This window comes from Apodemus sylvaticus, chromosome 22 (assembly GCF_947179515.1).
Source record: "Apodemus sylvaticus chromosome 22, mApoSyl1.1, whole genome shotgun sequence".
Taxonomy (NCBI): Eukaryota; Metazoa; Chordata; class Mammalia; order Rodentia; family Muridae; genus Apodemus; species Apodemus sylvaticus.
In genome coordinates this window covers 43,735,701-43,796,648 of record NC_067493.1, presented here as the reverse complement: position 1 = coordinate 43,796,648, position 60,948 = coordinate 43,735,701, and the positions used below count along the sequence as shown (strand labels likewise).

General features: G+C 52.4%; 1 protein-coding gene across 1 annotated transcript; it reads left to right on the top strand.

Annotated features, from left to right (window-relative positions):
* The first annotated feature begins 2,805 nt into the window (after positions 1-2,805).
* Positions 2,806-45,208, top strand: Aacs (acetoacetyl-CoA synthetase). The gene is made up of 18 exons (XM_052168112.1): positions 2,806-3,086; positions 10,679-10,782; positions 12,347-12,467; positions 17,036-17,149; positions 20,794-20,891; positions 29,158-29,272; positions 29,538-29,619; positions 32,283-32,430; positions 35,806-35,886; positions 36,890-37,014; positions 38,740-38,804; positions 38,938-39,060; positions 40,104-40,217; positions 40,620-40,745; positions 41,468-41,537; positions 41,699-41,757; positions 42,465-42,667; positions 44,006-45,208. The coding sequence occupies exons 1-18, from the start codon at positions 2,954-2,956 to the stop codon at positions 44,141-44,143; spliced, it is 2,019 nt and encodes a 672-aa protein (XP_052024072.1). The 5' UTR covers positions 2,806-2,953; the 3' UTR covers positions 44,144-45,208.
* Positions 45,209-60,948: the final 15,740 nt, after the last annotated feature.

Below are 60,948 nucleotides of genomic sequence, written 5' to 3'. Positions count from 1 at the left end.
GGCATGTTTATGGGAGATGTCTTGAATACTGATTGATTATTTATAAGGTATCACTGCTGTGGGTGGTACTACCCTTGGGCACATAGTCCTGGGTTATGTAAGAAAGCAGGGCCGGTAGCGAGGCAGTGGTGGCACATGCCTTTAATCCCAGCACTTGGGAGGCAGTGGCAGGCGGATTTCTGAGTGAGAGGCTAGCCTGATCTACAGAGTGAGTTCCAGGACAGCTAGGGTTATACAGAGACGCCCTGTCTTGAAAAATTAAAAAAACAAACAAAACAAAACAAAACAAAACAAAAACAAAGAAAGAGAAAGAAAGCAGGGTCAGGTGGTGTTGGCTCACATCTTTAATCCCAGCACTCAGGAGGCAGAGGCAAGTGAATTTCTGTGTGTTTGAGTCAGCCTGGTCTACAGACGTTCTAGGACAGCACATGGCTGCTACATTAGAGAAATCCTGTTTCAAAAAAAAAAAAAAAAATCAGGTTGAAATAGGCTAGGGAGCAAGGAACAAGTTTCTTTTTTTAACCTCTGCTCCTGCTTGAGTTTCTGCCCTGACTCCCTGAGCGATGGACTGTGACCCAGAAGTGCAAGCAAAATAGTCTGTTTCCTCCCCTAGTGGCTTTCTGTTTATCACAGCAAACTAGAACACAGAACTAACTCACAGTAGGGGGCCCCTTGACAGCTCTCCCCCATGCCCTTATCCATAGCCTGGAGCTGTCTGTCTCCATACTACCATCTCTTGTAAGAGCCTCCATCCTTACTTCTCGAATACTTGCTGTGTGTCCTGAGGCTCATGCATCAGAAGCTTAATCCCCAGTGTCTCTGTTAGCAGGCGAGGCCAGGCATGTAGGTCCTGAGGGCTCCTCTACCTGGGTCAGCAGATTAGTGCTGGTTCTTAAGAGGCTGCAGGCTTTAGTTCGGTCTTTCCTTCCTTCCTTCATGCCCCAGGTTCTCTCTTGCCCTACTGCCTCCCACAGAAACTGGGGAAAGCAGGAAGACCCACACCAGAGGAAACGTCTAGAATTTTGTTTTATACCCCAGTTTCTAGACCCATCAGAAATCACCCCTAGCCAGGTGGCAGAGGCTCATGCCTATAATTCTAGCATTTGGGAGGCAGAGGGAGGAGGATTTCTGAATTCAAGTCCAGCCTGGTCTACAGAGTGAGCTCCAGGACAGCCAGGACTACACAGAGAAACTCTGTCTCAAAAACAAAACAAAACAAAACAAAACAAAAAAAAAGGAATTATATTTGAAATCCTCTTCTGGGCACCAGGAATGCACATGGAACACAAACATGCACAAACATATATTCAGGCAAAACACCCGTACACATAAAACAAACAAACAAACAAAGAAACACTTCCCAAATGAGACAAAACAAGGAGGGAGCCTGACCTGGTGACAGCCCACAGTTTAAATTCCAGCACGTGGAAGGCAGAAGCACACAGATCTCTGTGAGTTCAAGGCCAGCCTGGTCTACATAGTGAATGCCAGGCTAGTGAAGCTACATAGGGAGGCCCTGTTTCCCAAAAGGGAAAACAAAACAAAAACAACAAAATGGGCTGGAGAGATGGCTCGGCACTGACTGCTCTTCCAGAGGTCCTGAGTTCAAATCCCAGGAGCCACATGGTGGCTCACAACCATCTGTAATGAGATCTGATGCTCACTTCTGGTGTGTCTGAAGACAGCTACAGTGTACTTATAATAAATAAATAAAAATAAATAAACAAATAAACAAATAAGTATTTTAAAAATTATTAACAACAACAAAAACCAAACAAACAAACAAAAAAGCCAAAGTGGGTGTCAATTGAGGAATCAAATGATTAACTTCTGGCCTCTGCACGCATACACTTACCCCCAAAAACACACATACAGACACCCAGGACCAGCTTAAGTTGCTGTCATCTCCTTCATTGACTTTGTCTTCTACTCCAGGGTACCAAAAACCTGGGCCTTTTTAAAAAAGTTGTCTGTGTACACCCCATGGGACATGATGTCCCTGCTTGGGTCCCTGGTTCCTCCCTCTGCTTGGAAACCTGCAAGATTTCCCAAAGCTCCCTCCTGTCACCCTCAAGCCTCTGGGAGAAATCACATGGCTAGTCACATCCCTAGCCCTCTATTTTCTCTTAGTTTTAACACAGGGCTTTTTAAAGGTTGAATTTACTCTGTTACAAGGATAATCTTGAAGCCTGGACTCTCTTGCCTGTACCTCCCAAGTATTGGGATGACAAGGTTTTGCTTTGGGGTTTCAGGCTAGAGTGGAACTTACCGTCATCCTCCTACCTTAGACTCCAGAATGCTGGGTTTCTGGCTTGCTCCAGAATATCCTGTAATTAAGGCCTTTATTTTCGAACCTGAGGATAGACTTGAGGTCTCACTCACTCAGTATCTTTTGTTACATTATATACCCTAGGTATCCCTGTTATAGCATCCCTGTGGAGTACGCGCACACGACACAGACACGCGTTTTAGAGGTCTTCCTCTGCACATCTGTCTGTATGCGTTTTCTGCCTAAGACACCCCCGCAGCTAAAGTGACTGTAGAAGGAGCAACTTAATTCTGAATGAATGAATGAAGAATGAATGAATGAACGAACGAGGGCAATAAGTAAACAGAGCAACACCCGGTAAGTTCTGCAACAAGTGAGGGAGCGGAACATGCTTACCGCGCCTGCGCAAGCGAGCACTCTTTTTGGCAGCAAGCGCACCTTTTGCAGGCGCGGCGCGGCGGAGGGTTACAGAAGAGGGCGTGGCCTCAAGAGGCGTGGCCTTCTGGAGGCGTGGCGAAGCCTGCTTGGGGGTGTGACCAGGCCGGATGTCCCGCAGGCCGCGCCGGCGCTGGCTCATTCTCGCGCTGTGGTTCGTCCGCGCCTCGCTGAGCCCCTCCACGCCTTGCGCTCTCCGCTCTCTCCGCAGCCAAAGCTCAGCAGCCCGGGCCACGCAGCTCCGCAACCATGTCCAAGCTGGCGCGGCTCGAGCGCGAGGAGATCATGGAGTGCCAGGTGATGTGGGAGCCTGACAGCAAGAAGGACACGCAGATGGACCGCTTCCGGGCGGCCGTGGGTACCGCCTGCGGCCTGGCGCTTGGTAAGTGCGGGGCACGCGGCTAGTGCAACCCCGTCACGGGCCTTCCCGGAAGCTGTTCCCTCCAGGGAGGACCGCTCTAGGAAGGTCCCTTCTAGCTGTTGGGATAAGCCTCTGTTAGATGGATGGATATCCGACCAGTGTCCCTGTTTTAGGGTCTGGGGAAGCCCCCTGGTTTGGGAGTACCCCTCTAGGGAGGTTCCTTCCTTTCCCTGCTTAGTTGCTGGAGTGGTACCTTGATGAATGATACCGGGATTGGGGGATCCTCGTTGTCTTGGGGTCCCACTCTAGAGATGTTCCTCCTAGTTGTTGCCATGGGCCTCTGATGGATGGATGGCCAGTGTCCCCGTGTTTGGGTTGGGGGAGCCCCCTGGCTCTGGGCCCTCCTCTAGGAGGTGCTGGTCTTCTGATGATGTATCCTTCACTGTTTTGGGAAGCATCACCACCTGTAGAGGCCCCATTTCTGCAGGTGAGTCACCCTCTGGAAGTGGCAAACACCCTCCGATTCCTTGGATCTTTTGCTAGACTTGCGTGCTTGGGAAGTGGCTCCTGGGGGTCTTGACTTCCAAACTGTGGGGGGCTTCCTTCTGGCCTTATCTGCAGTTCTTTTCCGAATTCACAGGATTCACGTGACAGGCTCCTTCCATCTGCCTTTGCTAGGGACCAACTTGAAATTTCAGGTTCCTGAAAGGGTCAGAGTTCGTTTCTCCTCCTCCTTACAGGAGAAACAGGTTACAGGTAGAGTCCTTTCTTAGGTTTAAACTCCGAGCCCTAAACAGATCCTGCTTCCAGCCACCACCCTGGTCTGTGTGATTATGGGTGGGGCAGAAGCCCTTGGCAGGTAAAGTCCTTATCCACATGCCTGTTCCCAGGGATCCATGGAGCTTGCCTTCCCTCCACCTGCTCTGCCCACCACCCTCAGGTGTCTGCCTGGGGTTTTCAGCTCACGTTGGTTACCTTCTTCATTATCACCCTTCTAATTGCAGGGACGGATCCCCTTGTTCCGTTGTCGTCAATGTCTATTTTGCTCCCGGGGATCTGTCTCAGGGGATCCTTCTTGAGTCTTCTCTTTTTTTTTCCCACCCTGAGCACCAGTCCTCTGGGTCTCCCTCCTCCCCAGTGTCTCAGCAGTACTTGGCTGTCCTCCTTCCGTCCCCTCTGCAAGGGGTAGTCTCCAAGTGCAGGTCTTTTGTTGGGGGCCTCCCAGGCTGTCTGCAGTCCCTCGTTGCCTCTGCACCTGCACACTGCTGCTGGAGAGCCCGGAGATGTTAGCAGAGCTTCCACAGGGTGCTTTTTCTTTTCTTCCCTAACAGGGCTCCGCCCCTTCCCTCCCATCCCTCTCACCTGGTGACGGAAGCTTGCCCGGTTCCTTGCTGGGCTTGCAGGTTGTGCTTGCAGGCTCTGCTTGGTCAGTTCGTGGGTGTCATAGGAGGAGAACCTTAACCCAACTGGATCATTGTCGGGATTGCATCCATTTTTCCACCCCTCCATTCTCTGCCTGGACTTCATCTGTTTCCTCTGCCGGCAGCGGTGAAGGGACTGATCTGATGGGGCTCCTGTGGGCTTGGTAGGCCTGGCACTTCACTGGCAGCCCTTGGTTGAAGTGGGCCAGAGCTTTCTCCAGCAGCTTCCTCCCACAGCAGGAAGCTGTAACCTGACACCCTACTTGGACCTCTGCTAGGTGCATCACACAGCTTAGCTTTGTGACCAGGAGCAAGTCCTCCAATTGCCTCAGGCCTTGGTTTCCTCATCTATAAAAGGATCATAATGAGAGGCTAGTGTACCTTAGGTGGCAGGCCCTGTCCTGAGAGTTGACCACCGGGCGATGTCACTGGCTAGAGGTTTATTGAGTAACCCCTTATCCTTAATCTCTGTCCTTGAGTCTCCGACTGTTGGGTGGTCCTGGGTTGCTCTACAGAAGCTCTGTTGACTACATTGTGTCTCAAAGTCGGGGAAGGCTTACCAGTCAGAGTGGCTCACACTCAGGTGCTAAGGCAGAGGGATTCCTGTGAGTTCAAAGACAGCCTGGACTTCAGAGGGAGATCTTGTCTCAGAAAGAATGACTACAAAATGTCCAGCTGAGGAGCTGGGTATGGAAAGCCAGAGCCTGCCTGTCATCTGTGCAGTCCTCTCAAGTGGCAGCCAGCGGTGGTGGTTGCGTGGCCCCTCCCCTTTCCCTTCCTCCATTTGCCTTCCCTCTCTCCTGCCTGGCCCTGAGGTTTGGGCATCTTTCAGGTTTCCCCTCAAATGCTGTCTGTCCTCTGTGTTGTGTCCTCTATCCCTGTATCCCTGTACCACGTGCTTTTTTTTTTTTAGAGTTTTCTTCCTGCCTTGCTGGCTTGCTGGTCCATGGATGCTGAGTATTCTTGTGTAGAGTTAGACACCCCCGCCCCCAACACACACACACACACACACACACACACACACACACACAGGCTCACTCCTAGCTCCTTTTTCTTCTCCTTGAGACAGGGTCTCATTATGTAATCTTGGCTAACCCTGGACTCACTATATAGACCAGGCTGGCTTCAGGCTCTCAGAGAACCACTTGCCTCTGCCTCTCAGATTCTGGGATTAAAATCGGGCATGCATGGCTGGAGAGATGACTCAAAGGTTAAGAGCACTGACTGCTCTTCCGGAGGTCCTGAGTTCAATACCCAGCCACCCACATGGTAGCTCACAACCATCTGTAATGAGATCTGATGCCCTCTTCTGGTATGTCTGAAGACAGCTACAGTGTATTTATTTATAGTAATAAAATCTTTGGGCTACAACAAGCAGGGACTGAGCAAGCAGGGTTAACCAGAGCGAGCAGAGGCCCTAAATTCAATTCCCGTCAACCACATGAAGGCTCGCAACCATCTGTCCAGCATACAAGTGTACGCATAAAATAAAGTAAATAGGGCGGTGGTGGCGCACGCCTTTAATCCCAGCACTTGGGAGGCAGAGGCAGGCAGATTTCTGAGTTCGAGGCCAGCCTGGTTTATAGAGTGAGTTTCAGGACAGCCAGGGCTACACAGACAGACAAACCAAACCAAACCAAACAAAAACACTCCAACATTCAATTGTCTATATTCAACCCCTGCCACGCTATGTGACCTCAGACATTATTAACTTAATATGATCCTCAGTTTCCCCCTCTAAGAGGAAGCTGATGGTGCTTATCCTGGAGTCACTGTCAGGACCTAGGAAATATCCCAAATAGTTCCCTGCAGAGTAGAGGCACTCAAATGTATCTGTCATTGATGTCACCTCTCCATTTGCATGAAGATCACACATGGCACCTCGGTGGCCCATCCACAGATGGCCAGCCAGCAAGAGAGTTGATAGGCAGTACTGTGCGGCGTTTTAATAGATGCAGGCGTAGGGCAGCACAAGGCTGGGGCAGTTCTACTGGAGAGACAGCTTTATGGTACCTGTGGGAACCAACACTAGCCAAACAGGCCCCACAGCTCCTGTCCCTCCCTCAGGCTGTCCCTGGGTCCTTGCAAACGGCCACAGCTGTGGATGCAAAGGGTTTCCCAAGCTGCTGAGACTGGCTAGACGCTAGACATCTTCTCGGAACACAAAGGTGGATGTAGGCTGGGCCTGGTGCCTCCGCTCTGTAATCCTAGCTACTCAGGAAGAAGAGCCAAGATAGACCACCCGGTCTACAGAGCAGGTTCCAAGCCAGCCTCAAGTTTTATGACCCTACCTGGCCAGCCACCACATCTTTAGTCCCAGGGCTCAGGAGGCAGAAGCAGGAGGACCTCTGTGAGTTCAAGGCCAACCCAATCTATAATCATTTCAGGACATAGAAACTTACAGAGACCCTGTCTCAAAAAAATATTTATATATCTGTATATGTGTGTGTGTGTGTATTTACATACACACACACACACAAAGGGGGAGAGAGAGAGAGAGAGAGAGAGAGAGTTGGAGTGTGGCTCATTGGTAGAGCCTTGTCTAGCATGTGGGAGACCCCAGGTTCAATCCCTAGGACTTTTAAGAGAACAGAAGAACACCCAGTAGCAGCATCGTTGAGGGGTGTGGCCAGCCCTACAACCCTAGGGACCTGATTGATGGTCACACATATACCTCAGCAGCTCCAGGGCCTTGTGTGGAGACTTTTCCACCGTTGGGTCCTACCTCCGCCACATCATGGAGTAAGGCAAGAATCCTCTCAGGGACTGCAACTGGAGGCCCAGGTGGCCACAGGCACATTTGCTCCGGTGTGTTTTAACACTCAACCGAAGAGTCTAAACAATGTGCTAGCATTTAAAATCTTAGTTTTAAATGAAAGGGGGTGTGTGTGGTGCATGACTGCAATCTCAGCACTCAGGAGTTAGAGACAGGAGGATCATGAGTTCAAAGGTCATCCAAGTGTGGTGGAGCATGCCTGATTTTTAAAAAAATTTCTTTTTTTTAGATTTTTTTAAAAGTTTTTTTCTTCTTTCCTTTTTTTTTTTTTTTTTTTTTTTTTGGTTTTTCGAGACAGGGTTTCTCTGTGTAGCTCCAGCTGTCCTAGAACTCACTCTGTAGACCAGGCTGGCCTTGAACTCAGAAATCCGCCTGCCTCTGCCTCCCAGAGTGCTGGGATTACAGGCGTGCGCCACCACCGCCCGGCTAGTATTTTTATTTCTAATTATGTATATTCATACAGCTGTGTGTGGTTGTGCTCATGAGTGCAGCTGTTCACAAAAATCAGAAGAGTACATCGGAGATTCTGGAACTGGAGTTACATGCAGTTGTGAGCTGTCTGACCCGGGCGTTGAGAACCAAACTTGGGTCCTCAGTAATAGCCCTATGACGTTTTAACCACTGAGCCATCCAGCCTGTCTCCCTTATGGCGGTGTGTCCTGCTGCCTTTCACAGCATCCCCATTTCTTCAGGCCACTTGCACGGAAGTGGCAGAGTGGGCGCCTGAGCTGGAGCCAGAGTGAATTCTCCCACTGGTGTGGGAGAATCTGGAGCTGGATCTGCTTGACAACAGTTTGAGATGACCCAGGGGGAAAACTGTGTCCTGGAGTGGCCTGTGGCCTGTGGCCTGTGCGAGGTCTCTAGCAAAGTCAGCGCTGCCTCCAGCATTGCAAACCCCTGGACCCTGTAGCTTCCTTCCCTACATGCTAGATCTACTTTGTATGCCTCCTGCCTGGGGCCTGGAGGAGCTTGAGATCTTGTTGCTCCTGCCCAGATCCTGACTTGGAGGCCAGAGCTGGAAAGTCCCCCGTGTGGCCCTGCTGTGGCTTTCCCACCTGTGAGCTGGCTGGCTCTGCATCTCTAGACACTTGACTTCCCTTGAAGCCTGTGTGCTCCCCACCCTCCCCTCCCCCGGCTCTGTGCTCCCCACCCTCCCCTCCCCCAGCTCTGTGCTCCCCACTCCCCCTCCCCCAGCTCTGTGCTCCCCACCCTCCCCATCTCCCAGCTCTGGTCTCTTGGGCACTAAGCTAAGCGCCTTAACCTCTGAGCTGTTAGCCCAGCTCCCACACCTAGCTTTTAATTTAGCTGGGCAGGATCTGTGAAGGGGATCTCTGCGACAGCTTTGACTATCTTGGAGCACACCCAGTGCCTGCTGTGTTCTCCCTCTGGCCCCCCAGACCTGTCTGCCTTGCCAGGGTCTCTGAAAGCATTGGGTTCCCACGCGTGTGTTGGTGAGTGTTGTTTCAGGTAGTTAGGCTGGGTTCCTTCCACATCCCTTAGGTTACTCTTGTCCTGTGGAGAAATACAGACAAGCGTAGCTTGCCTCAGACCAGGCCTCCTGCAACCCCTGAGACAGGAGTCTGAGGGGGTAAGTTCTAGATTCCAGTGATGCCCTGGCGGCTTCCCCTGAGCCTGTGGGGACTGAGGTATGTGTGAGCAGGCTATCATCAGTGACTCTAGAAAACTCCCAGCATGGCTCAACCAGGCTCCGTTTGTCGTGAAGCTTCTCTTCTCCAGCAATGCTCACCTGTCTCAGCCCCATGACTGAGGAGACTTTGCCATATGAAGGTTTTTTCTCTCCTTTGTGATCCTGAGACTGGAACCCAGGGCCTTGTGAATGCTAGGCAAGTCCTCAACTACTGAGCCACACCCCAGGTCCTCTAATTACTCATTTTTTGACAGGGTCTCAGTTAGGTTGCCCAGGCTAGCCCCGCACTTCTGATCTCCCTGCCTCAGCTTCTGGGCAGCTGGAATTCTTTGCCACCAAACCAGGCCCGTGTGACATTTTTCAGTGAACATCTATCCTATTAAGAAAACCTGGAGACAGCCAGCCTGGCTTGCTTGTACGTATGTTTAATCTCAACACTTGGGAGTCAGAGACGGTGAGCTCCCCTATGAGGTCAGACAGTCCAGAGAGTTTGAGGCCAGCCGGAGCTACTTAGTGAAACTCTGTCTGAAAAAGAGAGCAGATAAGATAGGAAGAGGAGGAGGAGAAGGAGAGAGAGAGAGAGAGAGAGAGAGGAGAAGAGGGGGGAGAACTTTTGGACTGGTTGGAGAGATAGTTCAGTAAGGAAGGCCTTGCTGCTAGGAGAGATGGCCCCGAGTTTGATCCCCGGAATTCACATAGTGGAAGGAGAGACTAGGTCCCTGAAAGCCATCCTCTGACCTGACTCCCACACAGGTGCTATGGCTTATGTACTCGCTCCCCTGCCCCAACCTTGCCTCAAATTAAAAAAAAAAAAAAAAAAAAATATATATATATATATATATATGTGTGTGTGTGTGTGTGTGTGTATACATATGTATGTATGTATCTGTCTATCTATCTATCTATCTATCTATCTATCTATCTATCTATCTATCTATCTATCAGGGAGACGAGGGGATGGCAGAGATGTATACTCTGCAAGCATAAGCAATTGAACTGGGTCCTAAGACACAGAAGACAAAGCTGAGGTGCCCCTGAAATCCTTGCTTTGGGGGGTGGGGGACACAGGTGGACAGCTGGGGCTCACTGGCCATCCAGTCTAACCTACTTAGCCAGTTCCAGGTCCCCAGTAAGAGACCCTGTCTCAAAAAAAAATAAGCTTGGGGCTAGAAAAAAATCACCCCATGGGTAAGAGTACATGCTGTCCTTACCAAGAACCTGGATCCAGTTCCTAGCACTGGCTTGGGGGCTGACAAGTATCTGTCACTCCAGTTCCACGGAACCAGACTCCCTCTTCTGACCTTGATGGGTACCAGGCATACATGTGATAGACAAACATCCAAGCAGAACACCCATACACATAAACAAATCTTTAAAAAATCCAGTCAGATAAATGGATAATAACTGAGGAATGACCCCTGAGGTTGACCTGTGACCTCCACATGTAAACACACAGACACACAAACACACAAAGCTGGGTATGGTGGCATACTCTTGTAATTCCAGAGGACTGGAGGACTGCAGTGGGGAGATCAAAGGTTTGGGGGTACCTTGGGCTGTCGAAACACGACACACACACACAGACACACACACACCATCTCACTGTGTTTCTTGGGGACTGTGGATGAAGGTTTAGCTCCTCCCAGTCATTCAGGGGCATCAGAGTCACTGAGTCCCTGGCATGTGAGGTCCTTCGGCCTGTGGCTTCCCCCGAGGGGCCACCCTTTGAGGCTAGACTGAAGAGTTGCCATTTTTGCTTGTTTTTTAGGGAATTACAATGACTTATACCACTGGTCCGTCCGGTCGTATTCGGACTTCTGGGCTGAGTTCTGGAAGTTCAGTGGAATCGTCTATTCACGCATGTATGATGAGGTGAGTGAATCTGGCCACACTCTTGTCTCCTTACATGGTTGCTTCCGAGTGAAATGCTGCTTAGGGAATACCAAATCATGCCTGCTAATCCCATGTGTGGACCAGCAACACGGCTCAGTGGGTAAAGGCTCTTGGTGCCAAGTCCAATGACCTGAGCTCGATGCCTGGGACCCACATGATAGAGAGGGAACCATCTCCTGCAGATGGTCCTCGGGTCTTCTCACATGGCCGTGGACATGCCACCACACCCCTTACACACGCACATGCATACACGCACACTTTGAAAATGTAACAGAGCAGTGCCTGGAGAGGTGGCTCAGAGGTTAAGAGCATCGGCTGCTTTTCCAGGGGACCTGGATTCAATTCTCAACACCCACACAGCAGCTCCTAACCATCTGTCACTCCAGTTGCAGGGGATCCAATCTCATCTTCTGGCTTCCACAGGTACCATACACATACGGTGCACAGACACTCATGCAAGCAAAATACCCGTACAAACGATAACATAAGAAAAATTAAAAATAGCACACAGGAGACCAAAGCAGTAGGACTGCAAGCTTGGAGCCAGCCTGGGCTAGCCTGGGAAGACCCAGGCTCAGATAACCCCAAAGGCCTTCCTCCTCACATCTCACTGGCATGAGATGTCGTGTGTGTGTGTGTGTGTGTGTGTGTGTGTGTGTGTGGCTTTGAAGGGTGCAGTCTGAGGTATGAACAAGCATATTCTTGTTGTTGTGGTCTCTGAGGAGACTTTTCAGAGAGCTCTCTGCTCCTTTCGATGGTCAGGAAAATGATGTCCGGGAAGAGTCCCATGTCTGAAGCACATTTCACCGCTGGTTTGCAGTGAAGCCTTCTGTAAGGCTGTTATGCCAGCACTCAGTGACAGAGACTAAGGTCTCCGCACCACAGGAAAGGCAGAGTCATTTTCCGGCAGAATTGTGGGCTGGGGGAGGGGGCGCGGGGCCCAGGCTTGCCTCCTGTTTGTAGCATGTCTGTGTGACAAGGCTCTCTGACACATTTTCTTTTCATCGTTTACTCTTGTGCTGGGGATGAATCGGAGGTCTCTGGGATGCTGAGAGGTGCTCTGCTACAGAGCTATATCCCAGTTCCGGTTTCAGACATTGTATCATCCCCACCCCTCCACCCCCACCCCAGACAGAGTTTCTCTGTGTAGCCCTGGCTGTTCTAGAACTCAGTCTGTAGACCAGGCTGGCCTTAAACACTTAGAGATCCACCTGCCTCTGTCTCCCAAGTGCTGGTGGCTCCCGCGCCACCCCTCCCTCTCCCTCCTCCTTCCTTCCTTTTGTGTAGCACAAACTGGCCTCAAACTCCTAATCCTCTTGTCTCCGCCCCCAGGTGCTGGGATGGCAGGCCTGCACTCCCCACTTCCTTTATTTTACTTCCTCTTTAGCAGCCATTGTCTTAGGTGCTCAGGAAACTCTGTTGTAAGAATTTCTGGGGTGGCTTCCCTGGGGGCAGGGTTGTGTTGTCTCTTCAGGTTGGTGTTTGGGTGATGTCACCAGGCTCTGCACTGAGCCTCTGGCTCCCTTCTGCTGTCCCTCTGCAGGTTGTGGACACGTCCAAAGGAATTGCAGATGTCCCTGAGTGGTTCAGAGGCAGCCGCCTCAACTACGCAGAGAACCTCCTGCGGCACAAGGAGAATGACAGAGTCGCCCTTTACGTGGCCCGTGAGTCCCATGGGTATCCTGGGTGGCGAATGTGTATGACCCTGTGGGTGTGAAGGGACTCCTGGGTTCCAGCTGAGTGTCAGCATCCTCCTGGGATGGGACACCTCTGCTGGGAGATGGAGAGGGCTGGCCAGGGACTGTGGCTTGTTTCTGTCATCTTTCCCCTCAATCCCGACCCCCTCCCCCACCAAGGCAAGGTTTCTCTGTGTAGCCCTGGCTGTCCTGGAACTCACTCTGTAGACCGGGCTGGCCTCGAACTCACAGAGATCCTCCTGTCTCTGCTGATCTACTGTCAGAGTGCTGGGATTCAAGATGTGTGCCACCACATCCTTCTTGTGTATGTGCAGTGCATGTTTGTCCATGTTCAGGACTGTGCAGTAGCACTTCTGTGCATATCTGTGTGCATGAGAGACAAGAGGACCACTCAGGTGGCCCATGCTGGTTTGAGATAGTTCGTGGCTGTTCAGGTGGCTGCATGCTCCCCTTTGAGTAATAACCCTTTAGTCAGGCAGTCCATCACACTGGTGGGGGTCGGGCTTAGTGGAGTGGGTGGAGCTTCCCAGAGCCATTAGCATTTGTAACCGAAGGTTCTGGTTTCTGGACAGGAACAACATTTACTACCAGCGAGAGCCACTGGTGTTTGGCCCTAATGCTTCTGAAAAGAACCCAGTGTGCTGTGCTCTTAGCTGTCACATGCCTAGTGCCTGTCCCAGTCTGACAGCGGTCAATGGTCAATTGAAGAAGTGTTGCTAGGGGAAGGGTCAGATCCTTGGGCTTGGCATAAAACTAAATGATCTTGAGTGAGGATTTTAGTTCAAGGCCCAGCCTCATGCTGTTGCTGTGTGACTTTAGGTAAGTTGCTCAGCCTCTCTGGCTGTTTCTGTTTCTGCACTGCTACCTGGAACTGACGATAACACCTACTTCAGGGTTGTTGTTGGGTTGAGATGGGCATTGTATGTGTATGTATGTGTGTGTCTCAGAACAACCCATTGGCACAGGAATTCTGTGGACTTGTCCGTCAAGGGAAATCAGTGCGATTTCCAATATGGCGACTGTCTAGTTCTCACAGTAGCTTCCTGGAGCATGTCTCGGGGAACCAGACCTGAGGTCTCAGAACGCGGTCACTTCCAAAACACACATTCCTCACAGTGCTCACAGATTGTTGAATGCCTTTTGCTTCTTCCTCCCCTGGTGTCGTCTCCCCCCCCCCCCCCCACTGTGGCTCTGACTCAGGTGCCTGCCAGCCTCTCTCCTGCTCTTAGGAGCACTGGCGTCTCTGTTAACCCCCTCATGCCCCTGCTCCTCAGACCCAGGCAGATGCTAGGGCTGCAGCCTTGAGTGGTACAGACAAGCTCCCTGCTCTCATGAGGTTGATATTTTGGGGGTTAAACCTCCTTAAACGCTGGGGGTTTAAGGAGGGGGTGACCTTAGTGCTAGGAAGAAGAAATAAGATAGTCTAAGAGGAAGTAACTGGTGGGCCGAGGGGCTGAGGGGGACTGGCTCTAGTCAGAGCTGCCGGGTACAGGGTGAGGGTCTGCTTTCTCTTTCTCTCTGAGAACTCATCTATTCCTTGGCTCCTGTCCCTGGAGTCGGTCCTACTGCATGGCCTTGGTGCTTAGCGACAGCTTTTCTTTCTTTCTTGGTGGGGGGAGGTGGTTCCTCTCCACAGGGTTTCTCTGTATAGCGTAGGCTATCCTGATCTTGCTCTGTAGACCAGGCTGGCCACCTGCCTCTGCCTCCCCAGTGCAGGGATTAAAGGTGTGTGCCACCACACTGGGCTAGTCTCAGCTTTTCAAGGTCTGTCTTATTGCATCTGTTGGTATTCTATTCCTGAATACCCACAAGGCCCTATTGCCTGGGTGTCTGAGTCTTGAGAAGGCCACTCTGTTCCAGGCCCAGGGTTCTGGCCTGACACCACCTTACCTTCCTCTCTGGACCCATATAAACTCAAGTGCTTCACTCAGTACTCCGACCCATATAAACTCAAGTGCTTCACTCAGTACTCCGACCCATATAAACTCAAGTGCTTCACTCAGTACTCCGACCCATATAAACTCAAGTGCTTCACTCAGTACTCCGACCCATATAAACTCAAGTGCTTCACTCAGTACTCCGGTGCTCCGTGGACTCTTGCTTTCTCCCACTGCAAAATGAGAACAGTCTCCAGTCTTATATCCCAAACCATACTGGCATACCTGAGACTTAGGGGAAACTGAGGAACTGCTTCTCAGTGCTTGTGGTGCGGGCATCCTGGGTGGGTACCGAACCGAAGATGCTCCCCGATTCCTTGTCACCCTGCCCCCTCTCTCATAGGAATGCAGATGAGCTGAGCTGGCATTCATGGAAGCTCTGCTCTGAGCAGTCGAGGAGGCTGCTTCTGTCTGTCTCAGTTTCCCCTGTGCCTTCCCTTTAAGGCTGGAGCTTTGCTGGGCTAGCTTTCCTACCTCACGGCTTCAGAGTGGTGGATGCCCTTAGGCCGTGGCTCTCTGACAGCCAACAAGCCATTCAGGTGCCGAGAAGCAAACACATTGATTTCTGACCATGTGCCATCTGCCCTGTCTCCTCCCTGCCGCCTGCCCCTGACAGGTGTTGCCTGACTGTGCCCTGCTCACTCAGGCATCCGCGGCAGCACTCAGGCTGGCTTCTCTGAATCTACAGGGACGTCAGCTTTCACGCTCCAGTGAATGGCCAGCAGCCCCTCAGCCCGACATGGCTTTGTCAGCACAGCCGTCTGCACAGCGCGCTTTGTCTCTGAGTACCGTGGCCTGATAGAAAAGGCACAGGAGTGGCTGCAGGACCAGCCCAGCAGGGCCAAAGAGAGACTAGGGGGCTTATGTCCATCCCACGCACATGGGGGACACCAGTTTTGTGTCTTAGGATGAAGAGGCCTCGCTCACTTGTGGAAAGGTGCTTGCAGTTCTGAGCCAGAAAGTGCCCTGCCTCAAAGATGATGGTCGAAGGGCTAGTGCCTTCCCGAGGTCATTGTTTCCTCAAGGAGGACTCCAGTCCAGTTGCTGTGCAGGGTGACAGACAGACAATCCATCTTGGACAAATTTTCTACCTCAGTCCTTTCGGCTTAGCTGGCTGACGGGCTGTCTCCTGCCAAAGGCCTCTCCATTGCACATATGAGTTTTCACAATGGCCGCTGGCTCCCCTCAGTGGGCCACAGGGGAGGTGCAGGATCTTGTTTCTGTGCAGTGATAGGCCTGTGTACTTTGAGCTATCTCTACCAGTCATTTTTCTTTAGGGCAGCGGTTCTTTCTCATCCTGGGGACTGAACAACCATTTCATAGGGGTGGCATACCAGATGTTTACATTATGATTCGTAAGAGCAAAATCAGTTATGAAGTGGCAGTGAAAATAATTTTATCGTGGGAGGTCACCACAGCATGAGGAACTGTATTAAGGGGTGGCAGCATCAGGAAGGTTGAGAACCACTGACTTAGAAACAGTGTCATTTACTAAATGGCGGTGGCTGGCCTGGAGCATGTGACTCCCCAGCCTCAGCCTCCTGAGGAGCTAAGATGATTGGCTTGAGGTCCCAGGCCTAGTTGCCGTGATGTCTTTTATGACCAAGGCTCAGTGGTCACTCTGTGGTCCCCACAGTGATCCCCATTGGTCACCTGGGCCAGGCCTGTGCAGCTGGGAGGGGCTGTCTGAGGCAACACTTCTGCCTTTTTAATGAATAGGTGAAAATTGGCATTGATGTTTTGACATAATTTCTTTGGTGAGGACTCTTGTGGGTCTTAGAGAGACCCTCATAGTGAGGTTTCTTCCAGCAACAGTAGTCATTTAGTATTCTTTTTTTTTGAGGGGGTGGAGCTTAACAGGACCTCACTATGAAGCCCAGGCTGGCCTAGAACTCCCTATGTAGACCAGGCTGGCTTCATGCTTACAGGTCGGCTTGCCTCGGCTCCCTGAGGGCTGGGATTTGCCGCTCACGCCACCACACCCAGCTCCTTTTATTTATTTATTTATTTATTTTATAAATTTGCACTGTTCAAGTTTTGGATTAGCTAGTTAAGTCAGTCAAAAGGTAATCCTCAAAGCCTGGCCAACAGCAATGAGAAGGAGTTCCTGACTGATGCTGGAAACCTGGGAGAGTCCCAAGTGTGTCACAGGGAGGGGAGGCTCAAGGCTAGTCTCCAGGGGGCTGGGCTGGGCTGGGCTGGCCATAAAACTTCTTAACTCAGACACCTAGAAGCGGAGGTGACAGACTGTGAGGGGCTTGTGACCACAGCATAGCTCTGGTGATGGCCATGTGGCAGGACCAGGAAGCGCTACAGGCGACAGCCGTTCATATGCTGTGTCCGTATTGCACCCTCCGTCTGTGCAGTGTAACCCCCAAGGCCGTGGGCTCCTCCCACATTCCCCACCAGTCTGGTTATTTTCATCAGCGATTCCTCACGGGGGTCACACCTTGGGGGTCAGAGGCTGGCTTCCACCCTGCCTGGTTCTTCTGTGGAGTGGCGCCACCCCGGGCCATGTCCAGGTCCCCTTCTCTTGGGCACGGATTGATCCCCATCCCGATCAGTACCTGAGCCGAGCAGTCCTTGTTCTCTCCTCAGGGGAAGGCAGAGAGGAGATTGTGAAGGTGACTTTTGAAGAGCTGCGGCAGCAGGTGGCTCTGTTCGCAGCAGCCATGAGGAAGATGGGCGTGAAGAAAGGCGACCGTGTGGTCGGTAAGGCCTCCCCTCCCCCCTTTCCCTGCCCTCCTGTCCCCTCCCCCCTCCTCCCCTTCCCTTCCCTTCTTTGGTAAATGCCTTTTAGTGCTGCGATGGTTCAATCCTTAGAACCCGAACTCAAACCAACAACAAAATGACCCAGAAAGTGGAGAGACTTGAAACTAAAAAACTGTTTAGCCGTGTGTAGAACACACCACTGTATGACCATGGCCACGGGTCAGGGCTGACACAGGGTGACTTGCAGAAAGAGTCTTGGGTGTACTGGTACACCCGTCATTTCAGAATGGGGAGGCTGAGGCAGGAGGATTGTCAGACCGGTTTCACAGGGAGATCCTGTTTCAAAACAAAACCAATGACAACGTAACAAACAAAAAGCAAAGATAAAGAAGGATAAACTGAGCCCCCTCTTATTGTTCTGGAAGGGGCAGGGGTTCTCTTTGTTGTGGTTCCTGAGTGGATGGGGGCAAGAATGTCCAAGAGTGGTCTGTGTAGTCCGTGGACTAACAGAGATGCGTGCAGGAGTTAGCTGTTGCCATGGGGCAGCGTGGAGGAGGAACTGGATCCAGGCAACAGACATAACCTGTGCAAAGGCCCTGCGGCTGCTGGGAACAAGGTGTCTGTAGGAGCAAGGGCACTGTGACAGATGCCCCGCTCTGATCTGTCATGGCTTTTTCTACCTCTACCTTTCCTCCACCTCCCAGCTGCTCCAAGCCTTACTCCTCATTGCCTCCCTCCCCACTTTCGACCCAAGACAGGAAGAGAGATGTGCAGAACCCTCAGGCAGTGGGAGTGGGCAGGGGGGAGCCTCTGGACTTGGGCCCAGGAGCTTGTGGGGGACTGTGGTTCAGGAAGTACACTGGAGTCTGCAGGCCTCTAGGCCTGGCTGTCCCTCCTGAACGGCCCTGCACCCGATTTTTCCCTCAGATGGTATCACTCTTCCTGCTAAGAGCTCAGCCCCCTTTGCAGGTCTCCTTTCGAGTTGAGTTCCAAGCAGCAGGAAGGCCTATGAGGATCTGTCTTTCCCCAGTAACTTCAGTTAGTGCCGGAAGGGTGTGCCTGGGCGAATCATTCTTCCAGGGCAGCTTGGGGCTCCATCCCTGACCCTCAGCTGGACAAGGCTGTAGGCCAGAGCCATGCTCTGAGTCGTTAAGTGCTGTTTTTGGCAGAGTATGCCTCTCCCAGAGGGAGGGCACTGCCTGACTGCAGGTGCCAGTTGCAGAGGGTTGGTCTGAAGCCACATCACAGGGACCAGGTCCAGGGCTGGCCCGGAGCCTTGCAGCTCCTTCTTAGGTAGGGGCCAGGGTGTGGTGTGAGTACAGCCTGTGCTGATTGGCAGGAAAGGCACGGGCCACTCTGTCGCCTGTGTTCCGTGCGTCCCCGCTGCACCTGGCATCAGGATGAGCAGACACGGCTCCCCTGGGGCCACCCTGGCAACACTTGGGCCATTCCTCACCCATCCAGCTTCAGCTTGGCTTTCCTTGTGAGTTCAAGGCCTGTGATGGCATATTTATGTTGGTGGTCTGCTCTGCAGCCCCCAGGGACAGGCTCTGTGTCTGTCCCTGAAGATGGCCCTGCTTCCGTTCCTGGCCTGATCCACGCTGTGGAAGGCCCAGCGCCCAGCTGGAGTCTAATAAATAGCTGTGAGGTGAACGCGTGGGAGGCTGGGCCAGCAATCAGTCCGTTCAGGGCTTCATCTGTGGTCATTTGCAGACCGGCCCTTGTTATGTCGCCCAGGCTGGCCTGGAACTTTGGTCCTTCTGCATACAGCCAGTGCGGGCTTTAAAGGTTGAAACTTCTCTTTTTTGTGTGTCCTTCTTGATCTTATTTAAGCTATCAGGTTTTTGTTGTTGTTTTGTTTTTAATTTTTAAAAAAGATTGATTAGGATGCAAAGTGAATAAGTAAAAAATAAATAAATGAGAAAGATTTATTTATGTATTTTATGTATGTGAGTGCTCTGTCTTCATGCACCCCGGAAGAGGGCATCGGATCCCATTCCAGATGGTCGTGAGCCACCATGTGGTTGCTGGGAATTGAACTCGGGACCTCTGGAAGAGCAGCCAGTGCTCTTAACCGCTGAGCCATCTCTCCAGCCCCTCCCCTAGCCGCCACTTTCTAAAATCTGGCTAAGCAATGCCGAAGCCTCTTCCTTTTTGTTTTTTTCCCTCCAGTTTGTTTCCTGGTGCTGGATTGGAACTCAGGGCCAGTGCTTGGCACGGCTCCACCCCGGGTCACCAGCCAGCCCTCATTAGCATTTTTTCCAATCAGTCTGCAGCAGCAGGTGTTTCAGAGAGAAGGGAGCCACAGAGCCAGGGTTGCCTGGAGACATTGGAGAGCCTTTCTCAACTGGGCTCTCTCCTGTGGAGGCTCCAGCGGCCAGGGCTCTTCAGTCTGGCTGGCTCTTGGCCTGCCCTCCTGTGGCTCATGGTCTGTCGGCTTCCCTCTGTCCTGACTGTCGCTCCACTCGAGGGCCATGTAAGAGGCACGGGTACCTGCAGGGCTGAGGAGATGCATTAAACTGTTGATAGCTGTTTTCTTTTGCTTGCAATATGGTCCCCAGGGTAGTCCTGATGGCTTAGGAAGAGGGCGGGCTGCTTGCTGGTTAGTGAGGTGAGGGCAGGGGAGCTTGCTAGATGGCGCGCTCCCCTGGGCCGTGAGTCCGGCCTCCCTTGGGTGTCCACAGTGAAGCAGCTCTTGAGTTCTGCTCACGGGTGAGTGAGCACTTCAGCAGCGGGCCTTGCCACCTGCCAGGTACCAGAGTACCCTTGTGGGGCTGAGGGGAACTGTGCCCAAGTGCCCTCCGAGTGCCTGTGGACTATCAGGGGACATGTGTGAGCGTTGAAAGGTAGAGGCCAGACTGTTGTTGTCTCTCTGGAGAAGGTCGTTCAGAGCCCCAAGTGGGTGCTTGTCTGTGACCCTGTCCCCAGAGCTGTCTTGTTGATGGTGATTCCTCTGCCCATAGATGTTCTCCTGCCTCCCTGTCAAGATGCCAACCTGCCTGGTGATAGGGCTTCCACTACTTCTGTCACAAAGGTTTACATGTAGTGTGTGTGTGTGTTCACCTGTCCTCTCTTGTTCCACAAAGGCTTGCAGCATTAGGAAGGTTGAGAACCACTGTCTTAGGGTGCATGGGGCAGGCCGAAAGGCATTCAGCAAAGCAAAGATGGAGACAGGTGAAACCCTTGCCCTCACCTGAGAACCCCAGGTTAAATCCCTGGTACACACAGGGTCAGGCGGGTACAATGTTCCCAGCAAAGGGGGAGTCCCACTGTGGTTCTTATAAAGAAGGCCTCCATGGGGAAGTGCCATGTGATTTATGAGCTGAAGGACAGGTGTATACTGAGTGTGGAAGACTGGTGTATGCGGTGCTGTGCTGAAGCACCACAGCTTGTGCAAAGGCCCTGGGGCAGGAGAAGCTCAGAACACTGAGTGGAGTGAGCACAGTGAGGGAGAAGAGCCGGGAAGATGGGCGGAGGCCATAGGGGTCGTTCCAGTTCAAGGGTAGAAAATGGATTTGCGAGGTACAGTGAGTGGATTGGCTGGCATTTCTGCTTCTCAGATATTTTAGGTCTCCCAGGGAAACTTCTGGAAGTCTGTTGCTTTGATTCCCTCAACCCAAGGCTTTCTTCCCTCCCTCCCACAGGTTATCTACCCAATAGTGCGCATGCTGTGGAGGCCATGCTGGCCGCTGCCAGCATCGGAGCCATTTGGAGTTCTACCTCACCGGACTTTGGCGTGAATGTGAGTGGGGGTCCTGTTAGAGCGGTGCCACCGGTTCAAAGAGTGTCCCGGGCGGGGTGGGACTCCTCACCCCCTTGGAGCTTCTGGTTGGCTGAGCTGAGCCGCCAGTGTCTCTCTGGGCAGCCCTGAGAGGGACGGGGAAGGCTTCGGTGCTGGGGATTAAACAGTTGAACACACGGCCTCACACACACTCATACCGAACAGGGATCTGGTTTTGAGTAATTTAACTTAATTTTTTCCTTTTTTAGACAAAAGTCATAGTAGCTCAGATGGTCCCTGAACTTGAGGCAATCCTCTTGCCTTAGACTTGCAAATTCTAGGATTACAGGCATAAGCTGCCTCGCTTGACTTGGACCTTGTTTCCAAGTGTACAAACTGGTCCTTGTTTCCTTCTTCAAGGTCCTGTCCTCTGGTTCTTGCTTCTCAGTTATGGAGTGATGTGTGCCGTTTAGCACTAGTGTGTGTGTGTGTGTGTGTGTGTGTGTGTGTGTGTGTGTATCCAGTGGCTTGGGCAGCAGCCAGTGTTGGTCTGGTGTCATGAAGGCTTTGGGCCTCTGAGGTTCCTGATGTCTGTTCTGATCTTCTTGGGCTGGGTTGTCTGAGGAGCGTGTCTGGTGTCCCGACCTACAGGACAGTCAACAGGGTCCCTGGAACCATCTAGGGGAAGGCAAGAGACAAGACAGACACAAAAGAACCGGACAGCAAATCTGTTCGATCAAGCTGTCAAACTTTAATTTTCACACAAGGCATTATAAAGGCAAGCAAGCAGGTGTGGGAGGGGGTGAAGGGGCAAAGTCATTGTATTTGGGGAACAATCTCAGGGGGCTAGCATCATATCTCAGGAACAGTTTCTCAGAATTGTCTCTCAGTATTGCAGCGAAGATTTGGCAGGTGCAGTAGGAACTTGGCATCATATTTCGATCATGAGGAGGTGAAGTGGAAAGGAGTTGCTATGGTAACCTAACCACAGGTGAGCTTCGTTTGTTCGAGCTCACTCGGGTGAGCTCTGTACGTACTGACTATCTAGCTTACTTGGCTAATCTTTAAACTAGTACATTTCCTTCTAAAGGCAGCTTAGAGAAAGCAAGCTGGAAGTGGCTGAGAGGAGGGGGTTTTGAGATCTCTGTGAGAATGGCTCCTGGCAGTCTGGAGTGGCCCAGGCTGCTGGAGTGTGCTGTAGCAACTGAGGAAGGCCTGCTTTGGCCATAATCGTTGGGTCAGTAGGGCTGTGGACATCATGGACTCGCAGGTGCCAGAAGAGTGTTGACTTTAGGAGGGCCTGTGGTGGCCACGCCAGCTGTTCCACGTGCCGTCTGTGCCAGCTGTTTCATGTGGTGTTCGTGCCAGCTGCTGTCCTGGGGTCAGCTGCTTCTGACCCAAGCTGGGTCAGTTGGTGTGGCCAGCAGCTGAGGGTTGGTCTGAGTGCATGAGCTGAGTCTGGGCTGCGCTCCCTGGCTCATGCTTCAGGTGTGAACGTGTAAACTCACATCTGCTTTAAAGTGTGCTCTCTTGGCAAAGGCTTTTGAGATATCAACGCATCTTCCCGTAGAGGTGGAGTGGGGCTGCTCAGGGCCCACCACTTTGGTCCATGGCCCAGTGGGCTGAGGTGATGCCTGGGTGTCCTTTTCCACTTTCGGTGCCCTTTCCCTGCCTAATGGCGCTTCCTGTGCTCTCTCCCATACCTAACTCCGGGACTGTCTGGGACCAGCAAGGTTTGGCCTAGACTGAAACTCCACAGGTGACTCCCGGCCCTACCTAGGATCTTCTGTGGGGTTGTATGAGCTAGTTGGGGCCTATGGAGTCCCCACGGGACGTTCTAACAAGGTGGCCCTGAGTGTCCTCATGGGGCGTTCTAACAAGGTGGCCCTGGGTGCTGTTCTGCTTGGGTCCCTCAGGAAGTGGCCACTGTAGGGAGACAGAAAGGCCTTTGGGATAGACTGCTCACCTGAGGTCCAGAGCCTGGGATGGGGATCCACAGTGCCCCTCAGCATCGAGAGGATGGATGCCAGGGGCCTGCGTGGCTGGGATCTTCCTAACTGTGGGTCAGTAATTGTCGGCTCATGCTCACCAGGAGGGAGAGTTGTCCTCAGTGCTGGGGTGTCCTGTGGGGCTGTGGACCTGAGGTAGAGCTCTAGTATTGCCCATCAGATGGTGGAAACGGGGTGGCGAAATGCCCTTCAGGTCTGGACTGCCCTCTTCTGGGTAGAAGTTACCACCAGAGGCCTGCGGACAGGTTTCCATTAGTGGCTTCCTGGCTTTTTGTCTTGCAGTCTGGAGTCCCAGCTGCAGGCTGCTCGCTGGGCGTATGATGTTTGTTTGCTGTCGTGGGCACTAGGGGGCAGCAGGGTTCTACCGTCGCCTCCATTCTGCTCCATTCTGGCTGGGTCTGATGGGAGGAGGTGGCTGCCTTCCTTCTGGGATGCTGTGCTTAGCCAGACTCTTAGTCAGACTCTTGGGAGGGTCTCCTTTCATTGGTCCGCTCCCCGGCCTTACACAGGAAGCGAGTCTAGCGCAGCCAGGTCAGAGCTGCCTGGCCTGCGACCTGGCTGCTAAGTCTTGGGACAGATAAATGACAGCTTCTTAAACGACTTCAGGAGCAGCAGCCTCTTGCCTACTGGCCCTGGTCCTTTGTCCTCTGGTGGGCCCAGTGTTCGCTCCACACCTGTTCCCTGTGAACTGTGTGCTGGGACAGATCCAAAGTCATTGAAGCCGCTGCTCAGACTGCTTACCCAATACTGATCAGCCTTGTTCAGGGTGGAAACCAGCCAGAAGGAGGGTCTGGAATGGGAACAGAGAACTGGAACTGGTCAGAGCTCTGCCTTTCCCTGAGGAGAGAGAGTGCCTTGTCTTAGGCTTTCCATACCCCCTTTAATTTATATATATGAAAATTAAATAATATTTATATTTATACAAGTTAAGTAATATTGATAAATATAAATATATTTATATGTAACTTATATAATATATAATTATGTTATCAATATATAATTTATATATAAATATAATATATATCATTATGTTATATATCAAATTATACATTATATGTATAATATATATAATTTCTGAGATATGTTTATGTACAACATTTTTTGAGACAGATGTTATCACCATTTTTCTATGTAGCTCTGGCTGTCTGGACTCACTGTAGCCCAGGCTGGCCTCTAGTTTACATTACCTGCCTCTGCCTCCCAAGTGCCGGGATTAAAGGCCTGTGCCACTGTGCCCAGCTAAGTGCCATTCATATATATTCTGTAACCTGCAATGGGGTAGGAATATCTTTCCCATTTCGATTCTTGTCTTCTGCTGTCAATCACAGAGGGTATCCTCCTGGTGAGGTCAGTCCCAAATCCACATGGACCCTAGCGATAGCCCCATGCCAGTCTCAGCCTCACAGTGTAGTTGAGGAGGACCTTGAACTTTTTTTGGGGGGGGGGTCTTTTTTTTTTTGTTTTTTTTGAGACAGGGTTTCTCTGTATAGCCCTGGCTGTCCTGGAACTCACTCTGTAGACCAGGCTGGCCTCGAACTCAGAAATCCGCCTGCCTCTGTCTCCCAGAGTGCTGGGATTATAGGCGTGCGCCACCACTGCCCGGCTGACCTTGAACTTTTGATTCTCTTTTCTCCACCTCTCTGGGATTACGGGGTACCATGCTGCTTCTGGTTTTATGGACTACTAGGGATGAAACCCAGGGTGTCACATATACTAAGCAAGCAATCTTGTCAACTGAACCACATCCCCAGCTCTGGTGTGTGTGTGTGTGTGTGTGTGTGTTTTAAGCCAGGCATTTTATAGTAGGGTGGGGTGCAGGCAGGTGGATTTGCAGTCGGAATCACTGTCAGTGACCAGGAGTCCTTTAGGGATGTGCCCTTGGCTGTGGTGCTCCAGGGAGGGCAGGCACATTTGTCTGGGATGAGGAGAACCATTTTGGGCCTGCCTTAGTCTCCCTATCAATGCCCCTCTGCCAGCTGCTGCTCTGCTGAGCTCTGTGTAGCTCACACGTGTGGGCTTGTGGGCCATTGCCCCACAGGAGGTGACCCACCCAGCGCCATCCTTGCCAGCCGCTTCAGGTTTTTTCTGTTGTCTTCTGAGCTGCTGCTGCTGCTGCTGCTGCTGCTGCTGTTGAGAGACATCAGGGAGGCCACCCTCTAAGCCCCACGTGCTTAGGGCTCAGCCTGCAGCCCGTTGCCCTGCTTCTCACAATACACTTCAGCCGCTTGAGTGTTCTGTGCGTGGAATTAGGACAGCCACTGTCTTCACTCTGGGAGGCCATCTGTGGAACTCCACATGGGCCTCTGGTTTCAACACCTGACTAGTTGCTAAGCACTGGCTCAGGTCAGACCCCCATGGTGAGGCGTTCACTGTAGCACAAGGCAGTTTGCATGGCTCTGTGGAGCTCAGCGGGCCAGCTGCTCCTCACAAGCCCTCTACCTCATCCCCTCATCTGAGGGGAACTTGAGCTGCGGTCTGCAGACTCTGATGTGGAAACGCTTGTTGTCCCTGCTGCCTGGATACTGTCGGCAAGACTGACAGTGTCTCTGTGATGTCTGAGCCTGAGGCCTCTGGCTGGTGGATCATCCTTATGGTTACCTGTGAGTGGAGATGGTCCTCTGAGATGGAGGCCCTGCACGGGACGGGCTGGCACTGCCCCAGGCTAGCTCCTTCCCAGCTTCTCTGGCCTTGAGCTTTATAGCAGACTTGACCTTCCTTCTATCTGGCCATCATCCCTGGCCCCATGCCTGGTTGTGGGTTCCCTTCTAGGTGCTGACCACCCTTGGGTGGTCCTGCCCAAGCACCTCAGAACCTCTCTCCATCTTGGTACCTATTCTGAGTGTTTCCCCAACATAGCAGCCTGTGTCAGGGAGCCCTGGTCCCTAGCCAGGGTCAGGCTGCAATTCCAGTTGAGTCGCTGGCTTCTTGACACTGTCTGCTCGAAGTTCTTAACTCAGCCCTTCCTCTTAGCAGTACTCCTCAATCTTGGTGCCTCGAGAGTCAAAGGAGGGCATGCCTTAGACAGTTGAACCCACAGGTCCCGAGTTCAATTCCTGACAGCCACATGGTGGCTCATGACCATCTATAATGGGACCCGATGCCTTCTTCTGGTGCGTGAAGACAGTCACCTTGGACCTCAGAGGTGTGAGCATGCCAGCAGGTTGCCAGCTTCCAGCATTGTTCTGTAGTTTTACCGACGACGACTGTTTTTTTCCTACCTCCAGCCCTGTTCAGGTCTCAGATACGGAGCAGGCGCGGAGTTCCTGAACCGTTCTTATGGCAAAGACTAGGGCAGGCCCCGTGTCTGTGCTTGTGCTGCAGACGTCCGGGAGTCCTGTAGTGTCTGGGCACCAGTTGTTGATGGAATGGGTAAAGCTGGGGGGAGACATGCAGGGTACTATTGTTACTGCACCGGGTCCTGGATGCTCTCACCACTCAAAAGGCAAGAGTTGGAGGGGAATCAGGTTAGTCCAGGATAGAGGATGGAGAGCTTTCATCCCTGGAGCCCTGGCCAGGGGGAGCTTTGGTGCAAAGGGGCTTTCTTTTTTCCATATTTTTAAAAAAAAAACCTATATCTCTATCTCTATCTATCTATCTATCTATTTATCTATCTATCTATATGAGTACACTTGTACCTGTTTTCAGACCCACCAGAAGAGGGCATCATATTCCGTTACAGATGGTTGTGAACCACCATGTGGTTGCTGGGAATTGAACTTAGGACCTCTGACAGAGCAGCCTGTGCTCTTCACCACTGAGCCATCTCTCTAGTTCCAAAGGGAACTTTCAAAGCCCGGGAGAAGAGGAATGGGGCAGGAGCAGAGTCTTCATCACTCTGAGGGGAGTCTCCCTTTCCCTCTACTCTGACCAGAGTACCACACTGGGGTTCTGTGGACTCCCAGGGCTGACAGCGCCTCACAGAGAAGGTTAGACCTCACATTGCTGCATGCTTGTGGTCATGGGTGGGCAGGTGGTCCCTCGTCAGAGACTGTCTGAGGGGATAGCCACTCTGTGTGGGGCAGTGTGAATAAGAGCCAGGGGGAACTGACTTTGTTCCCAATCAGATTTGGCAAGAATTTTATCTTCCTGTGAAAAAATAAGTTTTACCAGTGAAGTCTGCCTGTCTCATTCTTTCCGTTAGGTTTTAGGTTTTTTTTTGTTTTTTTTTTTTTTTGTTTTTTTGAGACAGGGTTTCTCTATGTAGCCCTGGCTGTCCTGGCATTCACTCTGTAGACCAGGCTGGCCTCGAACTCAGAAATCCACCTGCCTCTGCCTCCCAAGTGCTGGGATTACAGGTGTGCGCCACCACGCCCGGCTTAGGTTTTAGTTTTAAACTTCATTATTTTTTTGTTTATTTTGTTTTTGTTTTTATTTTCTGAGACAGGGCTTCTCTGTAGCTTTAGCTGTCCTGAAACTCACTCTGTAGACCAGGCTGGCCTCAAACACACAGATCCTCCTGCCTCTGCCTCAGGGTTAGTGCTGGGATTAAAGGATTAACTATGCCTAGCTCTTGTTGTTGTCATCATCATCTAATAATAATAATAATGATGATGATAGTGTGTGTTTGTTGTGTCTGTGTGGCATGCATGACACAGCACATACGTGGTCAGAGGACAACTTTGTTGAGTCACTTCTGTCCCTCTACCCTCTCTCTGAGTCATCTCGGCAGGTTTTTTTGTTTGTTTGTTTTTGAGACAGGGTCTCACTGGGAGCCTAGCCTGACCTTGAACTCTGTGTTGTTGTTGTTGTTATTTATTTATTTTCTGAGACAGGGTTTCTCTGTGTAGCCCTGGCTGTCCTGGAACTCACTCTGTAGACCAGGCTGATCTCGAACTCTGCCTCTCAAGTGCTGGGATTAAAGGCGTGCGCCACCACTGCCCGGCTGCCTGGCCTCTTTCTTCTCCGAGCTGTCTGCACTGCACATCCTCCTTTAGAGTTGGAACCAGAAGCAGCAGAACCAGCAGTTGTTTCCCCCGTGGCTTTCTGGTTTTGTTCATATTTTGGGAGTGTAGGGACCCTCGTGGGTTCCCTGGCTAGTGGCACATGGGAGATGGAATTGGACCCTCTGTGCCTGTGTGGGATTGGGAAAATGACATCACTGAAGTGATGCGAGTCTCAGAACCTTTAACTCTGAGGTGATCAGGTGTTAGGGTGCATCAAACCTCCAGAAGGGCTGAGGATGCTGCTGCTGTGGTGGGTGGGTGAGGGGCCCCCCACTTAGAGCTGCCCCTCTTTAGATTCCTGCTGAGTCAGCACCCCTCTCTGCTGAGAGTCTCCTGGGGAGCTCTGGAAACACTGCAGGAGTAGCTAATTAGTCACACTTAGGGCCCTAATTAACCTAATGATCCTCTGCAGGTGGCTGGGCCTGCAGCCACGTGGGGGGGGGCTGTCTGTGATGTGTGCTGTCACTGTGGGGATCTCAGAGCAGCTGCTGACAGAAGCACAGAGAGGAGAGGAATAGAGCCCCTCCTGGGCCAAGATGCCTCCGCCTGCCTGGCCTGCTTCCCTGGCAGTGATGCCCGCCTCCTGGCCTCTCCTGGGTAGGGGGCTGAGGACGTCTACCTCAGTACTTTGATCTGTTCCCCTTGGGGCTGCAGCAGAGGGGTCCCAAGGCTGTGCCTGTCCACATTTATTTGTATGGGAGGTAGGAAAGGGCTACCCTTGGTTGGCTGTGGATCCCTCCCCTCCCCTGTGTATGGTACACAGTTCTGTGGGTGAGCCTGCTTTTCCCGGCAGGGTTTACTGAGCGGTACCCATTCTTACAGGAGAATGTAAACACTTATAGGAGGATGCAGGCTCCTCCTGCATCAATGTTTCAGAGAACCTTGCACCTCTCCAGGAGGCAGACATAGGTTTGTGGAGGTCTGTGGTAGGTGCGGCGAGGACCCTCTGCTGGGGGACTTGGACCTTTTAGGACATGCGTTTGAGTCTGCAGTCTTTTTTTTTTTTTTTTGGTTTTTCGAGACAGGGTTTCTCTGTGTAGCCCTGGCTGTCCTGGAACTCACTCTGTAGACCAGGCTGGCCTCGAACTCAGAAATCCGCCTGCCTCTGCCTCCCAAGTGCTGGGATTACAGGTGTGCGCCACCACACCCGGCTGAGTCTGCAGTCTTTTTTGGGTGGCCCCCCCCCCCCCCCCCGCTTCCTAGATGTGGCTGGGGTTTGTGTGGCCTGCCTGTGTTAGCTGCAGATGCTAGGGACAAATGGCTGCGTCCAGTGCTGACAATGGCGTTTCCTCTCCTGCCTGTAGAGTCTCCGATGACCCATCCTCTCATTTTCAGGGTGTTCTGGATCGGTTTTCTCAAATTCAGCCGAAACTTATCTTCTCAGTGGAGGCTGTTGTCTACAACGGCAAGGAGCACGGGCACCTGGAGAAGCTGCAGCGAGTTGTGAAAGGTACTCGGGGTCCTGCCCCGGGGGCGTGTATGCACCAGTCAGATTTGTGTGTTCCCGGAGTCCCGAGTTTACTTATGTGCATGTACATGCACACAGAGATGGGACTCTCCGCAGGAGTTCTGGATGCATGTGCATGTGTGCGAAGAGAGGGGTTGCCCCAGAAGTCCTGTGGGCCACACACCCCAGCCCCGCCCCTCAGATGGTGCTGGGCGCATGCTCAGACAACAGTTGAGCCTTGACCTTGTCCCACCCACTCCTCCTTCAGGACTGCCTGACCTGCAGCGCGTGGTGCTGATCCCCTATGTCCTCCCAAGGGAGAAGATAGACATTTCCAAGATCCCCAACAGGTGAGGACCCCCCCTCCCCCCACGCGCGCTGGGCTAGGACCGGGATATCTGATGTCCTGAAAGCCTCACTGGTACGGAGCCCGGGAAGCCTCCAGGATGAGTCTCCACACCACACAGCAACGAATTGTTCAGCTTCCTTCCTATCTTGCTGGGGTCTGGGAGGGCTCCAGGCATGGCTTCGTGGACTGGGCGGAGGAGGCTGGTGTTACATAACTTGTGTGCGTGGGCATGCTCCCACGTGTAACCCGTGTGGCCCGGCACACTCAGGGTTGTTCTTGCATGTGGATGCTGTGTGAGTGGACTTGTATGTGGATCTGTGGGTTCCTCCTTTGTGGATCTCACCAAGTACAAAGGGCAAGCATTTGGAAAACATGAGTCTGCACTGAGCATGTGCAGACCTTATGGGGGCGGGGCACTGCGTACACAGCATTCCTACTGTGTGTCTTCTGGAGGTGACCCAGGGCCGGGAGCATGTGTTGATACTGTTGCCTTCTACAAAGAGGTCTACATACTGGAGATTTTGGTCCCTACAGGGGGTTGAGGGGTGTTGGTCACAAACCCCAGGACACTGGGGCACGATGCAGTTTGTTTCTGACTGCTGCTGACCCCTCCTTTGCTGTTCTGGTAGTTTGTCCGTGATTAGGTCAAGGGTTTTTTGTTTGTTTTTTTTTGTTTGTGGACCTTTTGATCTTCTAGGGACAGCTCAAATGACCTGGTAACTCTTTCAGGGATCTTCCCCTCAGCCTTAGCTCATGCTAAAGGCAGGCAGGTTCGAACAAACAAACAAAGATTTAGTGGGTGGGTATTAAAATATTTGCCTAAAAGTCTTATAAGGTGGGGAGATATAAAGATTTGTACTGAATTTTTATTGAGTTCTTTGTACTGAACATGGAGTTAGTATTTGGTGAAGACTTCTTTGCTATTTCTTTTTGTTTGTTTGTTTGTTTTGTTTTTTGGATTTGTTTTTTTCAAGACAGGGTTTCTCTGTGTAGCCCTGGCTGTCCTGGAACTTACTCTGTAGACCAGGCTGGCCTGGAACTCAGAAATCCGCCTGCCTCTGCCTCCCTTTGCTATTTCTTACACTGCTGACTGGCCTTGGGGTCTGTTCCTCATGGGGCTCTTGCTTCCTGGGAAGAGTGCTGGGAGCAACATGCAGTTTGGCAAGGCCTGCTTGGGTTCTGATCCCAGCTGGGTGGCCCTGTGACTGCCACTCACCTGTCTCTGCTCCCAGCATCCTCCAGATGCGGATGGTACATCCCTCTGTGCCTTCAATAGTTCAGCACTGGTACAAGTGTGTAGTTGGCTGTGGGTAACGTGTGTCCTCTCGAGGCCCAGTAGGTTCTGTCCCTTGAAGCCACCCACAACCACGGCAGTGTGTGAGTCCGTTGTGAGCCTTTCCCGGTGTTTTCACCTGTGGCTCTGGGCCCTTTGCTTGACCCTGGTAACTTACAGCCAGATAGCAGGAGAACCTCATTCGCTGGTTGCTTTTGCTCTGTATAACATGCAGAAGTCCCCTCAGTAGACCCCAGGTGCTGAGTGCTGCCATTGTTTCCTCAAGATTGCTGGCTGTCACAGATACACCTCAAGGGTGGACTGCTGGTTCAGAGAGTGCAGGCCAGAGCCACTCCTGTTTTTTTTTTTTTTTTCTTGTTTGTTTGTTTTTTCATTTTTAGAAGAGAAAGGCAATGGTTATTTACTGTGAATTACAGAGCCTTTGAAAGAAAGGGCTTTTCTCTGTGGGAAGCGTCCATTAGACTGGCGCTCCATCAAACAGGACTGCGGAGGAGGTGTGCGTGGGGGGGCTGCTGTCAGAATCATTTGGAATGTCCTTTGTTAAGGCTCTCCCCTGGTCTCTGGGGCACGACTGCTCATGCCTGGTTGGGCGGGTTTTGGTGTCATAGCCTCAGCAGATCATTCAGTCGAATGACATCCCACCTCCTTGCCTGGACGAGGGAGTTTGATTTGTCAGAAAATGGGGACCCGCTGTTCCTATTTGTTCTGTGGTTCTGGGCCACCCACATCTGGTAGCTTCTGGTGGCTGTGGGCTGAGGCAGGGCAGGCTTGGGTTCGTCGCATTTATTCTAGGTCAGCCGTTTACACAAGACTGCTAGCAGGAGGCCCCAGGAGGTCATAAATGAGGGCGACACAGATTTGCTTGTGGTAGCTTCCGGCCTTGCCTTCCTGATGGGGCCTCGCTGCCTCTGCCCTAGGGTGGGGAAGCCTTCAGGTTCAGGAGTGGGGCAGGGACTCCTGTCCCTGGCTGCTCATCAGAAGGCGGAGGGTGAACAAGCAAGTGGACTGGTCCACACTGGTCCTGGGGCTGTGGATAGTGGATAGGCTTGCTGGTGTGTGTGTATGCACGCGTGTGTGGTGTCTCTAAAAGCCAGCCCTTGATCCAAGCAACTCCAGTGTCCAATCCTCATGTTCCATTGCCTTCCCCTTTAGCCACCTTGGATTTGGGAGCCCGACTCTTCTCTTTCTCAGGCATAGGGCTTCCTTCCATACCCACTCAGGATCCTTGTATACCAGGCAAGCCAGTGCTCCAGGCTCTTGTGGTAGATGTGGAGGGATCTTGGGCCCTGATCTAGCTGGGAGCAGAATCAGCAGAGCTGTTCTGGCATTCTGGAATGTTCACTGTTGGTTTCTCCTGTTCCCACCTGCAGTGTGTTCCTGGATGATTTTCTGGCTAGCGGGACAGGTGCGCAGGCGCCGCAGCTCGAGTTTGAACAGCTGCCCTTCAGCCACCCTCTGTTCATCATGTTCTCCTCGGGCACGACCGGAGCGCCCAAGTGCATGGTGCACTCTGCTGGGGTAGGTGTCTTCCTCTGCTGGGCCGACGGCCATCAGACTGGTCCCTTCTGCAGAGTCCCCAGGATGCTGCTTTTCTCTAAATGAGATGCCTGGGGGTGGGGGTGGGGCGGGGCAATGGAACATTGCAGTCTTGGGGCTGTGGAGGCTGAGATAGACCAGGGTGGTGTGGATTGTGCTGTAGCCAGGTGTCTTAGTCAGGGTTTCTATTCCTGCACACACATCATGACCAAGAAGCAAGTTGGGGAGGAAAGGGTTTATTGAGCTTACACTTCCACACTGCTGTCCATCACCAAAGGAAGTCAGGACTGGAACTCAAGCAGGTCAGGAAGCAGGAGCTGATGCAGAGGCCATGGAGGGATGTTTCTTACTGGCTTGCTTCCCCTAGCTAGCTCAGCCTGCTCTCGTATAGAACCCAAGAATACCAGCCCAGGGATGGTACCACCCACAAGGGGCCCTCACCACTTGATCACTAATTGAGAAAATGCCCCACAGCTGGATCTCATGGAGGCATTTCCTCACCTGAAGCTCCTTTATCTGTGATAACTCCAGCCTGAGTCAAGTTGACACACAAAACTAGCCAGTACACCAGGGCAGGATGTACCCGGTGAGCCAGCCAGGGATGGGGTCCCTGTTGCGATGTGCCCAGGTTGTGGCGCCCATAGGGGGTTGTGAGTTCAGAGGGGTGGGCTGCTGTCCTTTCCAAAAGGCAAGCAGGAAAGAGGACGGACAGTGCCAGCGCATCTGTGCAAGGGATGTGGCGGCAGGGGACAGTCCTAGAGTGTGTTGTGGATCTGAGCAGGAGCTGGGTGGCCTTTGAAACTGACATGGGACTGTAGGTTGTGGTTAGGAAAAAACCACTCGAGAACCACGAGGTTCTGTTAAAAGTCTTATTTGACTCTGAGCTTCCTGTGCTGTGAGACTAGAGGCTCACATGAGGGAAACCTGCTTTTTAGGGGTGGGAAACGAAGCCCGAGTCAGTGGGGTCAGCTTCTCCCACAGCCTCCGTCCCTGCCTGTCAGGGGCCTCTCACACGGCCTCAGGTCACACGGCCTCAGGTGGCCTCTCATGAGGCGCCTGGGCTTTAATCTGTTTTCTGTTCCTGAATGCTTCAGATAGGGGAGGGTCTGGTGAGGGCTCACGGGCCACCCTTCTTTTTTTTTTTTTTTTTTGGATTTTGGTTTTTTCAAGACAGGGTTTCTCTGTGTAGCCCTGGCTGTCCTGGAACTCACTCTGTAGACCAGGCTGGCCTCGAACTCAGAAATCCGCCTGCCTCTGCCTCCCAGAGTGCTGGGATTACAGGCCTGCGCCACCACCTTGTGGCTGTGGGCCACCGTTCTTCCTGCCAGGTGAATTTAAGAAAGACTGATAGGAAGGTCATGTGTCGCCCGGGCAGTGGTGGCACTTGGGAGGCAGAGGCAGGTGGATTTCTGAGTTACAGGCCAGCCTGGGCTACAGAGTGAGTTCCAGGACAGCCAGGGCTATAACAGAGACCCTGACTCAAACAAAACAAAACAAAACAAAAATCAAGAACACCCCCCCCCCTCCAAAAAAAGGAGAGGCACACATTCTCTGTCTTCACCCCACTAACTAAGCATCGTTATGGTTTGAGAGCTCTTCCACTACTCCCTTTTGTTGTTAATGTTATTTGAGGCAAGGTCTGACTGGCCTGGATTGCCCTTGAATATGGCAATCCTCCTGCCTCAGCTTCCCAATCACTGGCATGTGTTACTGCTCTACAGTGGAGAGTTCATTTGCCTTGAAGATAGGTAACCATGGGCCAGGTGAGAGGGGCGTGTCGTCCTGGTGTGTGGGGGTCAGAGGTCATTGCTGATGTACTGCTCGGGTCCCTGAGTTCTTGAGAGGGTTTTTGAAAGCAGGGTCCCGTTCCTTCCTTGGACATCAGGGCCAGGGCTGCGGCTCAGTGACATGGCTTCTGCCCAGCACATGTGCACCCTGGGTTCCATTCCCAGCACTGAAAGAGAAAAAAAATGAAACTCTCGTTTGAGACCCAGGGATAGTACTGCTGTGTCACCTCCCTGAGGGAAGGCATTTAATAATCAAAGGATAAGTGTGCGCTTGAGCCTGGAGGAGAAGAACATTGCTTTCTTTTGAGCTTAGAACCTGAGGGTGACAAGCAGGCACGTGGCGGTGTGACCCTTGGGAGGACGCTCACGCCTGCTGCAGATCCACAGTGAGAGGAAAGGGAAGAGCCCCCTCTGGGAGGTGACTTCTTTCAACCTTGTGTTTGTTAGTTCTCGGTGGCTGTGGTAAATTCCCCATCGAAAAGCAGCGTAGAGGAGAAAAGAGATTCTCCTGGCTTACAGGTCCCATCAGGCCAACAGGAACGCAAGACCACTTGGGAGCCAGGAAGTGGAGAACAGGAAGTGGGGCCAAACTTTAAAACCTGAAAGATGCGCTTCTTCTAGGAAAGCTCCCTCTTAAGGGTCCATAACTTCCCAAACAGCGCCACCTGCTGGAGGCGGGTGGGGTGTTCACTTATATAAGCCTGTGGGGACATCTGCCATTCAAATTACAGCGACTTGTATGGAGGCCTCCCTTTGATTGGCTTGTCCTTTGACGTCTCTTGAGTGTGAGTGTGTGACACGTGGGGTCTTGCGCCAGCCCTGTGGCTTTTCTGTGGCCTGGGAGCCTCTCTGTGAGCCTGGTGCTCATACCTGTGGGCGAGGCCCAGACAGTGAGCTGATCATTCTCAGCCATGACAGGGTGGCATCCCCAACCTGTCCTCAGGCTCTCACAGGGGATCCAGAATAGAGGCAGGAAAACCATGGTTGAGGGTGAAGTCGTGGGCAGTGGGCACTCTCTGTGCTAGGTAGCTGAGCTCAGCTCTGAGAAGGACGCCCACCCCTCCCCGCCCCTGCCAGTGTCCGGCCAGAGCCGCTGGGAATGCGCATGCGCATGAGCAGGCTAGGGGCTGCTGAGCTGCCTGGGGGAAGCAGGTGGAGGGCCGGGAGGAGGGCCTTTCCTAGGCTGCGTTTTGTGGGCTTGGAGCCTGGGAAAATTGCCTACTGCACTAGTAAAGGTGGGGGTTGGGTGGGAGGGGTCCTGTGTGGTCCCCTCTGTGGCGGTGTCCCTGAACTCCATGTTTAGATATCTTCTCCCAGGAGGAGCCCAAGGGTGGTCACACGAATGCCCTTGGCCCTTGGGCTTTCTCTCCCATCTCAGTGAGGTCGCCTGATGGTGTCCCTGTTGGGATGGGCCCCGAGAGCGCGTGGGCGGGTGGGGAGAGCTGGGGTTTTCTGATTGATGCTCAGATGGCACTAGAGCTGGAGAGCTCCAGCCAGGTTTCTCAGGGAAGGGGAGATGGGCGCTGCATCTCACCGTGTCTCGCGCTCCCTCCCTCCCTCCCTCCTGCAGGGCACCCTCATCCAGCACCTGAAGGAGCACGTGCTACACGGCAACATGACAAGCAGTGACATCCTGCTCTACTACACCACGGTGTGTCCTGCGGCCCCTCCGGGGCTGTGCGGTACAAGGGATGGCAGGCGGGTGTAGTCGCTCCTGCCCGGTGGCTTAGAGCAGCGTGGGCGCTGCCGTTAACCCCGAGCTTGAGTTGGGAGTTGGGGAGTTCCTGTCCAGTCTGGGGAGGTTCCAGAAGGATCCAGCAGTGTCTCTTGGGTGGCAAACCGGGACTGGCTCATGTCCTTTTTTTCAGTGCCGAGGACTGAGCCCAGGTCCTCAAGCAACTAGGCAAGTGCTCTACCACCGAACCACATCTGTAGTCCTTTATTGTTTTCATTCTGAGGCAGCATCTGGCTGAATTGTCCAGGCTATCTCGAACTTAACCCTGTAACCCAGGCTAGCATTGACCTTTTGACTCTCTGCTGCGCAGACCCCCAGATCCTGGGATTACAGCATGCACAGCACACCCTCACTACCTGGATATCTCCACCTCCTAATACTGAGCCCAGGCTCTGGGTGACTCTCAGACTCCCCAGCAAGTGTGCCCAGGCTTCCCAGGGAGATGTGTCTTCTGTCCCTCTGGGTCATGTAGGGGAGCTCACGTGCCTCTTTTGGCCTCCACGTTGGAGAATTCCTGCTGAACCTTGCCTCCCTTAGTCCCCTGTATCCCCAGAGATGGAGGAGTAGTTAATGGCCTGGGTGAGTCACTTCCTTTTAAAACCTTTTTTGGCCAGATGGTAGTAGCACCTGCCTTTAATCCCTTAATCCCAGCACTCAGAAGGCAGAGGCAGGTGGATCTCTTGAGTTGGAGGCCAGCCTGGTCTATAGAGTGAGTTCCAGGACAGCCAGGGCTATGCAGAGAAACCCTGTGTTGAAACACCAAAACCAAAAAGCTATTTTTTGTTTGTTTCTTTTAGACTGGGCTTTACAGTGTAGTTTAGGCTACAGTGCTTCAGCCTCCTCTCCCTGCTGCCCCCTAGTGCTAGGATTTGGGGCCTGCACCTCTGCCTGGCTCACCTGGTCTCCCTGTTTGTGGCAGGTCGGCTGGATGATGTGGAATTGGATGGTGTCAGCCCTGGCCACAGGCGCATCTCTGGTCCTGTATGATGGCTCCCCGCTGGTGCCGACACCCAATGTGTTGTGGGACCTTGTGGACAGGATAGGGTAGGTAGCTGGGTCCTGCGCTGCTGACAGAGCAGCAAGTTGTCGTTCTTTGTCGCTGGCGGAGGCTCAGCATCAGACAGAGCTAACATCCCCCTCTGTTTGAGTGCTCTGTCTTTCTGCTTGAGCCCTGGAGGACTCTGGAAGCAGCGGGGATGGAGGACGGGACAGGTTCCACCCTTAGCACTGCTGCTTGTGGAATGGGCAGGACACAGCATCGAACAACTCTGGTGGTTGAGGATTATGAAAATGTTGTCCATAGAGACCTCTGTGCTGCCAGCCCTTGGTAGATGAACCCCTCGCCAGGGATCAAAGCTCAGACTTCCGGTGCTAGGAGTACTGCTCCACCATGCTCCGTCACGAGCGGGAGCCACTATGGTAGAAGCAGAAGGAGCTGCTAGTGGCTTCTTTTGGTTGTTGCTGCTTTGTTCTTTGTGTTTTTGAGACAGGGATTAAAGGCATGTACTATCACTGAACAGCTTTTTATTTTAATTTTAAACACTTTAACACTTAATTATTTTGTATGTGGGCATGTGCATGCTGTAGTGTGCAAGTGGAGGTCAGAGATAAACTTTTTGGAGTCACATTTCTCCTTCTACCATGTGGGTTGTGGGGATTTGAACTCAGGTCTTCAGGCTTGGTGGCAATCACCTTTACCCATTGAGCTGGCCCACTGCTGGTCTTTTAAAATCTTGGGCCATTAACATTTTCCATAAAACTGCCTGGCTGGGATGATGCTATTAAAATCCCAACATGTGGCTTACAGTGTCAATGAGGAATATATTCGGGTGAGACGGCAGTTGACCAAAGGTTAGTCATACCCCTTGGCGCCTGCTAGCCAAGCTTCAGGAAAAGAAACTGGTTTTGGTGTGGGGTAGGTGTGTAGTGCGGAGTTGGGGGCAAGCTGCCAGGAGGGGCAGGGAGAGGGAGGTGACTGTACTCGGGGTCTCTGAGTTCCAGTGTAGTGTGTGATACATGTGTATGAGATTATGTTGATATGTTCATGTACGCATGTGAAAGTGCATGTGCACATGAGATTACATATGCATGTGTGTGCACGAGTGTGAACTGCAGCTGTGTGTGCATGCATGAGTGTGAAGCCGAGTGTGAACTGCAGCTGTGTGCATGCATGAGTGTGAAGCCATTGTGCTCAAAGACATACTAAAAAAAAAAAAAAAAGAAGAAACCCTTTTGTCTTGGAGCCAGAGGCACTGGTCAGATTCAGGAGGCTGGCAGCATCCTTAGGATGTCAAGGTTTTCATACCTGCACACAAGCCAGGAATGAGCCTTTAGACTGTGGTATCAGGTCCTAATTGGCAGCATAGCACATCGCCAGCTCCCAGGCTCAGACTAGACCCTCTAAGGGTGGTTTTACTCATGGAGGTCAGCCTGTGGAGAGGAGGTTCTGGTTAAAGAGGGGGCCAGAGTTCTGCGGTCTCTCTCTTGGGATAGAGGGTGGTCGCCCATCTGTGAGAGCAGTATGGCAGTAAGATAGCCCTCACTGGGCGTGGCCTTTGTTGCCCTGGAGAGAGTCGGTCACTCCCACTATCATCAGGGCATCTGTCCCAGGAGGAGCCCTGCTGGCCCTGGGGGCCAGGCTGGCGATAGGGCAGAGGTGTCTGGGAACAGAAATGGGAAGTCGGGAGCTGCAAGGCTATGGCTGGAGGCTGTGACTGAGGGTGGGAAGCTTTGGGGACATGAGGGTGCTTTCTCTCACCCATGTCACAGTATCACCATCCTGGGGACGGGAGCCAAGTGGCTGTCAGTGCTGGAGGAGAAGGACATGAAGCCAGGTGAGTGTCCCCGCCCCTGTTCCCAGAGCCACCCACCCCTTCGGGAGCTGCCATCTATTCCAGCTGAGCTCTACATTTGAGTTTGGCGGAGGGCAGTGGGCTTGGTTTCATCTCTGGACAATTTTGCCCCCAGTGGAAACTCACAACCTCCACACGCTCCACACGATCCTGTCTACCGGCTCGCCGCTGAAAGCCCAGAGCTACGAGTATGTGTACAGATGCATCAAGAGCACCGTGCTCCTCGGCTCCATCTCAGGTAGGACCAAAGACAGGCTGCCGGAGGAATGGGCAATGGAAGCGAAGTGTGCGGTGGCCCTGGGAAGCTGTGGTTTGGGGGGAGTTGCAGTGAGGGGAGCAGGGTATCTACATGGACTTTACACCTCTCTGGACTCCTTCCTGGGAGTCCACAACCCCACTGTGTGTGTGTGTGTCTGTGTGTGTGTGCGCGTGCGCGCGTGTGTCTCTTAGTCAGGGTTTTTATTCCTGCACAAACATCATGACCAAGAAGCAAGTTGGGGAGGAAAGGGTTTATTCAGCTTACACTTTTGCGTTGCTGTTCATCACTAAAGGAAGTCAGGACTGGAACTCAAGCAGGTCAGGAAGCAGGAGCTGATGCAGAGGCCATGGAGGGATGTTTCTTACTGGCTTGCTTCCCCTGGCTTGCTCAGCCTGCTCTCTTAACCCAAGATTATCAGCCCAGGGATGGTACCACCCACAAGGGGCCCTCCCCACTTGACCACTAATTGAGAAAATGCTCCACAGCTGGATCTCCTGGAGGCATTTCCTCACCTGAAGCTCCTTTCTCTGTGATAACTCCAGCCTGTGTCAAGTTGACACACAAAACCAGCTGTTCCCCTCCCCACCCCTCTGTGTGTGTGTGTGTGTGTGTGTGTGTGTGATATGCAGTATAGAGAATATGTCTGTCTGAGGTGTGTGGTATGTATGTGTATCTGAGGAAGAGGGAGGGGGAGGTGTGCCATCAGGTAACGCTCCTATGTGTCTATCTTAAGTCTTGGGCTTACATGTGACCAGCTGAGAGCATTTTCTCCAAGTCCTTAGGTGGGGAGGCTCTGTTAGCAAGAATGTCACCAGACACGGGGACAGATAGAGAGCTGGGTCCAGTCTCGGTCACTGCTGGCTTTCTCTGCAAAGAAACCCTTGCAGTCATGCATGTGTCTGCAGCAGGGTGGTACCTGTCCAGGCAGCTCCGCATCTTGCTGACTGGGAACCCTGAAGGTTGCCTGTCCTCAAGTGTCGTCTCTCTCTGGAGGGTCACCTGTCCTCTGCTGTTGCTTGCAGGTGGCACTGACATCATCTCCTGCTTCATGGGTCAGAACTCATCTATTCCAGTGTACAAGGGTGAGATCCAAGCCCGGAACCTCGGCATGGCCGTGGAAGCCTGGGACGAGGACGGTGAGTGACTCCTGACCCTCCTGGGATGTGAGGAGGGAGAATCGTGGGCAGATGTGCCCCTGCTTGTCATGGTTCTCCAGCTCCCAAAGCGGGCAGTGCTCATTCTCCCACGGGCAGTGATGCCCTTTCCCACGGGTGGGTTTTGCACTCATAGGTTCCTTGACCCTAGTCTCAGAAAAACAGGTGTTCAGACAGATGCCATGAGCTGAGTGGGTAGCAGGTTGTGTGGAAATGCAGTTGCGCACACGCAGGTGGATCACTCTCGTCTGTACATAGCAGAGCTGTGTCCCAAGTGGGAGCGGGAGCATAGGAAGGGCGTGTGTGCCAGGGCGTGTGTGCCAGGGCATGCGTGCCGGGGCGGGCTCATGAGTGCGCAAGGCTCAGTCTTCTCTCGAATGCCAGGAAAGGCCGTCTGGGGAGCGAGTGGCGAGCTGGTGTGCACCAAGCCCATGCCCTGCCAGCCCACGCACTTCTGGAACGATGAGAACGGCAGCAAGTACAGGAAGGCTTACTTCTCCAAGTTCCCAGGTAGGTGGGAGCAGGCTGGGGCCACGCCCTCCCTAGCCGGGGCTGGGCCTCTCTGCTCAAGCTGATACTCTTCCAACTCCTCTCCTGGGTGGGTCTCAGCATCTTACAGGTGTCAGCTCCAATTCATCCCAAGATGGCTGACTCCGCTCAGTCGATCCTAACCCACCCCTGCACTCCAGGCCTCCAGCCACCAGCTGTGCCGAGAGCCACATGAGCCCCTGGTTGGGGGACTGGGGCTGCCTGCCCGCTCTCTGGTCAGGGCTTGTCTGTTAGTGAAAGTGGCAGATGGGGGAGGGGATCTGGAGACAGAGGGGGGTGATGCTGATGTCGCAGACTGACTCAGGCCAGCTGCACCTTACACACTGACACCAGTTCCCCTTGTCAGGCTCCCTGTAGAGGACCCGCCTCTCCATGGCCCTGATTTCTCCTGCCTTGGTGACAGATGCTGTTTGTATGCTCAGTCCCCACAGGGGTTGGTGGTTTTGTGTGAATTGCATGTGAACAGTCACATGTGCTGAGGTCGCAGGCATGTGTCGACACACCTGACTCACACAGTCCACTGTCTCACCCCTCCCTGGCCAGCCCCAATGCTCAGCCGCACTCTGTCTGTTTTGAAATCGGTGGCCAGGGTCCCCTCCCTTCCATCCCTGCCTCCTGTGTCTGTCTAGGTGTATCCCAGCCCACCCCCTCAGTGTGACCAGTCTGTCCTGCTTTTCTTGAAGGTGTCTGGGCACACGGTGACTACTGTAGGATCAACCCCAAGACAGGAGGCATCATCATGCTGGGCCGGAGGTAAGGTGACCTCCTGCCGCTCCCTCTGGAGGTTCAGGGACATGTCCTGTGAAGTGAGAGAGGAGAGGGCAGCAGGTGGTAGTTGGGTGCTCGGGGAGGAGCCTGCCAAGAGGGACGGGGCACTGCCACACCCTTTAGTCACGTGCTTCTTGTCTCTGCAGCGATGGCACCCTCAACCCCAATGGCGTACGCTTCGGCAGCTCGGAGATCTACAACATCGGTTTGTGCGTCTCTCTGCTGCTCTTCCTCAGGTCCAGGGTGGTCCCACAGGACCAGGACCCTGATTCCTAAAGAGCTGGGTGAGGGTGGACATCCATGTAGCAGGGTGAGGGCTGGTCTCCATGCACGCGCCCTCTCTTCCAGAACATGTCTGGTCACACGGTGGCGCCTCCTAAGACCTCAGAAAGGGTAAAGGTTGGCTTTGGCCGACCTTCAGTTTTCATCTTCGCAGCAAGATTAGAGCATTGGTTACTCCCACCTCTGCCTTCTGGACAAGGATGCAGAGGCACAGAGAGGGTGTGTGAAGGCTAAAGGTCACACAGCACAATTCAGGACACCAGATACATATGTGTGAGGGACTCTCAAAGCTTCAGGCCTAGGGACTTAGTCCTGGCCCAGGTCCCAAAGCTACCCTTCTTGGGAGGTGGCCTCCCTTGTCATTCTGAAATCTAAGCCCTAGGTAGTGTTAGTCAGTGTTTCCAGGTGAGACCTGAACTCAGTTCCTCCTGCGCCTGGCCCCTTTCTCCCCGTCAGTGACATTTTAGTATATACGTATGTCGTATGCCCTCACCTGGGCATCTCCCCCATCCCCCCCCCATGCAGCTGTACCACCAGGTAGCCTGATGTCCTTCCTGTCTGACAGGTGACTTTAGCATGGTGGCCTGTGGAGAGCGTCCTGCAAAGCTATTTTTCTTTCTTCTTCCACAGTGGAAGCCTTCGATGAGGTGGAGGACAGCCTGTGCGTACCCCAGTACAATAGGGATGGCGAGGAGCGGGTAGTCCTGTTTCTGAAGATGGCATCTGGGCACACTTTCCAGCCTGAGCTTGTGAAGCGCATCCGCGAGGCCATCCGCCTTGGTCTGTCCGCCCGCCATGTGCCCAGCCTCATCCTGGAGACCCGAGGCATTCCAGTACGTTGTGTCTCGCCTGGGCCAATGAGAGCCTGGGCAGCCTGCTTGCGCTTCTATATGGGTACCACGTTGCCTAGCAACCACCTCCTCCCTCTCTCTCTTTCTTATAACAGACAGCATTCCCAGCAGCGTGTGTGGGATGGCATATTGGGGCTGATGGCCTGGGTATGGCCTGCAGACAGCTGTGGGAATGTGAACTCTGAGGGGAGCTGCAGATGTATGTGTGTTGGGGCGTTGTGGAGTCTGGGGAAGGGGCCTCTGAAGGCTCCCCATTCTGGCCCTGTCACGTTTGAGCTGGGGAATGGGGCCGTGCGTGTGCACACAGTTATTCATCCTTGCTGTGAGACTGCATTTCCGTGCTTGCGTGCTGCTTGGTAGACGATGGGTGGGAACGCGGCTCCTGGGTTGGGGGTGCCCCGAGCAGACCTGGAGTTGGGGGTGGACTCGGCTGAGCTGAGCTGGCTGAGAAGTCCTGCAGTGGTGTGCTGATGGGAGCGAGGCCGCTGATCTCGAGTACTAGGGCCAACCTGGGTGGCCTGCGCTCTGCCTGGGAAAGAGTTTTGACTGTGTCTTGGCCACCTAGGAGTGGGGAGGCAGAGAGCCTGAGGGGCACACTGTGGGTGTGTATGTGTGTATGTGTGAGTGCATGTATGTGTGTGTGTGTATGAGTGTGTGTGTGTGTGTGTGTGTGTGTGTGGGTGAGTGGGTGAGTAAGTGTGTGCATGTGTGGATAAGTGTGTGTGAGTGTGAGCGTGTGTGCCTGTGGGTGGGTAAGTGGATGAGTGAGTGGGTGAGTGAGTGTGTGCATGTGTGGATGAGTGTGTGTGAGTACTCGTATGCGTGGGTGTGGGAGTGAGTGGGTGTGTAGCCTGCCCCTCCGACACCCCTCTGGTCAGAGACAGGTCTGTTTTTACAAGTGCCTCACATCTGAAGAAAGCAGAAGCCGAGGAATGATCTGTCAGAGGGAGAGGCACCTGAGGCTGATGTGGCACCGCTCTGTGCCAGGGCCATGGTGGCCCCTGGTGTGCCCACTCCAGGGCCCTGCACTAGTGCCTGATGCGGTACACAGCATTGGAGACACACACGTGCTCACGTGGTTTTTGACCCAGGCATGGGGTCCATGGCAGGTTCCATGGACAGCATCAGCACTGCCTCGGCTGTCCTTGCCAACGGGTTCCCTTGGGTGCCTGTTGGTGCCCTGGCTTGTGTTCGTAGCCACTGCATAGCTGCTTTTATGGGTCTTTTTGGAAGCGAATGGGGGGCGGAACCCTGGTCGAGGCTGCTCTGCTGTCTCCAGTTTAAACACCCCTTTCTGTGTTTTCTGCGTCTGCCCCACAGTACACACTCAATGGTAAGAAAGTGGAGGTGGCCGTGAAGCAGGTGATGGCCGGGAGGACCGTGGAGCATCGGGGGGCCTTCTCCAACCCCGAGACCCTGGACCTGTACCGGGACATCCCTGAGCTGCAGGACTTCTGAGCCAACGGCTCGCACTCCGTCCAGCTGTGCATGTGATGGAACTTAGGGACACTTTAGAGACAGCAGCGGCTCCAGGTGGCCCTGGCACTGCGCCGCGCTCCACGGGCCCAGAAACAGCTTTCCTCTCTTGGAGTCATCAGTGGGGACCAGGTCTCCGGAGCTACAGGACGTACCTGGCCTTCGGAGACCAAAAGGGTACACTGAGGCTTGTCTCGGCCTGGCTGCTATTGGTCGGCACACAGCCTTGCAGGTGCGGGGCTGGTGACATCTGGTGACATCACACTGGAGGAGCGATGTGGCCTTCAGCCTCATGAGCCCGCTGGTCCATCTTGCTCTATGAAGGTGAAGTCTTACCTATACTCCCTGTCCTTAGCTGGCCTGATTTCCTCAGCCACACTGTCTTCTCAGGAGCTGACTGAAGCCAGAGCACCTGGCCCAGCATGCCTGTCACATCACAGCTGGCTGTTGGGACACCTGGGCTGATGGCTCCTGTACTGTCTGCCAAAGCCAGAACACCCTTCTAGGGAATTGTGGGTGAATCGTTTAGACAGCCCAGAGCCCCTCTGCGGTGGCAAGTCGCCTCTGCTGGCCGAGTGTCTCCGACTGTTTCTGGGTCTAAACAACACAGTGTTTGAATGTGTCAAGCGTTTTAATGTTAATTGAAGATCTGCCTTCTGGAGGCGCTTGAATCTCTGGGTGTCTACCCCAGTTTACCACTTAGCTGTGCGCTGGGCAGTGCGACCCTGGAGCCCTCTGGGGCTGGAGCTGCGGGGCCTCAGTGGGAAATGGCCCTGTGCTCCCTCCTAATAGTTCCTGGGCTCTTTCTGTTGTGACTGTCCTCTCTACATTTGTAAATGAAGTCTCAGGCTTTGGCTGCCAGGGCTCAATGGTGCTTCTTGCCTAGCACACGGAATATGTCATAAATCCTGGTGATTGCTTTTGTATTTTTTTTTTTTAAACTGAGCACAACATAAAACCTTCTAAAAATATCCTGGATTTTAAGTCAATAAGGGAAAAGTGCTATGAAGAATTTTATGGAATAAATCTGTGCTATGCACACCTGTCCATGCGCAGTCCGCCTGTGTTTCTCCGAGGTGATTAGACCTCCAGGTTTGGTCAGTTGTACCAGTGTCAGCTCGCTGCTGTTCCCTGAGGTGGTGTGGCCCGGCACAAGTTGTATAATAGTGTATTTTTCTGGGCTCTTGGTATTTAGCGCTGTCCTAGATTGTGTTAGGTCAGTGTCTTGGGCCTGTGCATACCCTGGGTCTTCCTGCTTCCTGGAGCTGGATCACAGGGCAGCTTTATCATAAGAGTCTCCCTGGATTTTGCCAGCTGGCCACAGACCCCAGTTCAACCCTCCATAGCCTGCCTACCACAGAGAGCAGGTGACAGTCCCGATTCTAGGATGCAGGAGCATCCAGCCCCCGTGGTGTGCTGCGCTCCAGCATTCCCAGTGTGGTTGCCTTAAATCCTCTGCCTTGGTGGTATCAGCTGGCTCATTCCCACGAAGCCTTTCATCCATCCCTGTTCCTGCTGGAAGCGGTAAGGGATGGAGGCCTGGCCTCATGTGCCTCTGTCAACAGACTGATGGCTTTCCTAGAACGTGTCAGGTTAAGCTGCCTGAGCCCCACTGGCTGTGCTGCAGGGGAGCTTGGGGACCTGAGCACTGAGGGGACCTTTTGCAGTTTCCCATGGATTGGTCATAATGGGGGCTTGAAGCCACCAGCAACTTCAAATTAGGGGGTCAGAGCCCGAGGTGGCTTCATCAGTGCACACAGGGCTAGCTCCTAGAGCGTCTACAAGAGTCCCTTCCTGCCTCTTCCTGTTACTACGGGTGTCTCCTTCCTCAGCCAGGGCCTCTCTGTTATCTCTAAAGCCTTGGTAGACTCACATCCCATTTGTAGTATCTTGCACCTTGGTCATTTCTGTGGCCACCAGTTTCCTCCCCTTTGCTGTGTGCTAGTAAGCATCTGGTTCCAAAAACCCTCATGTCACACATGTCCCCACAGGTTCCCAGAGGAGGAAGGGGCATCATGGAGGTGGGTAATCTGAATCAGACTTCTTGTGTGGTTTCTAGGGGGCTACACAATTTCATTTCTACCGTGAGGATGTTTCTGTAGCTCGCTCTTTTCCTGTCTCCTGTCTCCTTCATTTATTTATTTTGGTGGTATAGCGGGTGTAACGTGGAGCCTCCTGTGCTAGACTGGTGCTGTATAGCACTGAGTTAAATGCCAGCCCATTTACAAAGAGACTTATGGGCTGGGGAGATGGCTCAGTGGTTAAGAGACTGTTCTTCCAGAGGTCTTGAGTTCAGTTCTCAGTAACCACCTGGTGGCTCACATAATGGGATCCAATGCCCTCTTCTGGTGTATCTGAAGACAGCTACAGTGTACTCATATAAAATAAAGTAATATAAAAAAAGAGACTTTGTTTTATATGTATGAATGTTTTACCTCATGTATATATGAGAATCACATGCATGAAGTGCCCACGACGGCCAGAAGAGGGCATTGGATCCCCCTAGTACCAGAGTTGAGGGTGGTGAGGAGCTGGCTTGTGAGTCCTGGGGAGAGCAACCAATGCCTGTAACCGCGCCAAATAACTCAGTGGTGCCAGTCTAACCTTTGTGAGAACCCAGGTTCTTACAAATTCTGTATCTCATAATTCATGGTTTTCTTATTCCGACTCAGCAGGGACTCAGGGTGTGGCAGTTGTGAGGTCCGCCCTGCGTGGTTGACCTAGCCAATTAAATAGGGCTCTGACCCTCTGCTTGTCTGATTTCATGGCAGTAGTCTGGGGACTGACCCGTGTGCCGGGGTGCCATGGGCTAGGGAGTTAGGGGCGGATCGGATTCCTGCTAGGCAGCCCCTCCCCTCCTGTCCCACCCACCTGTCCCCTCCCATCCTGGTATCTTGGCTTCCATATGGAATGCAGAGACCAGAGATGGATGGCTACTGTCCCTGGTGGCTTTGTCCGACACTCTGTCAAAGTGACAGTGTCATTTCTAAATGTTCTGTCTTCAGACCCCAGGCTTAATTTTAGCCAACCTTCTCTGAGGTGGAGCCACACAAAAGCGCCAGGCTTGCCTCACATCCCACAGGCGGGGAGGACCAAGCAGTCGGAAACCTCAGCCCCTTGTTCAGATGACGACCCGTCACGGCTCCTGCATTCAGCAGCAGCAACACTCATGATTCTTGGACACGGAAGCCCTGAAGGAGTCGGGCCATGGTCAGCTGTGTGTTTGAGATGGGGTCTCAGGTAGCTCAGGCTAGCCTCTATGTATCTGAGGGTGTCTGCGAACTCATGAGCCTCCTGCCTCCGTGCTTAGCTTTGTGCAGCGACAGAATTCGGGGCCTGTGAGTCTAGGCAAGTACTCCACCAACTGAGGACCAAGTAGGTATCTCTCTGACTCTCCTGGCCTTCCCAGGATTCCAAGACAACTGTGCTGTGGCCCTAGTCACAGAGGCTATGTTCAGAGCAAGAAGAGGTTAGACATGGTCAGGCATCTGCACTCTTTGGGGAGGGGGGCTCAGTCTCTGGTCCAGAAATAGATCTGCAAGGGATTCTGGGAAAATGATCATTTAGCGGGATGAGTAAGGAGGAGGGAGTCTTTCCGTGTCCAAGGCTAAGCTTAGCTATGCATAAATGACAAGGCAAACATCAAGGCTGCTCTGGGTCGGCCAAGGATGCCTCCAGAGGGTTCTGACTCCTCTGTGACAGGCACAGGGCTGGCTGAGCCACTTCCGGCCCTGCCTGGGTGCCTGCCACCTTCATTCTGGAGGTGGGCGACATTAAAAATCGGAAGCTAGTCTTTATGCAAATGCACGCCGCACTTTGTCTTAAGATTTTAATTTTTCTATGAATTATTCCATTTTCCTCCCCCCACCGCGCCCCCTTTCCCTGTGGAAGAAATTAAGACACCCAACAGCTGATCAGAGGAATTTTCCAATCATTCTGATGAGCTGCATATCTTTCCAGGCCAGGACCCCTCTAGTACCAGGAAATCGTCATCAGGACCGTTCCAGTGATGTGTAGTTTGTACGTCGGGCTTACAGGGCATTTGTATGTGAGTCAGACCACACAGGAGAGAGGTTGCAGGAGAAAAGGGGAGCATCTGTGCCAGAGGAACAGCTGGGTGGTCAGTCTGGGGAACCCTGAAGGATGTGATGGTGCCAGCCATGTGTGATCTAAAGGAAGGGTAACCTAGGCAGAGGGGGACAGTTGGTGCAAAGGCTATGGGGGTCTCTTCTGGGACCAAGGCTGGGGATCTAGGGGCCATTTCCCAGTGACCATCCATTGGACTGTATCTTGACCTGGATGGTGGCTCCTGGGTCCCATCTCCCCCTCTACCCTCCAAGTCATCAGTAGGGACTGCCCTGTGCCTCTGAGTCCTTCCTTCACACTTCTGGCTTCGGAAAGTATCCGGAGCCATTAATTTTGGTTTTGGTTTTGGAGCTAGTGTCTCAGTACTTCAAACTCACAGCCGTCCCCAGCAGGCCTCAGATTGCCAAGTGCTGGAATTCTAGATGTGAGCTTGGGGTAGCCATTGTCAGCCCAGGGGTTTCTGATCTGGGCCACATGAGGCTGTATTCCATTCTGTCAGCCCTAAGGGTGAGGGGCTGAAGTCTGTGGGTTCCAACGGGTGTCTCCAGCCCTGTTAGTTACAAGCTCTCTGACTCTGGGAGCAATTCTCTCTGTCCAGTGTCTGCAGAGCCTGTCTTGGCTGTGCAATTCATTGGGCTTCTCTAATGCTGGCACAGTCCTACCCCAGGGTCTTTGCACATTCTGGATCTGTGCTCTGCAGGGCTTCTTCTCAGCCTGGGAGATCCCTTTCCTCACTCTCTGTTAAGACTCTTATGTTCTCCTTTCAGTCAGGCCCTCCCAGGCTCAAGCTTCTCCCTTCCGCTCAAACCCCACCCCACCCCGCCCCCTTCCATTTACTCTTCTTTATCTCATTTTCTTACAGCTTCCTCTTGCCAGGGTGCTAGTCTGGCTTGCCTAAAGAATTCCAGGTGATCCTGGGCAGGTCCCTGGGGCAGAACAAGGAGGGAATGAATGAGTGTTTAGGGAAGACCACCTTGCGCAGAGCCTCATATGAGGCTTCTTGGCAACCGCAGCAGTTGTTACATAACTGGCTGCCTGTAGAACTGTCTGCGGCGGTTCCTCAAGTGGTTATATTTGGTGTTTACAGCCTCTCTTTTCCCTCCTGCGAGTTCTCTTGAGAGCTCAGGGAACCAGGCTTGACTTCTGCAGGGAGACGAGTCTCCTGCTGTGGTGCCATAGGCCCTGGGGACCTGGGGACACTTACCTGCCTATGCCTCCTGAGTGCTGAGATTAAAGGTGTGCACCACTACTGCCTGGCCTGGTCACTATTTAATTCCACCTGCCAATTGCATTGCCAATAAAGATCCAGGGAGGTTAGTAGGATGGCCCAGCAGGTGAAGGCGCTTGCTGACAAGGCTGGCGACCACGGTTCGATCCTGAGGACCCACAAGTAGACGTCATGTGTAGGTCAGCGAGTTCTCTTCTGACCTCCGTCCTTGTGCAGTGGGAAGCGTGCACACGTACACACAAGGAACCGTAACCTAGAAATTGAAAAAAAGAATAAAGGTCTTCTTGGCTGGAAACAGCTGTGGTGGTGGCTTGCACGAGATGCCGTTTGTGGCCAACAGTGCAGCTCCTCTCTCTGAATGTGAGTGTCCTTCCCACTGTCATGGTGCTTGGCGATTGACACCCTTTGGCCAATGGGACATTAGTGGTCAGGATGCAGGCAGATTGTGGGAATGTCTGTTGTGAGCAGACTTACCCCACTGAGGTTTGTTGTGCGATGTTGGGATGGTAGAAGATGCTGGGATCCCAGAGTCCTTGCAGCTGCTAGGAATGTCCGGCTGACCCCAGCCCAGGTAGGTAGAAGAGCACAAGTAAGGCGCTCTTGAAGCCACCAAGCCTGGGTGTTTGTTATGCTGTTGCTGACATGATCTGACGCCATCACAGCGCTATTGAGACATCTTGCTCGACCATGAGGCCCCTTGTCCCTGAGCCTCTCTGCCCCGTGGCCATTGTCCCTCTTTGTCCCCACACTGGTAACCCTACCCATGCTTTGAGCACTGTCCGGTTGAGAATGAGTTTGCCTTGTGTGGGCTGACACAGGTGCAGGCCAGGACAGGAAGTTGGTCATGGGTTGGGCAGCTTTTTGTTCTTCTTTCTGAGGGAAGCGCCAGGTGCGTTCTCACCCTGTGGCCAGGCATCAGAACACTAGAGTTAGATGTCACTGTGTCCTCAAGCAGCTGGGTGACACCGCACTGGCTAACAGATGTTACACACCTCTCCAACACATGGCAAGAACTAACCAAGGATTCTCCCCCATCCAGTGGCCACCATCAAGGGGGGTCATTATGCCTTGTCAGGGGACTTCCTCACTGATGGCGGAACCCTGGTGTCTTAGTTAGGGTTTCTAACTGTGAAGAGATAACATGAGCACATATAAGGGAACGCATTACCTGGGACTGGCTCACAGTTTCAGAGGTTCAGTCCATTATCACGGCAGGAAGCTCAGTGGCATGCAGGCAGGCGTGGTGCTGGAGGGGTAGCTGGAGTGACAGGCAGCAGGAAGTGACTGTGAGCCACGGACCCTGGGCTTGGGCTTCTGAGACCACTCCCTAGACATGCACATCCTCCAAAGGCCACACCTAACAGTGCCACTCCCTATGGTCAAGCATCCAAACACCTAAGTCCATAGTGGTCATTTCTGTTCAAACCGCCACACTTAGCTTCCCCAGGAGTCTCCACAGCCTCTGTCAGTCCTCAAAGCCCATAGTGATCCATGGGCAAAGCTCTCTACAGATGGGTGTGAAGATCAGGTGGGGCATAGGTGGAGTCGGAGAGGGGAGAGGGTGGGTTAGGAATGATGTAAATAAAGCATTCATATATGAATATATATATAAAACGTGTGTGTATGTGTGTGTGTGTGTGTGTACGTGCAAGATGGCCATGATAGTCACACCTCTCTCACCCCAGTATGTGAGAGGCTGAAGCAGGAGGATCAGGAGTTTCAGGCTAGCCTACCTTAGAAAACCCAACCCAAAGAAACCAAACCAAACTAGCAAAATCAAAGTTTCCCTGAGGTGGAAGAAGATCACTGGACAATAACAGAGAGCCTGGGGTGGTTAGAGAAGAAGAGAGAGAGAGAGAGAGAAGGAAGAGGAAGAGAGGAGGAAGAAGAAGAGTAACTGGGGGAGATCTGGGATAGTCAGGGACAGAGAGAAAGGGGATATATATATATACATACATACAGAGAGCGAGAGAGAGCGAGAGAGAGCGAGAGAGAGAGAGAGAGAGAGAGAGAGAGAGAGAGAGAGAGAGAGAGAGAGAGAGAGAGTCTGGGGTGAGGAGCCTGAGGGTATCCAGGTCTCTGTTCAAACTTAACTGGTACCATTTTAATGTAAATCAAGGCCTGGCCTCTGCTAAATGAAGTAAAACACTCCATCTTCCAGGGGCTGAGTGAATGTAACTGACTTGTCATGTTGCAAACAGCAAGACAGAGTCAGCATTTTGAGCTGACCGGATATTTGGTGACCCTCCGCCAGATGTGAGCTCCCATGCCCACGCTTTCTCCTTGAAGCTCATGATGGGCACTGGCATGCTGGAAGAACTTACCAGAACATTCCAGAATGGCACTCTTGAGGGCCTGATACTTTGGGTTGCGACTGCTGTCACCTGTGTGGCATTCTTACCTCTCTCAGACTATTACCCATGAGAACTTGGGTCAGCTGGGGGTCTAGAGGGAAGGTGCTGGACTTGGGTGTGGTCTGGATAGAGTTAGGTCCTTCCATGTCCACAGCAGGCCAATTATAGTCTATCCCTGGGCACAACAACCGTCCAATGATAGGCATCCTGTCACCGGGGAGCTGGTGGGCCCCTCTGCTCTACCTGGGTAGGAATTGTGGGTAGGCGAGGAGCTATTCCTTCCAGGGCCCTAGAATGCCCAAGACCCAGAGGCGGGGCCTGAGACCCAGAGGCGGGACTGGAGACCCAGAGGCGGGGCCTGAGGCCCAGAGGCGGGGCTGAAGACTCAGAGGCGGGGCTGGAGACCCAGAGGCGGGGCCTGAGACCCAGAGGTGGGGCCTGAGACCCAGAGACTTGCAGCTCAATGAGAGATCTGGAGACTCACTGTTCTAGGCTTAAGACAGAGACTCAGCATCACTCTGTGCTTTAACCGTGGTACGTGCCTATTTCCGTAATTCCAGCTTCCATTAGCCGCTGCAGCAGCACCAGCAGCAGGCAATGTGCTGGCTTATGTCACAGCTCCTGGGTGGTCCTCAAGTGCTGGGACGGTGACAGTGTCCCAGCTCTCCTGCCCTAGCATGTTGAGTCCTGTGGTCTGTAAGTCCTGGCCGCAGTCAGGATCTAATCTGCTCCCTCGTGTCTTCAATCGTTGGTCTTGACTCTTCACCTTTACCTGTTTTCCTGTTCCGTTCCTCCAGTCCCCTTTGTTTCTCCTTTCACCTCTGTTTTTCTTCCCATCAGCCCCAGGTGCTGCCAGGAACTCTTCAGCTTCCCTCTGGCTATTGCTCTTGGTGTGACTGCCACCACTCTGCAACTGTAGTGGCAATCGAGGAGGTGGAAGGGGCTGGAGCTATAACTCCATCCTTAGAGGCTAAGGCTCACAACGAAAACGTCAAGGAAGTAGAGAAGGCCAGGTCTGGACCTGTGAATCAGCTATGAGGATGCCAGCCACCGCCATGAATGGGTGGGAATTTGAATGTGTGCGTGTCCACACTCTCGTTTTTTTGTGTGACTCGCTCAACCATGTCTACTCACGATAAATCCTAAAAGCGAGCAAGGGCAGGCTGGAGAGATGGCGCAGCAGTCAGGAGCACTGACTGTGCTTACAGAGGTCTAGAGTTTGGTTCCCAGCTCCCATGTCAGATGGATTGCAACTGCTTATAACTCCAGCTCCAGGGGATCGGACGCCCCCTTCTGGCCCCTTTGAGTACTGCATTCATGTGTATAATGAGCATGCTCTCCTCTGTGCATGCATGTGCGAACACACACACACACACACACACACACCACAAATATAAAAATCTTTAAAAAAAAGTCCTGGGTCTAAAAATATTAGACCCAGAGAAGGTCTAATTAGGGAATATAATCATCCCAGACCTCAACATTGTTGCCTATTTTAAGAAAAAGTAAACACTAAATGGGCCCTTGCAATAAGGGTTTATCATCAACACCAAGAGTGATTTATTGGCATTAAAAAAAAAAGATTTATTTGCTTTATGAGTACACTGTAGCTGTCTTCAGACACGCCAAAAGAAGGCATCAGATCCCATTACAGATGGTTGTGAGCTACCATGTGGGTGCTGGGAATTGAACTCAGGACCTCTGGAAAAGCAGTCAGTGCTCTTAACCACTGAGCCATCTCTCTAGCCCTTGGTTTAATAGCATTTAGAGGCTCTGTTCGTACCCAGACACCCTGAAGGGTCATTTTATCATCACCGTGACCTTACTTCTTGCCCATGTTTCCTGATCTTCTACTGCTGAGAACCTTCGCGTGATCCTTGAAGACTCTGAGTCATGACCCAACTGGACCCGAAGCCACAGACTCGGCAAAAAAAAAGCCTACTTAGGGTTTTGTCGCTATGCAAATGCCTTTGCTGAGCCCTGTGGTTCAGGGGGAAACTCATAGTTCCCTGTGGCTACATGTGGTGAGGAGAAGAGCAGGTTGCTTACGCCAGCTTCGCCCAGAAGATCACGCGGGACTACAGGTGTTCCCTCCACAGACAACCCCAAGGTCTCCCTGCCCTGCTCTGGGCAAAGGGACTGCTTCCCACCACGGGGCTGTGGACTTCTCACACCCTAGGAGTTAATTAACACGAATCTTGGTGTGATACTAAACACTCAGGAACTGCTCCTGAATGAAGAAGAGGGGATAAGTAGATTCATGAGAGAGAGAAATGATTTAAAATCCACATAGGCGGGTGTGGCCCAGAGAAAGGGCATGCAGACGGAAGAGGCCTGTGGTATCCTGAGGATCCAGGCCCCACACGCAGGTAGAAGGATGCTGGATTTCTCCAAAGCATCTGGATTCGAACACTGTGAGAGGAGCTGGTGAGGTGCTCAGGGGTGCGGCACCTGCTAGTCCATTCCAGGTTATGGGTAGACCTCCAGCACACAGGGGCACACACAAACATCCCCCAAAAACCCAACCCAAACAAACAAATGAACAGAAAAATGAAAATACCCCAAAACAAAACAACAAACAACAATACAAACCAACCAACCAGTAGCAGCAATAGCCACAGAGTAGTGGCTTTTATTCTAACAGCTTGTGATCTCAGTTCCAGAGGACTTGCTGCCCCCTTGTGGCCTTTATAGGTACTGCACACATATGGTGTCTATACAATCACACACATAAAATATCTACATATCTATATCTATCTATCTATCTATCTATCTATCTATCTATCTATCTAACTGATAACATTGGAGGTGGCAATGATCTTCCAAAACATGTACATTTCGTTGTAAACATCTCAATATGTATAGATTTGGGGTGGGTAAGGAGCTAAAACTGTTGGAGTGGTCCATATATTGGGATGTGGAGCATTAAAACCAAATCTAGGAAGTGAAGGGGCAGGAGCTATCACTCTCCATCGTTAAAGTCTAAGGGTTCACAACCAAAACTTCAAGGAAGCAGAGAAGGCTGGGTCTGAAGCTGTAAATTAGCTCTGAGATCACTGGACACCACCACTAAATGGTGGGAATTTGAATGTGTTTTCTAAGGAGGCTTGTATAGACAACCCTGATGTGAGTGATTCCTTCCCCCACAGTGTGGATTCAAGGATGCATCCTGAGGATTGACCATGCCTAAGAAAAGCAGTTTAGACAGGTGCTCTCTCTCTCTCTCTCTCTCTCTCTCTCTCTCTCTCTCTCTCTCTGTACTCTCCTGTTTTTGCACTCGTAGAGGCTGAAGCAGAGCAAGTGTCCTATCACTTTCTACCCAAGCCTCCAGACAGGGTCTCTCACACTCCCTGTCTTGGGCGATGTATCCAGCTGTCTTTGCCCCACACTTCAAGGGTTCCTGGAGTCTGTGGCCACATCTGGCTTTTCACACAAGTGCTGGGATCCAAACTCACCGCTTCAGGGTTGCACCCACTGAGCCATCTCTCCGCCCCCTTTCTTTCCCCTCCCTCCCCCTGCAACCCAAGGATGGAACTTGCTCCCCTTCTGAAGACACACTGCAGTCCCAAGCCTTTGTTTTTCCACAGTGAAACGCTGCAGGGGGCCCCTAGGTTTTTCCTCAGGAAAACCAATGCAACTGAACAAAGCCTCCCACCCTAAGGGCAGGGCCACGCCCATCTTTCAAATTGTTGCATAGAAAGACTTACCTAGCTAGAGTGGGGCCATGCGCATCTTTCAGACTGTCACACAGAGAAACACTTTAAATATGGAGAGATGCTTTCAATATAGAACACTCGGAGATGCAATGCAGTCACATGACACTCTCACTGAGGGGTTGTCTTAGTTCGTGCACAGACACCATGACCAAGGCAACTCTTCTAAGGACAACCTTTAACTGGGGCTGGCTTACAGGTTCAGAGGTTCAGTCCATTATCATCAAGGCAGGAACATGGCAGCATCCAGGCAGGCATGGTGCAGGAGGAGCTGAGGGTTCTGCATCTTCATCTGAAGGCTGCTATGAGGAGACTCACTTCCAGGCAGTGAGGATGAGGGTCTTAAAGCCCACGCCCACAGTGACACACCTACTCCAACAAGGCCACACCTCCTAATAGTGCCACTCCCTGGGCCAAGCTTATACAAACCACCGCAGGGGTGGAGAGTGCGGGGACACTGACGTGGGAAGAACACAAAGACACCCCAAGTGTCATCGCTTGGGGCCAAGGTTTTGTTTTCTTAGTATCTATGTCTTGAATCTATGTCAGAAACATGGGATTTTGAAAATACTTTACCCTCAAAAAGCCGGCATTGCAGAAGCAGCAGCACTTTGTGAGTCTCCTACTTTTTGATGGACATTCAAGTTGTTCTGTTGAGAGCTAAATATGCACGACTGACTGTCCGTTCAGGGCTCTCCCAGAACAGACGTCTATCGTCCAGGCTGCTTTTGGCTGCAAGTCACGGACGCCTGACAGAGCAGCGTAGTTTAAGTGCTGGCCACAGCGGATGCTTTCAGAGGATGGTCCGTGCAGGATCAGCCCAGCTGCTAATAACACGGTGGCTAAAACTGTTTCTGGAAACCTGTTTTTCTTTCTTCCACTGGTAACTGCCGGTGGTGGGTACCGTCATACGTGGTTACCGGAGTCCCTCCCATCACACCGTCAGGCAACCAGGGTCCAGAAGGACCCTCACCTCTCACTCAGTCCAGGGGTGAAATCTTTGCCCTTGCTTGCCTTTTCTTTAGCTGACATTTGGGTGGTGGGAGCAGGGTTGCAGAGTCTGCGGATATCCGAAGGGCTGCTGAGCGACCCCTCCCAGTGGTCCAGGTGGGCAATTGAGGCTCTGTGGACTTGTCATCTAGAAGGTGTGAATGCTCTGGCTTTGCCTGTGACTCTCGGCTTCATCTGTTTTGCTAGTACATTTTACTGAAAATTGTCCTAAAGTCCCAACCAGGCGGTATCTTCACAGCTCTTTCTAATTATGATTTTTTTAAAAATAATTATTTATTTATTATATGTAGGTACACTGTAGTTGTCTTCAGATACCCCAGAAGAAGGCATCAGATCTCATTACAGATGGTTGTGAGCCACCATGTAGTTGCTGGGATTTGAACTCAGGACCTTTGGAAGAGTAATCAGTGCTCTTAACTACTGAGCCATCTCTCCAACCAATTCTGATTTATTTATTTATTTATTTAGTATATATGAGTACACTGTAGCTATACTAATGGTTGTGAGCCACCATGTGGTTGCTGGGATTTGAACTCAGGACCTTTGGAAGAGCAGCCAGTGCCTCTTAACTGCTGAGCCATCTCTCCAGCTCCCCAATTATGATTTTAATAACCATCATTTTACAGGTACGGGTGTTTTCTCTGCAGGTATGTCTGTGCCCCACATGTGTGTGATACTCACAGAGACCAGCAGAGGACACTGGAACCCCTGGAACTGGAGTTACTGACGGTTGTGAGCTGCCCTGTGGGTAGTGGGAATCGAACTTGGGTCCTTTAGTAAGAGCGGACACTCTTCTCAACCTCTCCCAGCTCCTGACCAACTCCTTCTTATATATCCCCTGCTCCTGCTCCTGAGCACCTCGGGCTCAGTTTTTCCCCACAGGTGTAAGTGGAGGGGCCACAAGGGATTTTCTGCTTAAGGACCTCTCCCCCGCTGGCCAGCTCTTTGTGCAGAGCATATAACTCTTTTATGTGGCCTTTACATGGGCTTCAATCTCATTATATGTATGACACATATTTATATAATATATAAATTATACATAATATTATATACTTATATAATATATAACATATTATATGGTTTATATAATATATAAGCTATCTATATCAATATCAATATCAATATCTATATCTATATCTTTGTATATTTCCAAGCTCACATCTTTAACTCCGGCATCTACGTAGTGAGACCATTTCAGTTTTTATTTTATTTTAAGATTTATTTATTTATTTATTTATTTATTCTTTTTTTTGTTTGTTTTTTGTTTTTTGTTTTTTTTGTTTTTGGATTTGGTTTTTTTTCGAGACAGGGTTTCTCTGTGTAGCCCTGGCTGTCCTGGAACTCACTCTGTAGACCAGGCTGGCCTGGAACTCAGAGATCCGCCTGCCTCTGCCTCCCAGAGTGCTGGGATTACAGGCGTGAGCCACCACCGCCCGGCTTATTTATTTATTCTATGTAAGTACACTGTAGCTTTCTTCCGACACCCCAGAAGAAGGTATCAGATCTCATTACATACGGATGGTTGGGAGCCATCATGTGGTTGCTGGGATTTGAACTCACGACCTGCGGACAAGCAGTTGGCACTCTTAACTGTTGAGCCATCTCTCCAGCCCCATTTTGGTATTTAAAAAGCTATTGTTGTGTATGACTATGAAGTGGGAGAGGTGGTGGTTTACACATAGCACAGCACATGTGTGGCAGGCAGTTTTCTCCTTCCGTTGTGGATTCCAGGGACTGAAGGCAGGTGTGTGGGGTCAGTGTCATTTCCTGCAGAGCTCTCTTGGTTTCCCTCCCTTCTGGTCTCAAGTCACAGGAATATGGGGACTTAACCTGCCTTCTAAACTTAGTTTCAATTCCTCCTTCCTTCCTTCTTCCTCCCCGGATTTGCACTTGAGGTTGCTGGTCTAGCCAGGGCCCCAGCTATCGAGGATGGATAGAAAGTCGTATTCCAACGGGGAAAGCCAGAGCGGTAACAAGTGCTCTGTAGAAGAATAAAACTAGGAAGGAGGCTGGGAATGCGGCTCAGTGGGTAGAGCACTGACCTAGCACTCACAAAGCCCTGGGTTCGATCCCTGCTGCATACACCTGTTGGTGCAAAGCTCTCTGTCATCCTAGCACTCTGGAGGAAGTAAGAGAACCAGCAGTTTAAGCCCTTCAGAAAAAAGGGAGAGACGGCCCCTTCTCTCCATCAGAAGTCCACTTATCATGTAACGGAAATCTTGAAATACCCGACTCTTAGCGCTAGCACACTCTTTAAGTTAGTTGGACTTCTATTTCCAGGGAGAGCCTCAGCTCCAAGCTTTCCCGATTCCCTGGGGCGTAGGACCGGCGCCACCTCGGGATGTACTGCCAACTTTGGCCACAAGATGGCAATGTTGCTCTTTGTCCGAAGCCCAGAGGCACCCGGGCAGAGCTTTAGAGACCAGGCCTATGAGGATCTGAAGGGGACAGCCACCCCGTAGGTAGGGGTGGCCTGATCTCTACACCTCAAAGCCAGGTTAGATCTCCCTTACTACACTACAGAACCAGGGGGAGAGTCATTTCTGACCTCAGCTTCTTTGTGCATGCGTAGAATCTTGGGGGTCCTGCCTGGTACTCCCAGTCTGGGTGCAACTTGGGGATTTGAGGTTGGGCCGGGGTGAGAAGGTGCATTTGCTGAGGGAGCTACGGGGTTTCCTGGTTATACTGCAAGCTCCTTGGCTCTTCTGGGCCCTTCAGATCACAGAGGGGCTTTCCCTCTGCATAGACTATCCATAAATACTATCAGAAACACAGGCTTGGTTAACACGCAGACATCCTTACCCACTGAAGGCACAGGCCAACACAGGCAAGCTCAGAAGAGTTAGGAGTTTACACAAAGTCGCACAGCAACCAACCTGCCTTCTCTCTGCCTTCCCACAAAACAGACCCCTCCTGCCTCTGTGGTATTACATCATCACCAGCAAGGGTCCGCTGTGGAGCTCACACCAACCCAGCTCTACCTGGGATAAACAGAGAGGTTCTCTCCGATGGGATGAGGTCCCTCTGAAGGGAAGTGTGTGTGAGGTGGGGGAATGGTAGATGGTGGTGTGTAATGGTAGATGCCCTCTACCACGCCTGGGAGTTAGGGATCTTGGCTTGTGGCCTTGCTGGGTGGACTCATGCATGCCTTCCATGCATGATGCCCCTACCAAGGAAGCCATAGAATCCTCTGGTCACAGATCCTAGCTCTTGATGACCTGGTCCAAGACACCCTGGCCTCCTCCTGGCTATGGCTACAGCCTGAGGTATCTGTACCATGGGGGTGCTGTTCACCCCTTATTCCTCAAGAGTAGCAGGCCTGCTGTGTTCACTTCCAGCCCAGGCCTCGCACACAGTAGGTGCACAGCTCAGTGATATTCGCATGTACATGAAGGGCAGATGGAAGAGGGGACTGGAGCGGCACCCAGAAGATCCTGAGGCTGTGTGGCACCCCCCACAGCCATGGTCACGGAGAAGGGGACACACAGACCCTCTGAACCCAAGGAGAAACCCGAACCCACTCACTGTCCATCCATGGATGCTTCTGACAGGATTCCTTAAGAAGGAGGGCTGCAGGCAGAGCCCAATTTGTTCTTGGTAACGAACCTGGTCTAACACCAGGAACCTGCTCCTTGTTCTTTTCTTCTTTTCTTTTTTAAATCATGGAAGAGCCTGGAGCTGCTTGGGCTAATGAACCCCTACTAATGAAGTCGGTCCGCCATCCCCCTCACCAGCTGGGAAGGCTGGAGTGTTCTGAGGCTCGCCCGCCCGCCCGCCCGTGGAGGCGAATCAGACACCCGGGGGTAATGGCTGCAGGGAGCATTGAGGGTGTTGTCCTTGGTGGATGGGTCAGGGGTTTTCTGGTGTGCATTACTGGGAATACCAGCTAGAGGCTGCCATGACTTTAGGTCTCAGGTTGGGAAACTGAGGCTCTTGGAGGTTTATGGGTTTTGCCTGCCCTGGGTTGTATAGACAGAGCTGGGTTCTCAACTAAGGATGCCGGGCTGCAGTCTCTACCACCCCTGGTTGACCGATTTGAGGTCTGATGCATTTTCCCATGTCAAGCCAAAACACCAGGAACTGGTGGCAGGCTGGGCAGAACCCACACTCGAATTCAGGTGTGTAGACACCACAGCCTCTGGCTTTCCAGCCTGGTGGAGGGAACTTCCAGGGTCTCTCGGAGAAGCCCCTCAGAGATTCTCTGCTTCAACCTGTCGCCTGAATAGGTGCATTCAGAGAGACTGTAGTTTCTTGGTCCCTGTAAGCTGGGACTCTCTTCCCAAGCCTGGCTGAAGCCTGGCCCACCTCCTGGACAGATCGGACGACCTGCCCTGGTGTCTCCCCTCCCCCCTCCTTAGCACATGAAGAGCGCTCTGATCTGCCCACACTCCCGCG

Excerpts from the sequence above, each read along its gene's own strand:
- Aacs (XM_052168112.1), top strand. The coding sequence starts at position 2,954 with ATGTCCAAGCTGGCGCGGCTCGAGCGCGAGGAGATCATGGAGTGCCAG. Across the intron at positions 20,892-29,157 it reads CACCGGACTTTGGCGTGAAT|GGTGTTCTGGATCGGTTTTC; the intron begins GTGAGTGGGGGT and ends TCTCATTTTCAG. Across the intron at positions 32,431-35,805 it reads GCATGGTGCACTCTGCTGGG|GGCACCCTCATCCAGCACCT; the intron begins GTAGGTGTCTTC and ends TCCCTCCTGCAG.